We start from the raw sequence: 60,948 nt of genomic DNA on the forward strand, positions 1-60,948 counted from the left end.
TAAAAAAGCTGTTGAAACTTCCCCAGCTGCGGGATCTTTTAGACCCCAGGGCACTGAAAAGGGGAGCCTATCTTCAAGGTAGTCAGCGACTGCTCTCCTAGCACCCTGGCACCCTGGGGGACAGGATGGCAGCTGGCCTGAGTCTTAACAGGAGCACTTGCCAGGAGCCATGGGGCTCTTGCCATCTTCACCCCACTCAGAGGGCAGAGTTCAATCACCCCCACATCTCCAACAGAAAAGAGAGGAAACAGGTGCTTCAGCTGTTGTTTATTGACATACAGGTAGGCTCTATAGCAACATGCCTGGAGGCAGCTGCAGTAGTGGGGGAAATGGAAGATGAGGGGTGAAGTGTTTGCAGCATCAGCTGGGCGGAGTGAAGGAAGAGAAGTATACGGTGCACAAGGTGAGGGAGGCTGAGGGGGTTGGAGAAGCAAGTAAGGGCCAGGGCCAGAGTCTACTTAAACTGGAACCACTGCCCCATATCTGAAGGCCCCTACTCTTGATCCCGGGCCAGGGTTGGGAATTCTCTGGATATCCATTTTCTACAGGAACTGAATTGGGTACACAAAGGAAGGGAAGCAGGAGCTGTTGCCCTCTGGGTGAAGCTCTGGGGCCTCCAGTCCTGCCTGTATCCCTCCTTCATCCCTTGCTTGGATGCAGCCACGTGAGGGGTGGTCCAGCTCTGAACTACCCCACCCAAGCAGAGTCTTAAACCCAGCCAGGTTTCACAAAGGTATTCATCTTCTTCCCTGGCGTCCCAGCCCACCAGTGCCACACGACAGCCCCAAGTGAGCACTACAAGCAATGCTGGCCTAATGAGTGGTTTGGGGAAGAGGGGTGGGACAGGGGCTGGAGGAGGGGCTTCGGAAACCATCACGGCACAGGAACCACACGCATGGTGTTGGTGAAGCCGGAACCAGGGCGCCACCCGGTCAGCACAATGACAACGTCTCCCTTCTTGAAGAAGCCTCGGGCCTTTCCTGGAGGAAGAGAAGAGAGCTGGTAAATGAAAAATTAAGCCAAGAAGGTATACACTTGGGAATTCAGTTCAGTCCAGTCGCTCATTGGTGTCCGACTCTTTGCGACCCCATGAATTGCAACACACCAGGCCTCCCTGTCCATCACCAACTCCCGAAGTTCACTCAAACTCACGTCCACCGAGTCGGTGATGCCATCCAGCCATCTCATCCTCTGTCATCCCCTTCTCCTCCTGCCCCCAATCCCTCCCAGCATCAGAGTCTTTTCCGATGAGTCATCTCTTCACATGAGGTGGCCAAAGTACTGGAGTGCCCCACAATTGAGGAAGGTCTGACAGGCCTTTACTTTCTTATACCACAAGGTGGCGCTAGCCTCACAGCCGAGGCAAAGGGAATGAGGGAGGCCTTGGTATTATTTCCTTATCACTCAGATGGCAGAGGTAGCAGGAACCTTTGGACATCATTCATTTTCTACTCAGGAAGGTGGAGAGCCCAGCCCAAGGTCACAGCTAGCTGTTTCCTCTCATCCTATGACATCCTACTTTTATACTGTGACAAAGGCCACTTGAGCACATAATCTAAATGTGAACTGGCCCCATCTGGTTAACTTTATGGGAAAAAAAAAAACAAAACAAAAAACCCTCAGTAATAAGGAAGTGCCAAAGAATGGACAAAGGTGATTATCCAGGATCCTTTGCTTTGGATCCCACTCCCAAAGAACATGAGGTGAGAACCTGGGCTGCTCAGCCTCACACCTCAAAGGTCCTCTCCCCGCCCTGAGCTTAGCCCAGGACTCCAGGGACTGGCATGAAGGAACTAGAGAACACTCCCAGTGAGGCCAGCTCTTGCCCGCAAAGGCCGGCATGTTCCTCTTTCAATAGGGTCTCAGAGAAGCCAGTGCTCTAGCACCTTCACCAGCCCCCCACCGGGAGCCCTCACTCCCAGACACGCACCAACATTCATGGCCAAGTTCACCCGGAGGTCCACGTCCTCAGCCCAGGCCTCCTGCACTGGGTCCTTACACACCACAGGGAAGATGCCGCGGTACAGGTGGGCCTGGCGAGCTGTCTGGTGATTCCGGGTCACAGCAATGATGGGGGCCCGGGGGCGGTACCTGGCCACCTGATGTGCAGACCTGAGATGGGGCAGGCAGACAAGATGGTTGAACAGTGCCCTCAGGGACTTCAGCAACAACTCACCCTGGAATCCAGCTCTGCCAGCCTGAGGCTCTGGCCATTTCAACATCTGCTCCCAAGACTGAGGGGTCCCATAACCCTGTATCTGCCATAGCAGACTCTTCACAGCTATGCTACCCCAAACCCCTCCTACAGGCCAGGGCCACAGGATCATACTGACCCAGCATGGGTCACTTGCTTACCCACTTACCCCACATGGCCTATACTTGGCAGATCCCCCCACCCCCTGAACTTTTCCATTCTGGCACAGGGAGGTAGCCCTGTCCAAGCTCACCACACCCTATTCTCTTGCTGCCAGCAACAGATACAAGCCAAGCAGCATGTGAATAGCACCCGACACTTGACATCTGCAAAAAAAAAAAAACCCAAAACAGGAGCAGAGACCACCAGGCCACCTGGGAAATCTACAAGACAAGCCTTCCCTACTGCTGTGCCCTCTCCTGACCTCACATGACCCCCAGGCCCCTGAAACAGTCCCAGTAACTAGGCTGTAGAGCCCGAGAGTCAAACCTGAGTATCTAAGCAAGGCTGAGGATTAGAAATTAAGTACTACCCAGAAGGCAAGACTAGGGGATGGGAGTGTCAGCGGGGGAGGCTCTACCTATGAAGGATCCCCTGGAGGGGACTGGACCTTTAAAGCTCACAGGCTGGATGCCTCCTTCAACACTGACACTGTACACTGGTAGGGCCTGGTGTCTCAGGAGTTGGAGGGGCCTGCCGGCAGGGGGACCTGGAGCTCAGAAGGCAAGCTGTGAGGACACGCAACAGCTGTCAGGGAAACTTAAGCCATGTCACAGCAGAGGATGCCCTGCTTAAGGCCTGGCCTCCATACAAGGCTTTCAGAGGGAAGCAAGTGCTGAAGTCAGGACTTGCTCAGAGTGAAACCCCAGAAGACTGGAACCAAAAATAGCCAAGTAGCAAAGGTTGGACCTTTTCACAAAGGTCAACCCTAACAGCTGGAGCTTTTTATCCTAAGCCCTCTACTGCGGGACTCGGCACACATCTCGTGTCCTGGTCCTAAAGGCAGTCCCACCTGCTGCTCCTTGGTGCACAGGGGGCGCCCATCTACTCCTCTCCACCTACCAACTCCGGAAACCCTAGCTGCCCCGGGGAGGAGCAGCACAGACCCAGGGAGCAAGGGATATTAACTTGAGGTCCTGGATTTGGAAGGGACTCGAGCCAGAGGCCAAGTAGAGGTCTCAGCCTGGCTGCCCGGCCCGAGTGCCAGCAAGATAGCACAGTGACCTTTCCTAGGCAGCACCCACTTATCTTTGGGACTCAAAGACAGATGGGACAGGCACACCAACCAAACAGCATTGTCAGCAAACAGCATTCCTTTTGCAAACTGGACTTTTTAAAGAGGACTTAGCTAGAAGAAGCAAAACTGGTGGTCCTTTACTTTTTAAGAACAGCTTTTCAATATCAAACAACCACTTGTCGTCAGGCTTCCTGTAGTTATCTAATTAAGTCTAGCTCGTTGTGAGGGTTTAATAAACTTGCTTTGGACCCAAATGGTTCAAAACGCCCCTAAGTGCTGCTGGGGGTGGGGGGGAAGGGGGCTCCTTCCCTGCAGGGTGCAGGCAGGGGGTCTTACCTTGGCTCGATGCCATCTGAGCCCCGTGCAGTGCACTGCTCCCAGGGGACCCAAGGCAAGGGGCTGCCGAGCAGGGCATTCCCAGGGAGCTGCTGCCACCTCCTACCTGCCAGACTTGGTGAGGACGATTATGGCCCCACTGCAGCACTTGAAGGACGCCTCCACGGCCCCCACGGCGGCGGCTTCGGTGGGGTCGCTGGTAATGGGTGACAGGCGACGGAGCTCCTCGAACAATTGCAAATGGTAGATGGCAGCCTCTGCCTCACGGGCAATCTAGGGGCAACATCCGTCCAGAGGGACGAGGGGGACAGAGCTGTCAGAGCCGTGTCACACGGGACGGGGAGGGAAAGACTCGCACAGACAGCTGGGGAGGAGCAAGTCCCTGGGTGCAGGGGCCAAGAACAGCCCGATCAGTGGAGGTTCTGAGCTGAGTGAGATCGAGACTTGCAGGAACCAGCCCCTCACCAGGTGCCTGTGACATGGCTGTGCCTCCTGCGCTGGAGGATCCTGTGGCCCTGTCCTGCCCTGACCTCCCTGGCTGGCTTCCTGCAGACGAGAGGAGTGTCCCAGGCTCAGGGCTGGGCGCTGGCTGTCGTCTAGAGTGGCTGGAGCAAGAGGCTGTTCATCCTACAGTTACCTGCCCTCGGGGCCCTACCTGCCAGACTCCGTGAGAACTATCAAAGCTGCCGCTAAACACTTATATGAAGCCTCCACGCTGCCCATGGCCATGGCTTCCATGAGGTCTGCGGAGTGACTTGAGGCTCGCGCAAGTTCTTCAAACAGCTTGCGGTGGAACATGGCTGCCTCAGCCTCACGAGCTATCTGTAAGGTTTAAGGGGAGGGGAGGCAAGGAAGAGGGAAGAAGGAGGGGGGAAGAAACAAACGAGAGACGACAACATGGAAAGACAGAATGGGGAATTAATGAGAGGAAGGTACCGTAGGTTAATTGGCTAAGTCTCTCCTTCAGGCAGATGCAAAGAGGCAGGGTGATGAGAGCCTGCTCGGGGAGGTTCAAGCGTCAATGGCTACTGTCCCTCCTCCAGAGGGGAAACGGGTTCTTCCATTCTGGAAGGACCTTTCGATTTTGGTAGGTCTCTCTGACTGGCGGTGGGGATGGAGGGAGACGATGTGACGCCAGGCTCTAACGCCTCAGCGTGGAAACATTCGGAGGCTGGGGCCCCTCCCCGGCTCCCCGGCAGGACTCGACCACGCTGCCTCATGACACAGCTCGCAGGAAGGAACAGGCCCCCCTCCTCACATGGCTGCCTGGTTACCACAGGGCTTCGTGCCTGGCCTCCTCCATGCACACATGGAGTGCTTGCTTGGCTTCAGACACAGAGATGCTACCTGCCTTTCCAGTGGCCTGCAGTAGAAGCACATTGAGCAGCGCTAGAAAGCTGGGGTCAAAGCCAAGGACATGGCTTGACCACATTCTAAGCGGGCAGGTGGAAACTGGCAAGCTTGTGAGGGGCACTGAACAGCCATGTGAAGAGACAGGTGCCTGTGGAAGCACACAGGTGAGCTTACCAAGACATTTGATTAAAACTGAATGATTGCAACACCCATGAGAAAGCCACTGGGTTATTCATAGACCACCTGCTCAGATAACACTAAGAATTAGAAAACTTAAGCTTTAGAGGGTTATAATGCAGTTATGAGCATCTTAAACAATGATGGGTGAGGGAAGAATCAGTAACGCCATCTCATTAATCTGACAGGATGAGCCAATGAGTGGCTGAATTTGCTAGGTTACAGGTTTCTTCCTGCAAGAATGGAATGCATGCGTGCAGCCCAAAAGGACAGGGCACATGGACAGGAACGAGAACCATAGCTGGTACCACCTAAACCATAGTTAAGAACATCAACTGCATCAGTTACAGGAGGAAGCAGTGGACAGTTAAGAGGGGAAGCTATTGGCCAGTGTTAACTGGTGGCATGGCCAGGAGAACCTACCTCCTGAATAGGGCCATGCAATCCCAATCTCAGTTCTAAGGTGTTTGTTCAAAGAAAAGATTGGGTGTGGAAAAACAGACATGCTTGCAGAGCTCGGAGTCTGGTTCTTAGTCTCTGACCCCAGGACAGGCCCCACAGGAACACCTGTCTTGATCTGCTAGACGTGCTCTCAGAGAATGCTGGCTTCAGAGTCAGCTGACCTGGCTCCAAACTCAAGCTCTATCATCATGTGCCCTCATCCATTAAAAGTGGGGTGACATCCACCTCACTGAGGTTAAGAACCTGCATAAGGTTCTTAGCAGACATTTTATAACAGCAGTGCAATTTAACGCAAAGGGTGTAATTAAACATATCCCATCTAATTCACTTCTTAGATAAGGCCTTGAGGTTAAATGATGTGCCCAAAGACACAAAGTCCCTAGAGTCTATCATGTCAAGGTCTCAGAGGCCGTGGGGCCACATGACTAAGCAAGGCAGTATTGTTACATATATATATAATTCTATATGGAAACCCATAAACATTAACATCAACCACTCTAGAAGGGGCCGGTTCAAGGTCACTATCTCCCAGAAGAGAGGAAGTACTCACTGGGACAGGTGAGAACCATGAGCCTGCCGTGCATAAGCATCAGGACAGCAATCATGTCATACATGGGGTGGCCATCAGCCAGAAAAACACAGCTGCCCCAAGGGCAGGAACTGGTCTCTACTGATTTCATTATGGGCAAATCCACCCACAATACCAAGGACAGACAAGAAGACACCTGTAGTCAAGATGTCTTGTTTCACCCCTGAAAAAGTATCCACTCTAACTGTCATGTCTTCTTTGGAAGCCACTCGAGCCTAATCACTTAAGACAGTGAAGAAGGAAAGGATGGTATCTAGTCCAGAGGGTTTTTGGGGGGGATGCATTGGAGGGATGTCACACAAAGGGCTTGGGGTCCTTTGCTGGCTGGAAAATGAACAGGAAGGTTAAAGAAACAGTTTGCTGAGCTATACATTATCAACAGCCACCTAGGACCCTTGTGAAAGGTCAACTGTAGCGCTCGTTTCCCCAGGCCTGTGTTCCTCTTCAGGATGCTTTAGAGCAGAGGCAGCCAGGCTATGGGACATGGTCCAGCAGAAGACCTTGGAAAAGCTAGCTCCCACAGGAGAATGAGGAGCGGCCCCTAGGGCTCCTCCAGACCCTCTCACTCCAGGGCCAGCTGGGATCAGCCAGCCTTCCACCTGTTTCTATTCGTGGGCCTGTCACCCTTCCCTTAAACCCCACTTCTAGGGTGAGTGCAACAGCTCAGCAAAGCAGGCACTGCTGCGGGTACCATGCAAGGCCAGCTCACAGCCAAATCAGTGCAGGTGACAGCCTCCAGTGCAGGCCCAGAGGACTCCGTCGGGGAGGCACTGGTGTAACAGGTGGGGAATCAAAACGGAAGCCGAACACAGGCCAGCTGGGAGCAGGAGCTCTTGGACTTTTCCAGAACAGGGCAGAGGGGCTCGGGTCCTCTAGACTGTCCAGGGGGAAGCAGTACAGATGTCCCAGGACTCAAGCAAGGGAAGGATTCACACCCCGAAGATGGGAGTGAACTGTGCTACGTGCAATGAAGGAGGCCGCCTCCAGAACAGAAGGGACTAGAAGACTGGGCAGGAAGGCAGAAGAGAAAAAAAAAGACACCTCCACGGCCCCAGCACACGCCTCCTCACTCTGCTTGTGACTTGGAGGAGGGCACAGAAGTGACACGACAAGGTGTCCCCATGTGCCGGAGTTCGCCTCCACCCCCAGCGGGAGAACCTACCAGGTGCTGCATGCGGACAGCTTCCAGGGGGTAGTCCCCTTTGGCCGTCTCTCCAGACAGCATGATGCAGTCGGCTCCATCCAAGACGGCATTGGCCACGTCACTGCCCTCCGCCCGGGTAGGGCGAGGCTTCTTGATCATGCTCTCCAGCATCTGGGAGGGGACAGAGCATTTGTGAGACGTGGCCTGGGAGGGCTTCGGACACAAGGTGACCCCGTGGAGAGCACGTATGTACAGAGTCCGGCTTTGTGTAGGTGCGTGGGGGCAGGGGAATAGGTGTGTGTATGATGTGGGGCAGGACCCGTGGGAAGACACCAGGTAGCCTCCAGAGCCTCCTTGAACAAGGACGCACGCTCAGGGGGAGGCACACACCTGTGTGGCACAGATGACGGGCTTCCCAGCTCGGTTGCACCGACCAATCATCATCTTCTGGGCAAGGAAGACCTTCTCTGCGGGGATCTCAATGCCCAGGTCACCACGCGCCACCATGATCCCGTCACTGGCTTCCAGGATCTCGTCAAACCTGACAGGCAAGTTGCAGAGACAGAGCTTATACAGAACAAGGGCCTCGCGTACGGTGACACCAAGTTTCCCGGGATTCCCTGACTTGGCCATTCTTGTACCAGGACAAGTACCCATGACATCATCACGGGGTGTTCCAGCTGTCTCAGTCCCCCAAGGGGCCAACAGTTCTGCCCGCTGGACTCTTCAGCACCAGGGGAAGGGGTGACACTTCACTGAGGGGAAGGGGAGGGGGAAGGTGGGGTTCCCCAAAATCCCATGGGTTCACTTCCTCTGCATCTCTGTCTTTTTTCCCTTAACTTTTTATTTTACATGGAGGTATAGCTGATTAACCATGTCTTGATAGTTTCAGATGCACAGCAGCGCGACTCAGCCATACACGCATGTGCATCATCCTCCCCTAGACCCTCCTCCCACCCAGGCTGCCATATAACATCAAGCAGTCCCCTGTGCTACACAGTAGTCCTGCGGGTCATCATCTTAAATACGCAAGTGTGTACAGGTCCATCCCACACTCCCTGACTACTCCTTCCTCTCATCGTTCCCCTCTGGTAACCCTAAGTTCATTCTCCGTGTTCACCTGCATCTGATGAGGTCCCTCTCAAGGTGTCTCTCTACCATCTGCATTTCAGTCATCACTGCTGGGGCAGAAACGGAACCCAAGGCGGCTGACTGCTCTTGACACAAAGGTCCATGGCCTCTTCCAGTCAAGGACACTGGAAGGCTGCTCCTTCAGGTCCCTCCCCAGTGTGTTGAAGGCACGAGAATATGGCCTTGCCTGGCCTGAAGCCAAAGTCAGCAGGTGCCCATGGCTTATCAGGATGGCAGAGGGAGGGCCCCAAATTTCCCAGTACAACGGACACTGACACAAAGCTAAGGATGGCAAGGCCGCAACAGTGGGCAGCGCGGCTCCTCCCACTCTTCCCGTGCACACACCTGACCACTCAAGTAAGCCTGGGTTGTCAGTAGTGCTGGGTTTGAGTAGGAAGCCAAGCAGGAGTAGATGTCACCCAGCTGGCCTTACTCGTGTGGCTCTACCTGGTGAGCACTGGGGAGGCAGTGGAGCAGGGCCGGGACCATGTGGAACCAGAGGAAGACGGCATGTTTTCCCAGGGAGGTGGATACCGTGCCAGAGCTGACCCAACCACCAATGCCACTGCTTGCCAAATGAAGGAGCCCCCTCCTGAGAGCCTGCTGTCTTCCCCCTTGTGGCCCCCAATTCCAGCAAACTTAGCTAGTGCAGGAGCACTACACATGGTTCTTGAGCCCGGGAACGGTGGCGACCCTGTCCCTCTCCAGTGCTGTTCCCTGGAACAATGTCAAGATGCTGGCACCCTAATCACCTGTGAAGCTTTTTTCCTCCCCCTTGAAATACCAATACCAACGTCAGGCGTGTGCACTAAGTCACTTCAGTTGTGTCTGATTTTGCAACCCTATGGATGGTAGCCCACCAGGTTCCTCTGTCCACGGGATACTCCAGACAAGAATGCTGGATGGGGTTGCCATTCTCTTCACCAGGGGATCTTCTAGAACCAAGGATCGAACTCACGATTCCTACATTGGCAGGTTCTTTACCACTAGGGCCACCTGGCAAGCCCACCAATATCATAGGATATTCTGAGTCAGTGGGTCTGAAGTAAGTTTGAGAGGTTAATTCGAATGGGCAGGTGGCAGGCTATATCTTGCTCTGCAGAGAGCTCGGCTGGGGCTGAAGGAGGCAGGGGACTTACCTCCGAACTCCCTCATGATTCTCGATTTTGCTGATTATCTTGATGTTCTTTCCTTTCTCTCCCAGGATCTTCCTGACTTCATGGACATCAGAAGCCTTGCGGATGAAAGACGCAAACACCATATCCACGTCCTGCTCCACCCCAAACTTTAGATCCTGGATGTCCTTTTCTGACACAGCAGGCAGGTCCACGGCAGCCCCAGGGAGGTTCACACCCTTCTTGCTGCCCAAGGAGCCACCATTCTCCACCTCCGTCACCAGGAAGTCAGGACCTGTATGGAATGGAATAGGTTGGGGAGGCCGAGCCCTGGGCGCAGGTGTCCCCACCAGGAGGCAGGCTCTCCCTAGTCGAGAGAAGGGGCTCTATGCTCCTTCTCTGTGCTTCCCACGTGCTCTGGGAAGGAGCACACGGTGGGTGGTGGAGCCAGGTGTGAACACTGCCAGGGTTCACACTCCAACGACTGTGGGCAAGTCCATCAACCTCTCTGTGTCTCACCTCCACAGGGATAATAGTATCTACTCATTAGGTTGTTTCAAAATTTAAACAATATCTACATGTAAAGAAAGAGCGTAGAGCAGTGCAGATAACTTAAAGGTTAGCTATCATTCCCAGGAACACTGGAGTCCTATAGACACCATGTTAAGTGGATAAAGGAGGGAAGGCAAATCTTCAAATAGTGAGGATGGGTAAAAACGCTTCTCATCTGCTCTCCAAGAGTACAACTGAACTGGAGTGAAATCTGTTTTTGAGGACAGGAGTTTATTATAAAAGGAACTCCTGGGACTTCCCTGGTGGTCCAGAGTTTAAGAATCCACTTGGCAATGCAGAGGAAGGGAGTTTGATCCCTGGTGGGGGAACTAAGATTCCACAGGCTGCACAGCCACTAAGCCCTCGAGCCACAAGAAATGAGCCCATGTGCCACAAACAGAGTCCAGTGTTGCAACTAAAGATCCCATGTGCCACAACTAAGACCCAATGCAGCCAAAATAAATATAAATAAATAAATAATTTGAAAAAAGAAAGGAAGTCCTGAGACTATATAGATTCAGTCTCTCTGCTAACCAAACAACCTTCCTATCTTCTGGCAAAGAAATTTAGAGATGGGAGCTGCAGACCCTGACTTCTGTCCCTACCTTTCTGCTTCACCAGCAGAGAAATAAGCCCGTCATCCACGTAGATCTTGCTGCCCACGTCCACCACCTTGCAAATGTTCTTGTAGTCCAGCCACAGGATGTTCTCGTCACACTTTTCCATGTAGGCATTGTCTAGGGTGATCTTCAGTGTGGCTCCCTTCTTCAGCTCCACTTCAGCGGTGCCGCTCTGCAGCAGACAAGAAAGTAAGCCACAAGTCCAGAGCTGGGCCTTCCTGGCAGGAGAAAAGCTTTTTCCTCTAGGGAACCAGGATTAAATTTCAGTTGGAAGTAACAATAAAGCCTTTTCTAACTTAGTATATATTTCAAGGAAATAACCCAAGAATAACCTACAGTGTTTCAGTGATACTAAAGAGGAAGAGATAAGCTGCTCCCTAAGACTTCGAAGTAGGTTTTGAGTGTAAAAGAGGTTTCTTTCTGGTACTGTTTCTTAGCAAAGCAAGTCAAAGGAAGACTTTCTACACTGATGGATAAAACTCTCATTTATAGACCTAAACTCTGAGAACCGTGGCTCCTGGGCTCTCTGGGTCCCCTATGCCTTCTCTCCTGCTTCTCCCCAAGATACTCACGCCCTTGATGAGCCCGGTTCGGATCTCAGGTCCTTTAGTGTCCAGGGCCACCGCCACTGGCCGATAGAGAATGGGGTCTGAAGCAAAGCTTTCCGTGGCTTCACGTACATTCTTGATGGTCTCTGCGTGGTACTGGGGGAAAAGAGGGGAGATGATAAGCTCCACATCGGTCATCCCACACAACAGGATCTAGGATTGGCGCTGAAGCTGATCACCGGGATTCTGGACCACTGCCTCCATCACCGAGCATCCTCTACCTGCTTACATCAACCTCCTCGCCTCTACTCACTTCTCGGCATCCCTGAACACCAAGCTGAGCTCTCTATGCTATACAGCAGATTCCCGCCAGCTCTCCACCCACTTCTACCAACGCCATCACACCCACTCTAAGGGCAAATCTTAGGAACTTTAGAATATTTACACCCATACCTTTAACGGTTTTTGGTGGCAACACATGTCAACATAAAAGAGGCTTGTTTCCTCCAGCCCCTAGGATTCAACAAATATCCTCAGCAAATAAAGCAGACAACTGGGGTAAAAGACCTTGTATCTGGATAATACTGCTCTGGCCACCAGAGTTAGAACGATAGATCTGATAATTCTGAGCTCTTCTCTATCGATTATAACCGCAATTCAAACTCAGTTATTTACTTAAGCTGACGCAGCCCAAGTTAAATATGTTGCTCAAGTCATGCAGGCCTGCTTCTGACAATCACTTCCTCCAGTCTGATTAGAAAAGGAAATGGAACCTGGAGAGGTGGGAATACGCCTTTCTCTGAACTAACTGACACCTGCGACAAATCCTGGCTTCAGTCTCACCTCGGAAGCCCTTTCTCTTTTCCATTAGCCATTACTGTTTGACGAAAAAAGGGACTCAGAGCCAAGACGGCAAAAGTTCCGAGCGCTCTCAGTGTGACATTGCTGATAACACAGGCTCCCAACTCAGCACTCTGTGGGCCTCATCCTTCGACCACCACCATCCAGGCGAGTGGCACCTGAGAAGACGACACGTCTTGCTCACAAGAGCTGCCAAAGGTGGGGGGCTAGAGACACTGTGGCAAAGCTGTCAGAAGACCAGACACAATAACAACAAAACCAAGAAAAGAGATCAGATGGTAGATGTTCCTCTGAGTGAAGGACAGAAAGCAAATCCAGTATTCTGCTTAGCAGAGTATTAAAAACGGTGTAAAGTTGGAAAAGCATGTCTCAGCAGTTTGTCAAACTGTAACTGTTTACATTATATAACTAATATTTCAGATCAGTTTCCAAAACTCTGATTTCAGGGGCAACATAATTTCATCCTGGTCAAAAACCTCAAATTAAACCCACAAGGGACTTCCCAGGTGGTCCAGTGGTTAAGACTCTGTGCCTCCAAGGTGGGGGCCCTGGGTTTGTCTGATCCCTGGTTGGGGAACTAAGATTCTGCCATGCGGTACGGAAAAAGAAAACAAATTCCAACTCTGGGAATAGGAGTCAAAGCACAGATAGTCACTAAATGCCTCTTGCAGTTTAAGAAACTAACCCCCCTGAGCCAGCCCCCTCCAACAGGTGCAGATGCCATCCTCTCCCCCTGCCATTTCAGAGCTGTGTATTATTTTACTGGATGGAAGAGGCCATAGAGCCCAGTTAAAGGTCAACTTCCTGAAAGCTATTTCTGCTCCTTCCCCTGCACACAGCAGACCCTGGCACAAGTCAGCAGGAGGGATCAATTGTGAATGGACCTTCACTGGTGTCTCCAGCTCTCTCTCTGGGCTAAGCGCGGGTTTGCAGGAATGCCTAGTGACTGCTGCGGAGGACTTCACCTTTGGGGAATTCAGAATGCCATCTGTGGGCTTCTTAACCTGCCCCAGGGTACCTGCTGAGCGTATTTCCCCTGAACTTGGTCAGGTCCCTGTGACATTTGGAGGCTACAGGCTGTTTATGGAACATGGGTGAGGGAACCTACGAGGAACACTCTCATGTTTCCAGAAAGGAGGCGTACAGTTTTTGGATTGCATTTCCTGAGGCTTTATTTTTAGTTTAAACTTATCACCAACTTTCAAATGCCAGAGGGCAACCCCTTACCCCTTGACCTTGTAGGGCAGCATTTTCTTTATTCTGAACAGGGAATAGAGTCCAAGAAGAGCAAGAGTTTGCCTGCCCCCTTGGTCTTCTATCGATGCCAGTAGGAAACCCCATGGCACTGTTCCTCAGGCAGCCCACACACCCCTCAAAATGAGCTTGTTCTGATCTTGGGAACAGAAGCACAATGGAGCACTTCCCAATAGCTGTCACCTGGTCCCAGGGGTCAAGTCAGCTCATAAACAGCCCCAGTACTAACACACTCCTCCCAGATCACTGGACAAGTGTGCTGACTTTATTTTAATGTCCCAGAACTCCTGGGAAGGGACAGGCTGGGAACACAATGTTGATGGAGTGGGGTACTACACGCCAGGACCCAGTCCTTCACTTGCAATAGTGGAAACCCTTCTCTGGGACCTGTCCCATTTATCATGGGTCTAAAATAAAAATAGGCCAGAATAACCTGCAGGGTGACTTACTGGTTCATCATTGCAATTATGAACTGTTATAGAAACCCTGGTGCAGAAGTGTCAAGCCCCATGGCTTAAGAGGGGATTCCAGGAAAACCCTTCCATGCGTTCCATATCAAAGGCTAACGGAGCACAGGTGTTGGGGAGAACCATGGCCGACGACAAAGCAGGTCATCTTTGCTTAAGGAGACCTGGCCACTTGAGATGTCAGGGGTTGGGGGGAAGAAGAGCAGGGATGGGCTAGTGAAGACAACCTTGCCATTGATTCCCCGCTTTTTCTTGCCTGGTCCACTGTGGCTAAATAAACATGGCATGCCGACCCTGTTTCCTACAAGCTGCCCCAGGGGCCACACCATCAAGGCTCACCTCGTGGGTTCCATGAGAGAAGTTCAAACGAGCCACATTCATTCCAGACTTAATCATCTCCTTCAATGTCTCCACTGCTCGTGAAGCTGGGCCTAGTTCAGAAAAAAACAAAAAAAAAAAGTTTGAAAGTCATTAAGTGTTCATTATCCAAGAGGATTAACGCTTCAAGTGTGCTTCAGCTTAAAGAACTTTTAATAACCAACGTAAAATGTAGCCAGCCGACTATGTTTTCCCCGAAGCCCAGTCAGATGTACAACTACAGCATTTTGGTTGAAGAGCCAAGTCCACAAGATCTTTCCTAGGTCTCTGAGATGCTCACAACCAGTAAGAATTGCCATGGAAAACACCCTCTAAATTTTACCTTTAGAAGAACACATAAAGCATATGAATTCCTTCCTGCAAATTCCTATGAACTCAGTTTGAAGAACGAAATGGCAACCCACTCCAGTATTCTCGTCTGACAAATCCCATGGACAGAGGAGCCTGGTGGGCTATAGTCCATGGGTCATAAAGAGTTGGTCAGGTCTGAGTGACCAAGCCCATGACTTCATTTCCCCTGAGAATCTCTCTGTAGCATCTTGCTCAGAACCCAGGTTTGCTACATTTAGTCTTTTGTGGGGAGAAAAGCTCACTGTCTGAGGAAGCCCTTGTTTCAGAGGGAGTGGGCACCTGCACTCACCAATGGTACAGATGATGCCGGTGTTTCGGGCAGTGATGGGCGGTGAGTCAATGTCCAGGCGGCACATGTGCTCCAGGAATGTGTCGGCCATGGCTGCGTGCAGCTGCTGAGTCTGAATGAAGGCCGTCCCAGCGTCGCTGTGGTGCTTTGACATGGCTTCTGATGGCTTGGGTCCAGAGGAACTGGAGAGAGAGTGTGATCTGTCTGAGTGGCTAATATCTATCTTGGCACAGAAGCTGCTTCCTGCTCACACATTAACTCAACAAGCATGCTCTGTGCACAAGCCACAGGCAGCCCCGCCGCGCTCTGGCTACGTGGGTGCTCAAGTCGGGCCACGGGCTCACATTATCATGAGCAAGTAGGAAAGACCCCAAAGAATAAGTCAAAACCACATTCCCAATGAATGTACTTCCCAGGCACATGTTAAGCACACACCTCCCTCACACTGGGATAAAGTCTATCTTGACAACTTCCCTACTAATCCTGTGAATGGCACCATTTATATGCACTGCATGTTTCCTCAAAAAGAGCCAATCTTCCAGGGACACAGGCAACTCACCCCTAGCTTAGCACTGCGGTCAATCTAGATCTTTTTGTGAAAAGCTGTCTCAAAGCTATAAACATCTGCTATGGGGTGCGGCACCCATACTCTCTAACAGTCCCCACCCAAACCCAAAGCAAGCTTCCTGGTCGTGGAGACACAGCCACTATTCAGATAGCCTCCTAGTCCTGGAGTCCTAGGTTTCACTAACCCACAGGGACACATTAAGTCCATTCCTCGATTCACCCTAGGCTGGACAGTATGCCCCTGCCCACTGAGAGGCAAAAAACCCTCCAATCCCTGGACAGGTAAGTCCAACCAGAACCAAGAATACAAAAATATTTTTTCCCCAGGAATCTGTACTTAAAAACTACATCTGGTACTTTCAGTCAGAAGGACTTAAGCACACTCAAAGCAATTTGCATCAAACCAAGGATAACCACAATGGTCCTAGCCTGGCTCTAAAATTATTGCACTATGAAGAAATTAACACTGCTTGTCAAATCCTTTCCAGGCTTATCTTCTGACCCGCCACCCATTCCCTTTCTAAGTCTGGAAAGCACACCACTCACAGTAACAAAGACCATCTGTTCCAGGTAATTAATCAGCCCAGGTCACAAGCCTGACCCAGGGCACAATGGCTCAGACCTTTGTTTTTCTTCATTGCTGACTTTACAACTAAACTCAGTCAGTTAGTTAGCTGATTATAGACGAGACTTGAGAAGCTTCCAGGCAGTGTCTGAAGACTCATCAGGTAAGCATGGGAGCCAGAAGCTTGCAGTCCTCATCAGAATGCCATTCCTTTTTGCAGGTTTTCAGACTAAGGGCTGCTCCTTCTCAAATCCTCGTGCCTAAGTGCTGCACCAAGGCATAAGAACAAGCCTTCCTTTCACCCTGTCCCACCTCCAAAATCTCAGGGCTCCAAACCAAGGCACCCCACACATGTAACCCTTACTCTTTCTCCTCCTCCATCCTTGACTGTGTGGCCTCTCTGGGTGGCTGGAGCACAGCATGCATCTAAACCCATCTGACACTTTCAAACAGTCTGGTAAATTTCAAGAAGCTCTGTGATCAGTTATAAGTGAAGCTCCTACAAGTTGTTGAAAACCGATAGCTATAGATCCCCAACTGCACCTTTAAAAACAAGAAACTAAGACACCAGCCAACTACTCCACATGGCATATACACCGTTCCTTTCGACGTATATCTCCTAACTCCCCACCACATAACCAGGTACCAAGATGAAAACAACACTCTCTCCTCCATGACCCAGTGGTTTTGGATCTCTTAGCACCAAGACCTTGGAGGTAGTCCGTGTCTGCTGAATGATGTTTCAGAGCACCTATTAATGCCTCCATGTCAAATCGAAGTTATAGCTCTGCCCCCTCCCCCACCAAATCTGAGAACTTCTGAATCACCGACAGGATGGCCTGGGCAGCCAAGGCCCCTTTCCATGCACTCAGGGTGGAAACTGGGCTTACACAGTAGCACCCCCTATTCCTGTGGTGTGTAGGTGCGTCTGGCTGTGAAAGGAACACCACTGAAGAGATGGTTCCCTTGGTGGCACACCAAGGCCACTGGAACACACAGGTCTCACTGTGGCCTCCAGGCAAATGGAGTCATCCAGTGTGACCTCAATGAGTGGGTGAAAGTAACTCTTAAAAATCATCAGTTGGGGACCTCACTGGCAGTCCAGTGGTTAAGACTCCACACTTCCATTGCAAGGACCATGAGTCTGATCCTCAGCTGGGAAAATAAGACCCCACTGCTACATAGTGTGGCCCCCCAAAAAGGCATTCATTGGATCGGCTCTAGACCTGAGACATCAGGGTCTCCTTGCAAAGACCCCCGACTGGGGCCACTGATTATTGTGTCATACCTTGTGTTCTCTGGGCTTGGGCTTCCGGTGACATAATGCTCTTTTTTTGACTCAGGGTGGCTCCTCGGCCCCACTTGCAAAGACTGCTCGGAGCTGAGAAAGGTTTGCCCTGCAGAGCTGTACAAGGATTAAGGTAAAAGCTGAGTGCAACTAAAGCTCTTTGGGGTAATGGAGAAATCATTACTGCTACTTAATAACCAGGCATCCAAGCAGTGGTAGTTCCTAGAGATTCGGCTATGTTATAAATTAATACGCAGAAGTCACCCAAGAAAATTCTCAGGTATAAGAGCTGTCAGTGGCTCCTTAGCAATGCTTTATCCCCTCCCCTATAACGTCTCTTTAAACCTTGGTTTATTAACATTTCACTATTGCCCCGCACTTTTCTTTGGGAGGGGAAGCACTAAATTAAACATACATAACTGGACCAGAAGGATACCCACCAAAATATTATCAGCATATTATCTGGGTGGTAGGATTACAGCAAATTTCTTTCTTCTCTTTACTAAAAAGTTTACTGATACTACTTTCATAAGAAAAGTTCTAAATGTACCTCTTTGAAAAATGACACATTTACAAGCATCCTGGTAAAAATGCTGGAATTAAAACAAAAGTGAAGGTCCTCGTGCCATTATTCAACTGCCACTCTATGTACTTCAGGAATATTCTAAACATGGTAGAGGTGGAAAAAATGCATCTTGGGCCCTAGATCACAAACTCACAGCAGGATATTTTCACTGACTAAGAAGATCAGCCTTAGGAATTCTCTGGTGGTTCAGTGGTTAGGACTCAGCGCTTTCACTCCCTGGGCCCAGGTTCAATCCCTGGTCGGCGAACTAAGATCCCGCAAGCCACATGGCACAGTGAGGAAAAAAGAAACCCGAGTCACTCTAATACAGTAGTTACCAAAGGATGGTCCGTGAGAGCAGAACTTTCAAAGACATTATTTGCCTTCTTTAATGTGCTGGTATTTGTACTGATGGTGCAGAAGCAATGGGCAGGTAAAACCTTGATTCGTCCAGAACCTCCAAGTTGGGGGGAGGAAAGCTAATATGGTCCATAGGACAACTCTGTGCCCCAAATCTGAGTTACATGCCCAAATCCAACAAACTTCTCTTCCTGTTTAACCTGCCCTCAAGCATCAGAGCAGAATCTTTGTGACAAGGATATTCTAGTACAGAAGGGCTGCCCCAAGAACAGAAGACGCTATCAGCAGATACAATTAATATACTGGGCTCAACCACTAACCCTATTTCATCATCTCAGATTAAACCTGAGGTCTACAAGCTCTGATCTTTTGCTCACCCAGGCTACTAAGTACAAAAATAACAAGTGAAATTTTACTTGCCATTTGAGTGTGTGTACCCACCAGCAATCCAAAAAAGCTGGCTTGTCAGCAAGTCTGTCCAGATTCCTGAGATCTCACCATGTCCTTAAAGTCCACTACCAAATCAGAGCCCTTGTCACCTGCCCAGGTCCCCAGCTGGGTTTCCATTCTCTCAAGCATTGCCCCGGAGCCTCTCATGAGCCTCTTCTCAGGAGCACAAGATGCCCATCCCCACCTAGAACAACCCCTAGACTCTCCCCCAGCCTCTGGACAGTGCCTGCCAGCACACATTGCCCAGTTCATGCCAGTCTGACTCATTCCTACATCCCCCTCCTCAGGAGGCACAGACATGCAGAGCCAACCTCCAGCCAGCAGTGGAAGCTGGGCGTCTCCACTGATGGCAGCAAATGCCGTGCCCGGGTACGGGAACCTGAATCTTGAGCCCGAGCCCCTGCTGTAGCATCCTCCTCAGAGACATTTCTCCTCTGTGAGAAACAAGACACCATCAGAGGCCTGAGAGCAGCTGAAAGGACGGAGCAGGCACAAGTGACAGCTCAGCTCCACGGGCCCCGACTCCCACCTCTCCTTCTGCAAGTGGCTCCTGGTCTCCTGAAGCCAGAGCTCTGTTCATGCCAGACACAAGTCTTGGATCACTCTTTAGAAACCAGGGCGTAGAAACCATAAAAGAAAAAAAATACCCAACACATCACTGAGAGCCAGTACTGCTGGCAGGGTGTGCTGGAAGGATTCACGCTTCACTCCACCGATTCAAGCTTCCACAAAAGCCCACATCATTCTGCCCTAGTTAAAGCCAGCTTGGCCTATGAGACCACATCTGCATAAGCCAACCCTTAACCAATGTGTGCTCTGATGCCCATCTTACTACACAGGCTGACTCGATGATGGCACCTGCTGCCCACGACTGTGACATCAATTTGCTATCTACATCTCCATTGTAACTGAGTCTCCAAGCCAGCACGGAGGTCTGATTCCCAAATCTTTGGCACACCAACAACCATTAGAAAGTTTTCATCACAGTATGTTGGACAGGGACTTTCCTGCTGGCCCAGTGGCTAAGACTCCAAGCTCCCAGGTTTGATCCTTGGTCAGGGAACTAGATCCCACGTGCTGCACCTAAGACGTGACCCAGTGAAATAAATAAATATTTTTAAAATGCTGGACAAGGCATTCAGGTCAGTCTGCGCTCTAGAAGCTCTGTTAGTAGATGATGGAGCAACAAAATATAATTCCCAAGACTGGCCCTTATCTGACAAAGGCAGTGACAAGATCAAAATGGGTGCCAGGCCAGGCACAAAACCTAATAAGGTCTGGAGTGAATACTCAGCTGTTCATCCTATTTGTTGCTGTCGGTCAGCCGCATCTTACATCTTACTCTTTTGCGATCCCATGGACTGCAGCCCACCAGGCTCCTCTGTCCATTCAATTCTCCGGGCAAGAATACTAGAGTCGGTTGCAACTTCCTACTCCAGGGAGTAGGGATTGTAACTGAGTCTCCAGCACTGGCAGATGGGTCCCTTACACTGAACCACCTGAGAAGCCCTTCATCCTCCTACACAGTTAGAGTAATGATAACAGTATATTTGCATATGGAGTGGGGCCAGGACAAGCAGTTCTTAGCTAAGAGATGGGAATATTAAGTCCATTCTCTCCTCAACAGGTCCCATAACAGAAAGCATAGTCTGGTGTTACCATGTTACACAAAACAAAATGAGCCCACTGTAGGTTTAAGTAAAATTCCCTCGCTCTTTTATTCAGGGTTAGAACTAAGTGACTTAAATATTATACATAGGAGCCCAAGGTCCTATTTCAAATCTGAGTGTGCAATAGGGCACAAAAGCTGATGCTAAATGAGCCCACCCCTATAAGGACCACTCAACAGGGCAGGAAGTCCTGAGTCAGAGAAACTGCTACCATTTCAAATGCTGAGGATTTCCTGGTTCAATCACAGATGCCCAGAGAAGAGACCTGGTTTCAGTCTGGAGGAGGAAGTGGAGACGAAGCTTTTGCTGAGTTGTGCTCCTTACTAGACTTAAAATTATGAGGCAGTGCTTCAGGGCATGAGACTGACACTTTGGAAGCACTAAGGGACCTGGGACCCTGATTCAAGATCCTTCCAAGTCAGGAACAACACCAGGGGGAGGGATAGCCTCAGAAAAGGGAGGCCTTGGCTCAGTACTTAGAGGAGGAGCTGCCCTCCATCAGTCACAGCTGCAGGGAGAAGAGGAGCGGATGGGAGGAGGAAGGGCATGCCAGATCTCCCAGAGCACTGACCTACTTGGTATGCCTGGTCTCCCTACAGTGACCACCATATAGGTTTGCTTGTTTTGAACTGAAGAAAGAAACATTAACATCTATATTTCTGCCACCCAGAACTGACCATTAATATTATCCAAGGAATTCCCTGGCAGTCCAGTGGTTAGGACTCCATACTTTCACTGCCAAGGGCTGGGTTCAAACCTGGTTGGTGAACTAAGATGCTGTGAGACATGGCCAAAAAAAAATTGTTCGTAATCCAGATTTTTAGACTTAAAAAAAAAGTTTCCAATTCATTTGTCCTCCATCCCCAGGTGGTTCCTCCAACCCTTCCACATTGCCTCCTAACACCCAACCAAGGTCATGAATTTTCTATCCTTATAGTTCATCTAAGGGTGTCTTATCTCTACTCAACACTATGATACTGCTGCTTCTATAATACGCTAAGTAATGCACTGAAAGGCATTATCAAAAAACTTGCTTTCGCAGCATACTTAAGATCTATCCAGTAGGCACACAGCTCTAGTTAATTCGTATGAACTGCTATACTACCCCAGTGCGTGACTAGACCATCTATTTATGTATTCCCTTATTGGTTGATCATTTTCCCACTAAGCCCAATTTTTCCTCATTAATCAATACTATAATATTTCTCCTAGTACATGTCTCTTTGTGCAGGTGTGGTTTCTATATCCAGAGGTGTATTCCTGGGCCACACGGTATGCTTGCTTTCTGTTTTACAAAACAGTGCTTAACTGCTTTCCCAAATGGTTATATTAATTTACAGCCAACCAGTAAAGTGAGTTCTTGCCTTCCCACACCTTTGTCAACACTTGACACTGTCACACTCTTACAGCGTTTGCCCATCTGATGGGTGATGTGTTAATCTGCTCTCTAACAAAATAACAAAAGGAGGATATCAGATATCAGGATAGGTTTCTTTTGAGTCTTTACTTTCCTGCCTCTTATCTAGACTAAAACTTCAGTGCTCCTCCAAAATGTTGTATGGCTTGGTCTCATATGCCATGACTGCACTCATCACCTGAGAAAGGGGTGGTGTGATACCAGTCATCTACAGTTAAATATTATCTGTTGGCTGATTAAGCGTTTGGAAGGGCTGGGGCTCCTTTCAGATAATTTTTATAAGAAAAAAAAAATTTTTTTTAACTGCCATCAGCCGAGCTGGTCCATACTCTGAAATGCCAGGAGCAGCAACCCTGTCATCGCTAGTCTTGGCATCTCCCCGACTAAAGCCCTTGTCCGACTTCCAAACACAGCTTGCTGGCGTCAGGAAAGAGAGGCTTACTGGTCCCCAGGAGTTTTGCCTATAGGGAGAAATGGGGGAGGGGAGTCAGAGGCCACCAGAAGTACTGCAGCCTGGCTCTCCGCTCTCCCTCCTACGTGTAGACGGGCACAAACCAATATAGGAAAAACGGCTGCAGGGGTGGGGTTGGGCCACTTGGTGGCCCTGCCCACCTCCCCTCCTAAGCTGAGCAGTCATAGGAGGAGGTCCAAAGGTTCAGCGGAGTCTGCACACACTGCCACTCACCACCCGTCCTGGCTCACCTCCCCCAGAACAGCTTCTTTAACAAAGCCCCAGATAATCAGCCTATTCATTTATCTAGTCCTTGGCTAGTTTGTGGTTAAAGAGAGAGAGGGGAAAAAAGCAAGTTTCCAGAAAGTATGGCAGAATTAAGAATGGTCTTCATTGGGAATTCCCCGGTGGTCCAACGGTTAAGACACTGCACTTTCAGTGCCCAGGGCCCACGTTCAACCCCTGGTGGGGAAACTAAGATTCCCACAAGCTGTGACACAAAGCAATGCCCCCTCCCCCCACCACAAAGAGTGGTCTTCATTTAGTTCTATTTCTATCTGTACAAGAACTGAAGCTTAAAGTGATGATTCAAGGTCCCATAGGACTGGTCACGAAGTAAATCACTTACATGTCTCACAAGACCCTCACTCAACAGTGTTGCAAGACAACTCTGCTCCCATGGATGCCTCATTCCTGTGGTGCACCAGTTAACTGGGATTTGACTGTGGATATTCCGGATGATTCAGAAATAAAGTTAATGTCAAATGAGTCATTCCCCCCCACCTTCAGTCTTAGCTCTTAGCCAAAATAACACACCCTTACTTGCCTTTATAAAACCTGAAGACAAAAACTTCTGTAGACTTGCATTACAAGCCTGTAATGTAAGAATTCGGAGAAGGCGATGGCACCCCACTCCAGTACTCTTGCCTGGAGAATCCCAGGGACAGGGGAGCCTGGTGGGCTGCCGTCTATGGAGTCACACAGAGCCGGACACGACTGAAGTAACTTAGCAGCAGCAATGTAAGAATTGCATGTTTTTCTACCTTCCTGCTCTCAAACATTTCCCCATTTCTTTCACTGCCTCAACATTAAGAAATAAGCAGTTTTAAGAAATAAAATGGCATTTCCTGTGACCCCACATTAATGTCACAACACTCAGGGCACACAAGCACCTCCCCTTAGGTGTTAGCTGTTTGGAGTAACAGCTATCAAACTTGCCAAGTCACTGGTGCTGCAATTCCTAAAGACCCAATAATGCTTTTGGTTAAACTGTGAATTCAACACTGAAATTATTTACTTCTAATGCAGTGCTTAAAATGAGAGCAGCTCTCCTATATATAAGACTAATGTCCCTCCATTTTGGCTCCAGTCTAGTAATGCAGAAATGAGTTCAAGGACATAATATTTAAGTCATCGTTATTCATCTTCCCTACAATGCTTATTCCCAAAAGGGTTGCCACATCCATCGCACAAGGCTCAGGACAGGTGTGCAGACTATCACTGGGGCCTGAGGCTCTGCCACGTGGCAATTAAGCACTGTCCAGAGAGCCTGGGGGCCTCCACTATCTGTCACCTAGCTGAGGCACTCTTAACTGGGAGGAATGCATACTTCATTGTTTGACTCACTGAAAGGGGAGAGGGGATTCTTAAGCCTGCAAAGACCACAGTGGTTTCCCCACTCACCCAACGAAGACAGTTCTCTTAAAAGCGGAAAAATTCAAAGGTTGAGTCATCTTCCCTACATCCTCCCCCGCCCCACCCCCAACACAGATCTGGTGATGTTACATACTCCTCCCCTCAGAACAGCTCCCCCTGCATTCCCAACAGCATCCTCAGGCAACCTGAGGGTGAATTATTTGCTAACAATGCTGTAGAGTCCCGACCTAGAGCCTCCTCTACACCCCAGGGAGCGGCCACACCCTGCAGACAGCAAACAAGGAGCTACTGTCCTTTGCCTCTTAATCTCACACCAGCTGGCTGAGCAAATCCCAGAATGCTACCCGGAGTAGATGCCAATAGAACCTCAAGATTTTAGTCTTAGGTTTGCAAGTTTGTTTCTAATCTTATAGCCAAAAGCTATAATACCAAAGGCTGAAAGCCATCTCCCTTCTTGCCTTCCTTTGGCTAGAGGACCAAAGAGCCCCTGTTCCAAGTGGAGAGTAGCAAGGTAACATTGTTAGTTACTTTGCCAACACTGTAGCAGGATCCCTGAGCGACTGGTTTCTAGGAGATCTCTGGTATTTACATAGAGCCTGACTCCCAAAGATGAAATATGACCGTTTGGGGATGGCAGCAAGAAGAGGAGCGCTCGAGTTCAATTATAGATGAAGTCATTGGGCTCAGTGACCAAAAGAATACATCTGGAGGCATCGCACCAGAGATTAGACACTGCACCCTGCATAGACACTGCATAGATACTCAATATGTATCTATGTAAGTGTGTATATAGCGACCCACCCTTTGAACAACCAAGATGAAAAAAGTTAAAATTTTCACATGGGAAACTGAGGTCCTGAGGCTGAATTCCCCCTATTATTCGTATCAGTATGTAATGAGTTAAACCTGATTCTGAAAGCCTGTTTTCAGCTTCCCACTGCCTCTGTCCGTCATGTCTGGACCTCAGTTATCAGGCTCATTTGTATGGGGGAGGGTCAGTGTCCCGGGTTTGAAGAACATAGATAAGAAGCCAAGAGATGCCAACCCATTACTGAGTCTTCAAATAATCTTCAGACTGGAAGGTGCTTTTCCGCTTCATCAAACCCCATGTGATGCCACCTGGTGAGGCCTCCTAAACCCCGACAGGAAGTGCGTACCTTCCACGTGTGGAAGCACGTGTGTACCTTCTTCACGGCACTTATCAGTGGTAACTTTTACATTCGTTTCCTAATCGGACTGAGCTCTGTGGGCTAGGACGATTTTAGTCAATCTGGTCTGGTCTCCACAGCCCTCCCCCAAACAACTCTTTATACGAGTTTTTAATGAATGAGCGCATGTACGTGGCACCAAGCTCTTGATATATTTCTACTCTCCTCAACCCGCGGCCTCCGCGCTCTACAATCGGGCGCATCTGTTAAGCAACGCTGGTAAGTAACGTGAAGCAGAGGCAGGGAGCCAGTTGAGTGCCTCGAACTCGAGGAGGCCTCTGAGCAGCATCCAGAAGCTTGTCGGGCCGGAGATGATGCTTGGTCGGTAACGGGCCCGAGGGTCAGTGTTTCTTGAAGCCGAGGAGCGGGTGCGGCAGGGCGGGTCCGGCGCCGCTACGTGCAGCCCCGCCTCGGCGGGATGGAGCCCGGGACACCGCCCCCACCCCCAACGCCCCCCGGAGCAAGCGGAGCGCTGCGGCCGCACTATCGTATTCTGGGCGGCACAAAACAGGAACGCGCCACTGGGCAGCCACCCTTTCTTCCTCTGCAGCGGGTTAGACCAAGGGTTATGTAACTCTCTAACTGCGCCTCCGGCCGCCACTGCATCCATCTCCGGGCCGCCTGGGAGCCAGCCTGCCCATCCGCAGACCAATGCACTTCGGGAGCTGACCCCGGAACTCCAGCCCCGGGCTGGGGAACTACGATGGAGAAGTGGGGGGCAGGAGATGGGTGGCCGAGGGGCGGGGACGGAGAGCAGGCGGACGTGACCAGAACAGAGGGGGAGGGGCGAGGAGGCTGGTGGCGCGAAGGAAGGTGCGCAGGAGAGGGATGCGCTGGAGCGGACGTGACCAGAGAGGCGGGGGAGGGGCGGGAGCCAGGGCGTGAATGAGGGTAGGTACAAGAAGGGGACAGCAGCTGAATGGAGGAGGAACAGGGGAGCGGAGCTTGGGGAGTTTCAAGGAGAAGTTACAAAGAAAGCATCAGAATGAGGGGGACACCGACAGGTTGAAAACAAGAAGCGAGTATTAAGGATGATGGGAAAGGGACGGGCATAGGAGCAGAGTGGAAACGGGGGAGACTGACGCATGAAAGGAAACTATCAAATTAGGAGAATAAAGGGAGGAAGAGGAGAGCGAGACCAGATCGAAGAGGGAGGAATAGTGAGGTGAGAATGGGACCAGAATGGGGATAGGAGGTCAGGGACTGGGGCAGGAAAGGGGCTGGCTGACCCATGTGCCTTCGGAAGAAGCGGGAGCTGGGGGCTTTGAAGGAGATCCTAGGCACAAGCAGCCTTTCTCCTCTTTTCTGATCCCAACCGGGTGAGCCCAAGATGCTCCGGCTCCTGCGCCATCCTGGGTCCGCAGGCGGGCCAGCATTCCGCACTGCCCCGGGAGACGGAGCCCCGGTGGGGACGGATGGCCCAGCCTCTCCCCACGCTCACCTCCGACGTGGTCCGGCTCGGGATGCGCTGCTACCGCTCACAAGTCCGGAGGCTCGCGACGCGTCGCTCCAATGCGGAGATCCGCTGCCTTAGCCTCAAGGTTATCCCGACTGTGGGCCGCCGCAATCCCTCCGCCGCCCCGCCTCCCATCCAATCCTGGCTCCCGGCTCTCGGGGCCCCGCCCCTCCGCGGCCTCGCCGGGCAGTCACCTTCAGTAGGAAGTGCGGCGGAGGCGGAACGGGGGAATCAGGTTGCCCTTTGAGGGAGGACTACATTCCGTGGCGGAAGGACACGAAAAATAAAACTCGCAGCATTGAGGTTCTGCAGAGCCCAATGGGGAAGCGGCGAGACGGGAGGACCCGCCCTCGGAGCTCTGGAGACCTCCCTCCCAGACCCCCCGGCGCCCAGGCCACCTGTTGCGGCCAACTTGGAATGCTGGACCAGGTCTTCTCTTGACCCTTGGCCCAGGCCACCCCAGCTGAGTGGCCCTGGCCTACCCAGATAGTGCTCAGATTTATGGGTCCCCGGGCAGCAATCCCCTGGCCCGGTGCCCGCCCCAGCGCACGCCCCGAAGACTGAACCGAACAGTCAGGGGTGGGGTGGGGGATGTAGACTCATGGGATGGTTGGAGGTCCCGGCCGCCTTAGGAGGGGCTCCTACACTGGAACGGGGGTAGAACAAGGGAGGGCGGGGAGAACGCGGGAGGGCGGAGTGTGCTAGGAGGGGGAGCGCGAGGCCCTTTTGTTCTTAGGGTTTAGAACAAAGGACAAGTAGAGGCCATGTGAAGACTTTAGTAGGGACTGGAGTCCTGCGGTGCGAGTGCCTGAGAGTAGAAAGTGAATAGAAGGTATTAATATTAGTGCAGAACTGACCATATCAGGAAATGTCATAACGTTAGATCTCATAATCTCTGCCGAAGTAAGAATTTGTTTTCAACCTTGTGTATTTTAATCAATATTGTTGGAGCTTTTCTTGTATTTTTCCTTAAGGCATTTTCTCATTTCCTAGTGATCACAGCAGTTATCTAAGAAGCAACTGTTAACTCTTGCCTTCTTTCCGCCAAATTTTGAGCAGATACAATGTTAAAAATCGTGAATACTATTAGGTTCTTTCCTTTTCCTGGAAAACAGAGACCAATGGGTGTGACCCGCTCAGGCAGACACCCCGCCTGCAGCTGAATCACAGGCCTTCATTATGCTTTCCTGTTAGCTCAGATAAGCTGACAAAAAGTAACAACATTAATTTAAGATAAAATATTTTAATCTCTTCTGTAAGCTGTTTCTGGTTCCCTCAGTTGCAGAGAGGGAGTGAATGCTTCCTTACTGAGGTGGTAAGAGCTCATGAAGTTGCTGAGAAGGAAAAAAAAAAAATCATGCTTTACCAGAGGGAATCAGATTCTTCTCTATCCAGAGAAAGAGGGTGGCTTAAGTGGCCATATTGGCCCATCAGCTAAAGATGAACGAAGTATAGGGTTGAACAACACTAGAGGGGCAACGTTCTGGCCAGTGCTGGACTACGCTGCGTTTTAAAGATCTGTATCTATATTCCTGTGATTGAAAAGCACATGTATTAAATGGAGAGCTGATGGCAAACTATTGCACTTCAGTTACAGATTTTGGTCTTCCAACAGTTATAAAAATGCTGTCTATTAATAACCAACAAGGACCTACTGTATAGCACAGGGAACTCTGCCCAATATTATGTGGCAGCCTGGATGGGAGGGGAGTTTGGGAGGGAATGAATAGATGTATATGTATGGCTGAGTCCCTTTGCTGTTCACCTGAAACTATCACAGCATTGTTAACTGGCTCTACCCCAATACAAAATTAAAACTCTAATAGTTAAAATATATATATATATTAATGAAACTTTCACAGACACTAATAGGTTATATTTTTGCTCATATTAGATGCATAGTGAAAATCTGTCAGAGTTTAAGGTGATCGTCATTACTGTGCTGAGAAGCAGCTTAGTATAGAATCAAGCATGGGTTCCATCACATTTAGTTCCAATTCCATTCACTAGCCCTATAATCATATCCTATAATTTAGTGTGAGTCCAGTTCCTTAGAAGTAAACTGCAGACAATTGTAGCTCCATCTGGTGGGGTTTGATAGTTGATGTATGTAAATGAGTATAGCACAGGGTTCAACAGGCATCTTCTTTGAGAACTCACTAGTTCTGGAGGTTTTTCCTTTATTCCCCTGACTCAGCAACAAGTAACCCCAGAGCTACAAGAAACTGGGGAGGCTGAGGGGGGGATACAGATCCCCCTTAAGTTAGGCTCTGCTTCCAGCCATTCCACTGTGCCCACGGGCTAGCAGGACAGGAGGAGGGGCTGCTAGGTTCACTGGACTGAGGTGTGAGTGAGGGTGTTGACTGCTGTGTTTGTTATTTTCGGCCACAGAATCACAGAATCTGGAATTTAACTCTTGATGGTCATTTGGACTCCCTTGCAAGGCAGGTGTGTCGGCAAACAATCCCCAAACAAAACTGGAGCCTAAAGACAAGTTTTGGCCCTGGTGAAGAGGGTAAGGTTATAGGTTTTACCAATAAAGACCTCTTGGCCTCTGCCTAAAACAGCAATGTTACTTCTCTCAGGCCAACACAGGTTTCCAGGGCAGCCCACTGGCCTGAATGTCACATTTAGAAGTGCTTACCACTTTGGACTTCATATACCCTTTCCAGAGCCAAATTAAGTAGACTTTTGAATTTCTTCAGTGCGTTCCTTCCAATTCCCAAGATCTCGTCAGACCCACCAGGGTGGCAGAAAACCTTAATTTCTGAGTTTCCCCCAGACAAATCCTGGAAGGAAGACAAGGTTGACCTTTTCGAGTTAAGGGATAAAGAGAGAACAGGTTGTCTGTTGGGGAAAGGAAAAGATTCATGGAGCAGGAGACTTGGAGGGCTGGTTACCATAGAGATGGGCACTGGGAAGACCATTCCAGGGGAAAGGAACAGTAAACAAATGTTTTCTGAATGCAACTGTGTATCTAAGGTTCCCCCTCCTGAGGAAATGCCTCATCAGCACTAAGAAAAGGGAGATTCCTGAGGAATCCTTGTTCATTCAAGGTCATTCCACTGCCTCAGCCAACAGGACCTCCAGCAGTTTTTCTCTAGCCCAGAACTGTTACTAATCACAGGACAAAGCTTCCTTAAGGTGGGTTAGTCCTATCCACCAAGCCATGGAGGCCAGGCTCTCTCTTTTCTCCCTACAAGCGTAGCCAGAGCTCAGGCTTCTTATGATGCAAGTGGAGTGGTATGCAGACCCCAGTCCCCCAAAGTAATCAAGACTTAGAAGACCAAGAAAGGCATCAGTGGGAATTCTATGAAGGTCCGGTGGTTAAGAGTCTGCCCTTCCACTGCAGGCAGCATGGGTTCTCAACTCCTGATTGGGGAACTAAAGATCCTACATGTTCCTTGTTGTGGCCAAAAAATAACATAGAATAGAGAAGTTTTGCCAAAAAAAAGAAAGGCATCAGCAAACAATAGATCACAGGCCCCCTCCCCAGGAAGTCCTCCTGCTGTAGTGCCATCATAATCCACATTTTCCTTCGCATGGTATTTTAGTCTCCACCTCCATGCTCGCTGGCTACCAGCTAACCAGACCCACTTATCCTTGGAAGGATAGCTAGGACAAAGATGACTTTGGTCTCTCTCCTAGATAAAATAATTTTTGTAGGCAGTGCTTTAACTTAAAACGGTGACTCTGAAATAGTTGTGGAAAATTATATATTCCGAGAGACTGCTGCCCCTTCAAATGAATTGCTTTATTTTCCCCTACCCCTCTTCTGGAGGAGAAGGGCTCTGAAGGAATTACATGACCCCTGAAGCTTCCTCCCCGCCACTCCCAAACTGATCCCAGAAGCTGAGATATCACCACCTGAACCTCCATCTCAGAATCCTTTCTGTGAGATGCTGGTAAGTAACCCAGTCATGACTCAGCACCAGACTCTTCCCTTCCTCTCCGCACTGGCCAGAATGAAAGGCAGGATCCAGAAGGCTCCTCCCCTCTGGATGGCCACATTCTCACCACAAATTGAGTCATGGCCACACCCTGCCTAGAAAATGGAAAATTACTTCGAGTGAAGAGGGAGGTTAAACTCTAGGCGGTCTTAGTTTCCAATCCAGAAATCACAGCCATATACTCCCCACCTGGAACTAACTGAGTAAAGTAGTTGTTTACACAGCCCCTAGCCCTAACACAGCATGTCCAGGTCTAACCGAATAAGGCTGCTTGAGTCCAAGACTACGTGGAAGGTAGGAGGCAACCATCAACTTCTGTATAGTGTCTGTACTGGCTTTGGTGAAAGAGGATCTCCTGCTCAGACCTGGCTTTCACAGGCTCCACCACCCCAACTCCAAGGCGGCCAGGCCTGGGTGGGAGAAAGGGGCAATCCTGCAGCTCCCACTCCAGGCTGTAGGAGGATTCCCCTCTAGAAACTCAGGGCCCCATGCAATTTCCCCTGCAATAAAAGCATTCTTGTTAAAGGAATGCTGCGGGTTTTTATTAGGCTTGCTTTACAGTGTACATGTTTTGAATTTTTTCAGATAAGGTTATATGGCTTTCAAACTTCTCAGATTCAAAAAGTCCTGTTGCTATTATGTAGAACACTATAAAATGATATATTTAATTAGTTTTATTGGCATTAAGAGACTATTATGCATATGCTATTAACAAAGTGATTTCCATGAGGCCAGCTCAGGTTTTTTGAGTTTTTCTAGTAACACACCCTGTCTATTACTTATCATTCCATCATTTGCTAGTACTTGTTTTATCAGATGCCACTGATAACAACTCTAAAAAATGGTTACAAATGAGAAAAAAATCTATTAACAATTTCTGAAAATTGAGCAAAAATGCTGTCTAGCCAAGCACCTGGATTCAATTGCTGGAACACTAGTGGGAGCAGTTTGAGAATCCCTGCAGAAGTAAAAAAGAGTTAAGAGCTCAGGTCCTGGAGTTGAGCAACTCTGGTTAAAAACACAGCATGGCCACTAACCAGTCGGGAGACGTTACCACATTATTTAAGATCCCTAAAAAAAAACCTATCTTCCATCTTTGTTGTCAAGTTTAAATAAAAAAGTAATGTAAAGTTGAAAGGCTACACAGCACAGAAACAGAACAGCAGTTCTGGAGGCAGGCTGCCTGTCACTAGCTGTGGAATATGGACATATTGCTTATCCTTTGTGTCTGCTTCCTCATCTACAAAATGGGAAGAATGGCATCTACTTCATAGGCTTGTTTACAGAATTGTTTTAGTCTGCATGTGTACAACGCTTACAATAATACCAAGAACATAGTAAGCAAAGGTATTAACAAAGTATTAAAGTGCTTAGCATAATGCCCAGCAGCTACCTAATAAGAACTGAAAAATACAGATGAACTGCAAGGGTCCTTCAAGGAGGCTGGAATTTCAGTTAGGATGGACTGCCTAATGGGAGATTTCCAGGTGCTCAGGGATACTAACGCACGAGATGTGGGTTTGATTTCTGGGTCAGGAAGATCCCCTGGAGTAGGAAATGGCAACCTACTCCAGTATTCTTGCCTGAAAAATACCATGGACAGAGAAGCCTGAAGGGCCACAGTCCATGCAGTCACAAGGAGTTGGACACAACCAATGACTAAGCATACACACACAATGAAAGACAACAGGTAGTCTAGTACAGCCTGTATAAATCAAGAAGCTATAACAATTTTTAAAAAGCCTATACTTGAAAGTCAGGCTTGTTTAAAGCTTTTTGTAGTCTCTGTGCTTATTTCCTGTTTTTCTTCATTAACAGTTTGTAAAATTGGCAATATCCAACTTGTCTCTTAGAACTTCACGGTTTTAGGTACATGGAGCACAGCCTGAAGGCCAGAAGGTTGGCAGTGAGAATTTCAACAAGGAGATGGGTTTCAACTGAAACAATTAGATGTGCAGAGAAACAGCTGTCTTCTCTCACATTGCTAACTTTGAAGAATCTGGATTTTGTTTCATTAAAGGAAACTATTTCCTTATGATCTCTTTACAGATTTCAAGTTAGAGAGCTGTCAGCTCTCCCTCCACCTCCCTTATCGCAAAGAAATAGCTGGGAGGAGGAGGTAGAGAGTAGGGCCCAGCCACCAAGATATAGAGCAAAGGTGAGGATAGGTTTTGTGCAGAAAACAGAGGCCCAAAGATAGGAAATCTGAGCTACTGTGGCCTCAATGGTCCTTTTAAATCTTGAGGAGTCACCAGTGGTATTCTGTATCATTCTCAGTTTGTGTCATATGCATAAGTTTCCTTTATCTAATCCGTTGAATAAAATGTTGACAGATCTATAGGATACTATACTAGATAGACTGAGCTTTGACTCCATCCAACATAAATAGTCCCAGCCCCCGTGATGTTCCACTGTCCCCACCCCTACCCCCATTTGGGGGCTTGGGGCAGCAGGTGCTGGGCCAAGGCTAGTCAGACCACAGTGATCATATCCAGTCCACAGCACCTTCCATTTTATTGTTTTATTTACAAACAGGGTGAAGTCAACTGGGAAAATCGGGGTAAGGAGTCAGTCTGGGCCATCCAAATGTGGAGTGGTTCCTGGGTCAATCTCCACCATGAAGGCCGCCTCGCCTATCTTTTTCCTGCCCCTCGGTAATGGCCCCTTGATTCCTCAGGGCAGACTTGTCTGCTGCTCCTGAGCCCTTTTATGAGGGCAGATGGATCCTGGGGGAACAGGGGTGGTACGAGGGCTGGGGCCCCCTCAGTTTGTGTAAACCTGAGTTCCGATCACACGCATGATTTCCTTCTGTATCTTGGGGTCCTGAGTATTAATGTTGGCATCGCCCACCTGACCATCCTCATATCTGCCAAAGATAATGCAAACGTGAGCATAAGAGGGAGACCAATCCCAGAATAATGTCAACCCATGGACCTGCATTTAGGGGTGTGGCCATCCCATCCTAGAATCAAAACCCTTTCTTGCTACTCTTTACGGTGGAAGAGTTTACCTAGTTTCCTCTAAACAGCCCTTGATTTATACCCATCCTCATCCTCCAAGGGCAAGTCCCAGTTCCGGCTCTACTCAGGTAGCCAGGGACAAGTCTCCAATAACAGAAACAGACTTTCCCAGCAGTCCATATCATTGTGCTCTCACCCTCACTTCTCCAAGTAATTCCCAAGGTGCCCTCCTAGACTTACACAAAGAAGAACCGTGTGCAGACATGGTCGGACACAGGGCACACCCAGATGTTCCCATGCTTCTGGAGGTCCTTAGATGTAATCACTGGGAAGAGAAGGGCCAGAAGTTATAAGTATAATGCTTGGGTCAGAGAGTCCAGGCACGGAGGGGAAGGAAAGATGCTTCAACATCACCCTTGGCTGGATCATGTGCTAAAGTAGCACCTGAAATGAAGGTTGGACACCCATAAAAACAGGGACTGGGTGAGCCACCTACCTTCACAAAGTGCTATACAGTTTAGATTCCGACTCTGCAGGAACCTTGACTGAATGGATCGGGTCTGGAAGAGGAGAGAGAGCCAGGTAGATGGTTACAGCTTTCCCTAGAGAGGTGATTTAACTGGTAGCAGTTAGGGGGGGTGGGGATTGGGATATCCTGGGCTTCCAGCCACCTCCCCAAATTTCTGATTTTCATAATCAGTCTGGATGAGTCCATCTTTACATTTTCATGTTATTGGATTTAATAAACTCAGTTTCTATTCTCATACTCATGACTGAAGCTACAAATGACTCTGGAAATGGGTTCCTCTTAGAATGTATCTGATTGCTTGAAATGATCTATAAGCCACCCACCCCCATCACTACCAATGTTTCCCCATCCATCTCTGTAGCCTCAACTTATCCAAGAGGAAGTGTCCTGCCTCAGTCGAACAAAGGCAATTAATAATACCTGGGGGATGGTATTCATTCTGTTGTATCTCTGGACGAGCTCATCTTTGGAGGGCATCCTATGCTGTCCTTTTCCCATTCCTGTCACAGAAAAACAAACCAGTTCATTCACCCATTCCTTCATCAAATATTTACTGAAGTGCCTACTATGTGCCAGGCACTGGAGCTAGAGACAATTGGTGACACAGCAGTGAATAAAGCAAACAGTCTATCTGCCCTCACAGAATTTAGCCTGATAGAGATTACAGGAAAGGAACAAATAATCGTGACACAGCATGGTAGGGGCTATGATGGGGAAAATACAGAGTACTGAGTGAGCCAGAGGAGGGGAACTAGCCTAGCCCACAGGTTTGAAGAGGGCTTCCTGGTGACAGCTAGACTAAGAACTATAGAATTAGGGAGAGTTAGCTAAATGAAGAGGAAGGAATTGTCCTAGGCTGAGATAACAGGATACAAAAGGCCTGGAAGAGAGAGACAGTAGTGTACCTTAGTTTGGATGGAGCATAGTCAATGGCAGAGAAGTGATGAGAGATGATGGGGAAGAGGTAAGCTAGGATAAGATCAAGCAGGCCTTGTAGGCCATGTTAAGGCAACCGGAGTTTATCCTGAGAACATTAGGAAATCACTGACGGATTCTAAGATAGGGAGCAAGAGGTGAAATGAGCAAGGAATGAGGGGCCTAGGAGAGTGGTGACATCAACATTTCAGGTCCGATGCCAGGCTGAGTTAAATGAGTGGAAAGAAAGCAAGCAGAGCAAGTCAGATCTGCTGCAGTTTCAAAGCTACATAAAAACCTCTGACCAGAGTCATTCAGACTAAAGGGAGAAAGCAGAACAGGTAACTGATGAATAGTTTTCCACAGGTAACCAAAATGGCAACTACCCTGCAGAGTCCTGCTTCCTTCAGAAAGTCTTCCCAGACTTGAGGAAGAGGAGACAATTTACTTGCTTTCATCTTATCTAAATCCATAAATCCTCCACCATCCTTAACCCTCATTGAATAGCCCTGTTTATAACATTTAGAGACTCACTCTGGACTCTTCCTATTTAGATATGAAACAGTGCTTGTGGGCCCCTATTCCCAACTCTTTCTGTCCCATGATTAGGACTCCAGTCTCTGTATTCGGCTTTATCACAGGCCCAGCCTTATCCCAGTAAGGGGTGAGTCTGTGTATGTGTGTATGAGACCATGAGACCAGAGAGGGAGATGAAGATGGGAAATGATGCTATCACTGCAGACCAGAAGCAGGGGCCCTTATCTCATCAGTCCACCCCGGCACTATTACGACTAACTCCACTCTGCGGCAAGTCTTGGTTTCGTGGTAACCATGGTATAGAAGCAGGGATGATAACTACTGGACTGACATTCTTCACGACTCAGGCTGTCAATTCATCATGCACTCACACTGAAGCCCTATGACAGATTTATGGCTTGAATAAAAGTTAAGGCAACGAGAACCTCACGATTTGAACTGCCTATTTCTTTCTCCTATAGGAATCCCCACCATTCTCTGTTTCCAACTTCTTCTTTAGCCTTAACTAGGCTTAGCTCTGCATCCAAACCTGATAACCTTCTCAGCCTGCGTATTTCAGTGCATGGTTCTGAGTAAAATTCCCATTTAGGTTCTACCTCAGAGGTTGAGAGAACAATCTGATTTCTATGGCTGGTCTTAGAGATGGCCCTTATGATAGAATTCAAATCTTGTTCCATCCCAATCCTGCTGTGCACTGTCCTGACTGTAATAACCCCAATCATCTTCTCTCAGTTTCCTGAGACCAGACACACTGAGAACCTAGAGGCCAGAATACTCCCTGGTTGCTTGGTGTGCAGAGTATGTACCTGGACAAGTTTCTAAACATAACTAAACAAACAGGTGGAGCTTACCATCTCCTTTCCTACTCTCCCTCATTTTAACCTGCACACTATGGCCAAGTCTTGAGAGGCTCCGCTAGTCAAATAGATGCTCTCTATTTACAATGACCCCTCAGAAGGCACTTGGATACCCTGAGGGAAAATACAGAAAACTAGAGCAGAAAAGGGTAGAAGGAAACATACAAAGAAGAGAGAGTTAGTTATATGCTAGAGGAACTAAAATAAGTCAGACATTTACCCACATCCCATCCAGAGTTAGAGACTCTCACATATCCATGGGGCCCTCAGAAAATCAGTTATTCAAGCAAAGCCTGCCCTGTCAGTCCAATATAACGAAAAGAACTCTCTCACATATCCATGGGGCCCTCAGAAAATCAGTTATTCAAGCAAAGCCTGCCCTGTCAGTCCAATATAATGATAAGAACGCTGGCCTAAAAGTCAGGAGAACTGGATTCCAGTCCTAACTCTGCTAGTTAGATCTGTTTGACCCAAGAAAGTCATTTGACTATTCTGTGTATCTACTTTATCTGAAAAGTAGTAAGAGATTGAACAAAATGACCTATAGCTACAAGAGAAAAACACGGTATTTTTATCTATAATCAAATCAACCTTTGGAGGGAGAAGGATGGCGCCATATGACGTTTTTACATAATCAGTAAATAAAGTTAAGAAGTCAATAGAGATTCCTAGCTCCATGTGATAACCAAAGGTATTCAGGCACTCAGTAGTAAACAAAGGCCAATGGGAGAGGAGAACAGGGAGAAAACAGACAACAAATAAGAATTTTGTGGCCACCAGAAGCCAGGAGACTCACTATTTAGAATAAGGAATTAATCTGAGAGAAGCTTAGGCTGGCACAAATATAAAAATTGTGGTCTCTAGACAAAGCCAAAAGACTACCCAATCCCACCCCCACTTTGGACTCCAGGCACACAGAATAAGATTCATTCACACATTCAGTAAATATTCACTGGGCACCTATCCTTTGTGGATTGCTCACAGACATACTATCATTTGTTTAACAGGACAATGAACTAAGAACAACGTTAAGAACTAAATCCAAGAACTAAAAATATTATCAGTGACTTACATCTAAGTGCTCCTAACCCTATCCCAATATCTGCCTCCACTTGGGAGATATCCACTATTCTGAAATTTATATTGTTATTTTTCTTCTTTTTCCTTTAGTTTTATCACACACACACACAGCTAAATAATTTTGTTTACTTTTGAGCAATATAAAAAAGGCAGTCCTTTGTCTTGCCTTTTTTCAATTCAACCATTATTTACTTAACATTTTTTCCATGTTGCTGAATGCCACTGTTGGTTCACTGTCATTGCTGAATAATAATCTATTGTCAGAATAGATTATGATGTACTTATCCCTTCTCCTGATGATGAGTATGAGTTTTTTTCTAAGATTTGTTGTTGCAAACAATACTATACACCTTTGGGTGCACATATTCAGAAATGAAAATGCTTGGTTGCAGGGATAATATTTCTCAAGCTTTATGAAATGTAACACCAAACTGTTTTCCAAAGTGGTTGTACCAATTTATATTCCACAAGCAGTACAAGAGATCCTGCTGATCTACAACCTCCGGTATAATCAGAGGTCTTACCGGACTTTTAGGTATAGGTGCTAAATGGTATGTCATTTTGGTCTTGCCTTTACTTCCTTGATTAATAGAGGCTGAGTAGCTGCCCATATTTTTGGTCATTTCTTCAGTGACTTGCCTGTGTCATTTGCCTTTTTATTGGATTATCTTTTTCTTATTTGCAAGAATTTATAATGTACTTTTATTACTAATCTTTTGTAGTTATATGTGTTGCAAATGTCTTCTCCTAGTTTGTAAGCTGCCTTTTTATTTTAAGGTGTCTTCTGCAGAAGCTTATAATTTTAATAAAATCAAATTTACCAATCTTTTATGATTTGTAATTACATCTTTTTGTATTCTCTGCATGATTCTGTTTAAGATTGGGATAATGTGTTATTTGAAAGTTTGACTTAAGATCCACTTGTAAAATTACTTGATTTGGCAAGGATTTTGTTCTGTTGTGAAAAATTTTAAGCTACTATTTCAATGTCTTTTATGTTAGAGCTATTCAGGTTTTCTGTATCTTCTTGAATCAGTTTTGTTAAGTTACATTTTTCTAGGGGTTTATCCATCTTGACAAAGTTTTCAAATCATCTGCATCAAGTTGACAGAATTCTATTAGCTTTTAAAATTTTGGGACTTCCCTGTCAGTTCAGTGGTTAAGACTCTGGGCTTCCAATGCTGGAAATGCAGGCTTGATCCCTGGTCAGGGAACTAAGATTCCACATGCCGTGTGGTGCAGCCAAAAAAATAATAATAGTAATAAAAAGTAAAAATAAATAAAACTTTGCTATATCTATAGTTATGTCCCCTTTTTTATTCACATTATTTAATGCTGCTCTTTTTCTTCTTAATCAATCTACCCAGGTTTATCTGTTTTGTTAGTTCTTTTAAAAAACCCTCTTTTGGTTTTTTGGGGGGCCTGTCTATTGTACCTGTTCTTATTTCATTAATTTTGATTCTTATTTATATTATCTCCTTTCTTCTTGTTTGTCATTAGAGACCTTTCTATTATAGTTATGTTATTCTGGAGCTAAGTGTTCTTATTTTTGTAACAGTTACATTAATGGAGAATACTAAATCTATACAGAATCTAGCACTGGCCCCTTCATATGGTAGACATGTGACTATATGGTGGCTTTCTCTTATACAAAGACTATACAGAACCCGAACTAAAAAAGACTAAGAAGAACTCAAATATAAACTTTAAACAATGAGAAAGTTAAGTCAGATTTCCTTTCTGAGCTGGACAAAGTGGGACTCATCTCCTAATTAGAATCTGAATGTTGCTCATACCTTATCTTTGGAATAAAATGCTTCCTCTTGCATTCAATGTGACTAATATAATAGTGTATAATTACAGACAGTTTAAATTTTAAAAGGTGGTTGACAGGCAGGAGAACCATGTCTCCAGAAATGTAAGCCAGTGGAAGGGACTCAAGACTTCAAGTGCATTCATATATCAACTCGCATCCACGTGTGCACATATACAGTCCGACAGGCTATTGTCAGCACCAAAAATGTGTTCTCCAGAGGGCCTAGAGTCATCCCCCAGTAACTCCTTAACCCATTCCTAGGGCTAAGGTCCCACAATGAATGGTTTTATTCATGGAGAAGAGGATACCTACGAGAAAGGGAGATAATTGGCCTCACCATACAAATAATCTAAATTCCTAACGAAAGAAAACAGAGAAAGATTACGTATCCATGACTGGGCAGAGAGCTGACACAGACCAAGTGTCCATGATGGAAGAGGAGACAGCATAGGTTTATGTATTCACAAAATGGATGCAATGTAAATAGAGTCAATGTGGCCAAAGATTATTTCTTACCTGAGTATCCAAAGGAAATACTGGAGATGGGGCTCAGGTAGATGCCTTTGCCATAGGCTGCTCCATGCAGCTTGCAGGGAAACACCAGGATAAGCAATATGAGCCTGGGCCCTCCCATGGCTGTGTATTAGGCAGCCACATGGCTTATCCAGCCCTCTGTCCCTCCATTTAATCTTCTCACTCATTCAGATAACTTTAGGTACCTACTCTTGAAAAGCTGATTAGCTGAAAAGTGGATGCAGGTTAACCCCTTTGCCTATGAAATACTAGATACTGATGCCTTGGAGAGTGATGAGTGGCATAGCCACTGAGTCAGTCGCTCAGAATCCTTGCTCCTGACGTAGGCCTTGGTACATATGCAGATCCCTGCCCTCTAAAAATGAATACAGAACAGGCAGCCAGGAGGAGGAATAATAATCATTCCTTGGAGTCTTGCAGGACAAAGAAATAAGTCTCCTATTTTAACTCTCTGACTGAACAGTCACATATATTGAAAAGCTCTAACAGGTTCATTGATCACAGTGATTGCAATCAGCAATTTCTATTTCTGCCTACAGCTATATTCCCACTCCTAAAAATACTCCTCAGGTCAAAATACAACCACCATATTCATTCTATACATATAGTTTCAACTTCCTCCCTAGGAAAGCCTCACAGGAGGCTAGGTTTGAGGATGCTGAGGCAAACACAGTTGAGTACTTTACAGCAGACTTCCCCGAAATGAGTGGGGCAGGGAGAAGGTGGAGAGAAAGAGAAAAGGAGCACAGCCTCACCTGCAGTTTGGTGTAGGATGCATTGACCAGCCCATTGCGCAGGATTGAATGCCAGTTTTCAATGTGGGACCCACTGTAAGGCAGTGTAGAATACATGTCTCCTCATGGCATGAAGTTCCCAAGAAAATTCCAAGACTGCCACTCCCACCCATTCTCACACACACAGGACATGAAGATGGACACAGATAAAGCTAGCGATGGACATGCACACGGATATAGTTACAGGCATGTAAGATGTGTATGCGTATGGCTAGCCCTTACATCTTAATATCCAGGCCTATCTTCTCTTCCACACTTCAAACAGTCCCATCCTAATCCTCAGCTGCTGGTTCAATATTTTCATTTACCTATCATCCTGATATTTCAAATTACACAAATTCATCTCAAACTCAATGAGTTTATCACTTATCCCAAGTATGGCTTCCAATCATGACTTCACATCTCTTTTAAGTTACTCTTAATCTATTTTTTTCTCTCTTCTCTCAAAATCAGGCATAAATTGCTGATTTTCTTCAAAGCAGTTTTCAAATCTATCCCTACCAATCTACCTTCAACCACATCTTTTTATATGTAAATGTCATTCTCCTCAACTATATCCTAAATAGCTTAAGATTAAAGACCATATCTTAAGTATCTTCATCCTCTACAGCACCTACCACAATAGCATTTAATATGATGGACATAAGTCATACAAACTCCTATTCCTCAAGTGAACTTGCCACCATCCCCCCATTTTTTTTGCCTTATCCAGCACCCAGCCCCAGCCCTGCCCCACTCCTCACTGGAAGGCAAAGGTGCTGCCATAGAGCTTCTTGGCGGTCCGGAACCGAGCCTCCTTGGCAGGAGGGCTGCTCAGCAGGAGGAACTGGTGTGAGGTGTGCATGAACTTCAGCTGCTGCCCAGGGTGGGGGTGGGGTCATGAAAACAGAGCAGAAACGGGAGATCAGGGAGGGAAAGGTTGGGGATAGGGAGCAAATTAGGCTTGTACTGACCCCAAATAAAGGAAACATGCACTGGCCCAAAGACTACTGTTGATAGACAAGTCTAACCAGGCAGGTCTAGAACCAATGTGATTAGCTGGTTTGGAGCCCCTCCTTGCCCCTCACTAGAAATTCAGAGTTTAGATGGAGAATGGTCACTTACCCTGCTGAGAGGTAGTTTGACAATGTGCGACCTGTTGCTAGAGATGATCCTAGGATAAAACAGACAAAAAAACAAAAAGGACAGAATAAACATGTGGTTAGACCATTCTAAACAAAGCAGCAGCCTTGCTCTGCCCCTTGGAGAATAAGCAAGGATTCCAGGGTTGTTTGAACTGTGAACCCAGGACACTATCCGATATTCCTGTGGGTGGCAATGCTTGTGTATAAAAATGTAAAAGAAGTTACTGACCAGAGACCAGCTAGTTACTGGTTAAACAACAGATGAAAGAAAGAGAGGGGTGGGAGGTGGGCTGCTACATCCAGGCAGAGAAAAGTAAAGAACAAAAAGAAGAACATAAGAGGTCAGCTACCAAAGAAAATCAAAGAGGTGGGTCTGTGTTAGGATGGTGACAACTTACATTTGGAATTTAGAAACTTAGCACAGGGGCTCAGGAGCCATCCTATCTGAGCCCAGAGGAAGGCTGAAGGCTCTCAGAGATGGGGGGAATGGACAGTTATTATCTGAGCTGCAGAAAAAAAACAGAAGAAACTAGAACGAACTTCCTGAGAATTCAGGGACATACTGGCCTGTATGTAGGCTGAACTCAAGAGGACAGGAGAGAACAAAGGCATAAGCCACTGAGGACTCAGCAAGGGGGCATTATCTCTTATAGTGGCTATCTGGTTGTTTGTGTGCTTCACTCATGTACCTGTAATGCCATTCTGAACGGTCTATGTCTTGTCATTCCTCATGCTAAGAGGGAGCATGGTGCACTGAAAAAGTACTAATATCAAAGGCTGACCTGACAGAGCAAAACACGCTAGAAAGGGAAAGCTATTCCAGGAGGAGAGAACAGAAATCAAGGCCGGGGTGAAGGGAAGTAGAAAGGAAATTCAAGGTCAGAACCTTCACTCAGAGAAGGGAGTAATAGTGCTCCAAGCCTCTGGACAGTTAACATCAACAGGGAAGGGCTTGAGATAGAGAAAGGGAGTAGAAGCAGAGGGACATCTCTGCAAGCACAGAAAATCTAATTGAAATGAAGTGTTAATTCCTATAGGCAAGCAGCACTCAGAAACCTACTGGGAAATAAGAAGCACTAAAGAGAACTTGAAACATAGTCTTAGAACTTGTGGGTTCTTTGTTGGATCCCAGTTCCTAGCCAAGCCAGGTGTATCAATAAAACCCCAAGAAAAAGCCACCATAATATCTATAATCTTAGGAACAATGCTGAAACCACCTCTAAGAGAAGGTATAGGCTCCAGGTCTGATACTATGCCCCATTCCCCCAACTGCTGAAGGATGAACCATTCTACTCATACCACTGCAGAAGAGGATGGGCCAGGGGATCCAGCTTGTCCATCTGCTTCTTGATTTCCAGATACGAGCCCTGTAAGACAAAGGCCGTGAGGTTATCTCCCAGAAGAGGTGGGAGCCCTCCCACTTTCCACAGGTTATCAGGGCCCGGGGCAAGGTAGGCACTGAAGACCACACCAAACCAAGAGGAGATGGGGTTCCCACCCTCAAGGACCCGTCAGGCTGGGAAGACTCATAAATAAATATGAAAATGACTGAAGATGCTTACAAAACAACATGCAGGTGGGTCTCCCTCATTTTATGCAATTCCTACAGCCCTAAAAAGTTGATTATAAATCAAAAAAAATAAATAAGTAAATAAAATCAATGCCCCAGAAAGACCAGGCTAAGGAATCCTGTGGTAAAACTACGTAAAACATAAGAGTTCTTCTGACAAGTAAATCATCCCTCCTAGGTATATGTTAGTGTTCATCTGAACTGTGATATATAGGATTTGCTGAGAAGAGGCCCACCTGTAAATGTGAGTACAAATGAATGTCTATTCATGCAGAGATTGCAGACGAGGGGTGGGGAAGTCTGGTGAGGGACAGCCTTGAGTCAAAGGATGGTCACTGCTCCATGTGGCTGCCCCACCCCTAGAAGGATAGAAGATGCAGGCCCCTGGGTCTAGTTCCTTACCTTCAAGCCCCCCTCCTCACCCTCCCAACCCTGGACAGAAGTCCTTCCCTAACTTCTCTAGTGCCCCAAGAATCATGAAAAAAAAAAAACATCAAATAGGAACAACTTGTGAAGGAATTAGCAGCAAAGGTCAAGGTTGCGAGAGACATAAAGAGTGAGAAATAGGAGTAACAGAGCTAACAAACCAGAGAAATAAGACTAGGAAAGCCAAAGAGGGGCGCTAAAGAGAATCCTGTGAGGAGTTTGAGTAACATCTCTAAATCTTCACTCTACTCCAACGAATTTCAAACAGAATAGGGCACTTGAGTGGGCAGGCAGGGGACAAGCAGAGGACAGAATACCTGGGTCATCTCCCGGATGGACATCACACTATCCAGAGCTTTCTGCAGTCGCTCATAATTCTTCTTCTGCGGGGAATCAACAGGGAAAGAAGAACCAGGTGAAGAAAAGGGGGAGAGAGGAAGATGTGATGAAAGAGGGCCACATGTACAAAAGAAATCTAGTCCCCAGGGAAACAGCATAGTATGTCATGCAAAGAACACAGACTTAATGCCAAGAAGTTCTAGAATCATGTGCCAGTTCTTTTACCAGCTGAGAGTAGTAGGAGTAAGTTCCTTAATCCCTCAGAACCTCAGTATCCATCTATATAAGTAAAGATAAAAAATCCTCACTACCCTCATAGGGTTAAACTGAAGATTAAATAACAGGTAAAGAATCTAATACAGTGCCTGACACACAGAAATGAGCAACTGTGAAGCACTGTGCTAGGTACATGTAATGGTTATTTCAACAACTGTCAACTGTGTCCTTTGGGAAATGAAGTGCCAGACATTTAATTGAACATTCTAGGTATGTATGTGAAGGTATTTCGAGATGAAATTAACCTTTGAATGGCAGACTGAGTAAAAGAGACTGCCATCCCTATTCAGGTGCCTCATCTAATCAGTTGACGGCCTGAATAGAACAAAATAGCTGAGTAAGAGGGAACTCCTCTGGCCTGACTGCTGGGACATTGGTCTTTTCCTGCATTCAGACTAGAATTGAAAAAATCAGCTCTTCAATCTTGAGTCAGCTGGCTTTTGGACTGGAACTTACAACATCAGCTCTCCTGAATTTCCAGCTTGCCCACTACTCAGCCTGGTATTTCTCAGCCTTCATAATCACAGGAATCAACTCCTTACAGTAAATTTCTTTCTCTATATATCTCCTATTGTTCTATTTCTCTGGAGAACACTAAGTATTATAATATTTTACATACATTATGTCTCATTTTTATAATAATAGATATTATCCACTTTTTACAGATAAAGAAATTGAGGTTCAGAAAGGTTAAGTGATCTGCCTAAAGCCATTCAGCTAGGGAGCAGCAGAACCTCAAATGGAATCAAGGTCTGTCTGGCTTCAAAGTCTGTATTATTCCAACGTAACTAATATTAATTTGTCTCCCTGTCTTCTGAGAAACTCAGAAGTTCACCTTATATTATTAGTTATGTTTAGTTACTTATTCACTAAACTGTGAACTCTGAGGGTTCAGGAGCTCCCAAGAAACAAGTGTGCCATTTCTTCTGTCCCCTTATTCCAAGCTGTTGTGTGCACTAGAATGACGCCTATAGTCTCCCACTATCTTTCACCATTTCTGTTCCTTAGTCCTGACTTTCTTCCCAAGCAACTATACCTTAGGGTTAAAGGCCAGAGTCTTGGGATCAGTGGGGTCCACCACAGAGGGATAAGGCTCAAAGATGATGCTCTTTCTAGGGGACTCCAAAGCTGCCCTACACATGGCCACGAGCAGATCCACCACCTTAGGAGAAAGGAAAGAAAGGGGACAAAAGCTAAACGATTTCACAGGGCTGGGAGTTGCACAGTATCCAGCATAGGTCTACCTTCCGGAGGCGCTCGGTATTTCTCTTTAAAAGCAAATATGAGGGACAGACTGGGAGTTTTGGATTAGCAGATGTGAGCTATTATGTATAAAATGAATAAATAACAAGGTCTTACAAAAATCACTTTGCTGTGTAGCAGAAATGAACACATAAAAAAGAAATGAACACATTATAAAGTCAACTATATTTCAATAAATTTTAAAAACCACAAATGTTTTTTTTATTAGAAAATACAAGCTTATCATAAAAATTCAAGAACAATGTTTAAAAGAATGATTAAAAGAAGATAAAAAACATCCCCTTACCCCCGAATCTCATTCTTCACATTAACTACTACAAAGTTTGATGTATATTTTTCCAGATATTTTTACTAAAGAAATTGTTATTTTATCATATGGGCAAATTTTAAAGAATTATACACACTGTTATATTTTATTTATATATGTTATAATTCTCTATCCATAAATAATAGCTATATAGTATTTCTACTGTAAGAACAAACCATCATTTCTTTAACTGGGCCTTGTACAGATGGGCTTGTATCTATTTTTTCTTGTTTCAACTATTATAAACAATACTAGGGAATTCCCCGGCAGTCCAGCAATTAGAGGACTCCGAGCTTTCACTGCCTAGGGCATGGGTTTGATCCCTGGTCGGGAACTAAAATCCCACAAGCCATGTGGTGTGGCCAAAACTTAAATAAAACATTAAAGAAAAAACCACGACAGTGAACATCCTTACATAGGAAAGCATTTCTGGAGATTAACTTCCAAGCAGTGAGGCTGCTGGGACTCCCCGCCGTAAAGGACCCCAATTCCCCAGCAGCTCTCCCTACCCCATACCTCCGCTCCAGTGGCCACCTCCTCTGCAGCTCCGGACATGACTCCCAGCGTGTAGAAGGAGAAAACGCACAGCTCACGAGTACAGACGGCTGGCTGAATGGACATATTAAAGAGATGGTGGTGGCAGGAGGTGTGCAATAAGAAGGTGTCATAGGGCAAGAGGGACATTTCTGACCTCGGACAACTCTAGACTGATATTCACATATCCTCATCTTTCCTAACAGGACTGCTGAGACTTGTTTTCAGAGAAAAACTATTACTTCCAGAGTCTCAGGGAGTATGGACAGAATTCTACCTTTACCACAGATCCAAGAAGAAAGGAAAAATGGAGAGATGAGGGACTAATGGGCCTTAGCTAAGGCTGTAAGAAAGAGGGTCACAAAATAGAGGTGTATACCTTGAGCATGGACCCATTCTGGAAGACATGCTGCTCATCACATACGACACAGTACTCATTCAATGTTGGGATTCTCTGCTCTGCATATTTCATGATCTGGGGAGAGAAGAGATTCGATTAAGTCTTTTTTTGGAAGTCAAGACCCAGATATAGGAAACAATCTGAACTTCCTTTCTATTACTCTCCTACCTCCCAGCCCTGTGCCTAAGGTAGACTCTATTCTTGGGTCCTGCACTTAATTAAATCGATAGCCTAACTCTGGAAGACTATATATTATAACGAAAATAAGACCAGCCATGGTAGAAGAATTGGGTTAAGAGTCCCCCTTCTACTACTTAATACCATATATAACTTGGGGCAAGTTAACTTGAGCCTTGGTTTTTTCATTTACAAAATGGACATTACTCACTTGACAGAAGTACTGGAATTAAAGAGATGATTTCTGTAAGAGTATTTCATAAACAGTAAGAAATACTAATCAAACTATTAATATTATTTTCAGTAATTAGAGGCCCCCATGTGACAAATGAGTTGAGTATTCAGTCCATGATCAGATCGTGGCAGGGGTGGGAGGTGGGGTGGGTGTGGTGCTGAGAAGCCGTGTATAACTACCTAGGACAATCACCCTGTAAAATGATCAAGACCACAAATAAAACTCTGATGGGAAGAAAGCACAAATTCAGAGCACATGCAGCAATATCCTAAAGTATTTTTTACACAATCTGTCTTAAAAGGCTTTCACAATCACATATACTGTCTGTATAAATTAAACTGTTCCCATTTCACAAACTTTCGAGATCGTAAATGGACACGCAAGGGCTTTTGTTCATTCATTTAACACAGATTTGTTGAATGCCTACTACGTCCCTAGCTCACTGGAAAGTATCCTTTATTATTCAAAACATAACACACTATCCTCTCAGACCCTATAGTCCAACAGGGGAGATGTAGTATGTATACAAATTAATTACAATTCAAGGCAGCATATAGTACCTGACACATTAGCGCTATATAAAACAAAAGTATCAAAAGAATTCAGTGAGAGGAAACACACTTCCAGCTAATACATTTCAAGTAATAGAGAAGGTTTTATGAAAAAGTTGGCATCTGACACTTGATTACAATAGGCAGTTATAGTGAGGAATGCCAGTAGAGGGAATGACATGAACAACGATATTGGAGATGCAAAAGTGAAACCATGTCAGGAAAATAAAGAGGTTTTAAAAAGAAGCAAATGACCAGTAGCAGCTAAGCACTGCAAGTTTGTGAGGAAAAGTGAAGCCCGCTTGAGCAAGGATGTGGAGGATTGTAAGAAAATCAGTGTCAATTCTTCTCGTATCTTGGCACCAGTGCACTTAAAATTTGCGGTGCATCATTTGGCACTTGATCGTAAGTGGTATATAAGCGTTGTCTTCCCAATAATGCTATAGGCTTCTTAAGGGTGGGAACTAGGCCTTTTCTCCTATTCACAGAACACTCAGTATAGTTATCGAAGCAGAGCAATTAAGGAAATGAAATGTTTGCGAACTGACTGAAGAGCTGGGAGATGTTAAGGGATCAGATGGGTCAGAAAACAGTGGAAAGGCTTTGGAATGAAGCTTTGGACTTGATTACCTGGACAAGGAATCCATATTCCAGAGTGGGGATGTTCTTGCAGTGACCACTGACCTGATGAGAGTAAAAAAAATAATATGGCTTCATGAACCTCTTAGGAAGCTGGTGACTTCCTAGAAGGAAGAAACACCTCCTAGAAATACCTCACTCATGCCCATTACCTAAAATTATCCTGAAGTAGCTAAGTCCTAACTCTGATCAGTCTAAGTAATTCCCAAGCTGCAGAGAAAGACCTTTAGACATTTTTGGCAAAGGCTCTTAAAACAGGCTCACCTGTCCTTAACCCTTTTCAAGGTAGATGTAAAACATGTGTAAAGTAGCTGACTATTAAGTTCTAACCACAACCTAACAAAATTAAACATAATAACATCTCCCTGGGATGCCCAACCCCAGACTCTGCTCCTTGACATACTATCAGAGAAGCTTGCTAGACTATGTAGGTATAAATTCACAACTATTAAAATATCTGTTCCATTCTACTGATTCATGGTTCATGCCCAACCTGGACAACCAGACTCCCACTCCATTTTGAGAAGCTGTATTCCCTCACTTCCCCTCCCACCCTCTGACACCAAGTCAAACCCTCCTCAGCCATGTACCAAAGGAGAGGTCCGTGTTGGGGGAGGGAGGCCCACGTGCTGGGGACACAGGAGACCTGCCTGGGGGCTGGGAGGGTAGCCAAACACCTCCACTTTGGGGTTCTTCATGGTGCAGGAGATGGAACGGTTCATGAGGCGTCCAACTCGAAGGTCTGGTACACCCAGTTTGCCTTTCAGCATGGAGTCCTGTATGATAGGGAAACTGGGAGACCTGAACAGAGAGCAAAGAAAAGTGATGAAACTGAGGATTCAGTATGAGCCCTAGAAGCCTGGAGGGTCTTCCCTGGTGGTCCAGCAGCTAAGACTCCGCAGGGGGCCCTGCATTCAATCCCTGGTCAGGGAATTAAGATCCCATATGTCATACCACACAGCGAGGTAAAAGAAAAAAAACTATCCAAGGAAAGTTTCATTGGATCAAACTATCAAAACACATACATCACTACACGTCAGGTTTTACGTCATTAAGCCTGGGTCATTCTCTACAGCATCTAAGGAATGATACCTTGGAAAGGATACCTGTTTCACTTGCTCAATGTGTGTGTGTGTTGTCTGTATTAATATATATGTGATTAAACTACTAGGTAAGAAACAGGTGGACCCCAAAGAGCCTAATGTCTGACTGTCTATCAATACTGGTACCTGGAAAGCTACAAATCTGGGTTTGTATTTGCCTTTGGGAAGATCAGAAGGCAGAGAGAGTGGGGAAGTGGGGGAATAAAAGTCTGGGATCAAAGAATGGAGCAATACTTGTTCCAGAACCCAGGTAATAAATCAATGTCCCCTTTCATAAGAGCAAGGGGCTGGGGCCTATTAGCTCTGCTTCTGTCTCCTTAGGATAGGGAATAAGGGTGAGGGTCAAAGAAAGGAGAGATGGAGAAATTAGTATATATTTCTCCAAAGAGACCCCATGCACTAGATACTATATTTTACATAAAGGACAAGGTATGACTCCTGGGTCAGGAGAGGAAGGGTAAAGACACATAGGGGACAGGATCATGTGGGTGGTATTAGTAGTTAAAGGTACAGAATTCAGAGGACCTAGGGAGAGGACAGAAAAGTTTACATAATCAAGAAGGTGGGGTGGGGCTTAGAATAGATCAGTGTGATTAGAGACAACCAGCTCATGGAGAAACACTTACTTGGGGATGGGTGAGAAGATGCTGAGGCCAGCTCGGAACTTCTTGATGGTACCGCTTGTCTTGAACCAGCTGTGCCTCTTCTCCTGCTGGGTCTTTAAGAAATCGTTGCTGAGATGTTTCCATTGTTGGGATGTAAACATACCCAGGATTCTAAAGAATCACAGAGGAAGAGACTTAGAAAGCTCAAGCAGGGGAATCCCAGGTCAAGAAATAAGACTATGAAAGGCAACTAATCTAAAATTCAGGCTTAGGGACTGCAAAGCTAGTTGGTTTAGGGAACTGTGTTTGTCTCAAGATCCCTCTGATATAATCTTAGCACATGGATATGTACTGTTCTAAACTACCTCTTGACCTTAGTGGGTAAATTCCCACTCCCTTACCTAGTCTAATGGACCAGAAAAATGCTTAGATGCTTTGCCTTTACAGGAAGATCTCAAACATGAGTCTTCAAAGGCTGTGAACCTGGCAATTTACTGCCAAGAAGAGCTATACCGAAAGTGAAACAGAAGTGGTAGAATAGAGGTGAGTACTACCCTTGGCCTTGTGAATAGTGAAGAAAAGGACAAGGAAGCCAAAGGGTACTGACACTGTTAGGCAAAACATTACAGCCTCAGATTTATGGTTTCCAACTTGACTAGTCTTGTCAGTTCTTTTATTTGTCCTTGATCAGTTCTCTCTGGTATTACTCTATTATTCTAAATCCTTATCACCTTCTTTAAGCTAACTACACCTACAACTGAGAATCTTTCTCCTCAACCGAGAAAACTGAAGCCATCAGATATCATCTTCCATGATTTGACAACCTTACTACAAAATCTATTTCCATTTCCACCCTCACTTTGATCCCTCCATCCTCTGGAGACAAGCTGACCCTCCTCTTAAGGATCAATTGCTCTAGCTGTACTCTGGATCTCAGCCCCTCTGCAGGGACTTTGATCTGGCAATTATTTCCTTTTCCTGTCAGTTCCTTTCCCCACATCTACAAAAAGTTCCACGTTTCTTTATTTCAACCTAGCTACCTCCTAATCCTCATCCAAATTTCTTAATCCATACTTCATTGTTTTTACTTTGTGGCCAATCATTCACTTCTCCAGAAAACTGACTATATTCTGGTTTCCACCTTCACCATTTCACTACAACTGCTCTCACCTTGATGGTAAATCCAACCGAAACTCCTAGTTCTCCTCTTACTCATCCTCTCTGGCATCTGGCCCTCCTTGTAGAAATGTTCCTCCTTGCGTTCTCTGACACTGTTCTCTTCCCATCCTCCTCCAAGCTCTCTAACCTACCTTCAGTGTCTCTTCTTTCTCTACTTGGCATTTTTTTCTGGGTTAAAGGGTGTTCTGCCCTTGACTTCATCTTCTTCTCATTCTATCTAGCTCTCCTTTGACATTCTCATATTCTACACTGGATGCAATTCTCACCTGTACACTGCCATCGATCTTCAACCTGTACCTCTCCTGTAAGTATCAAATCTACATCTCTCTCTATTGAGCAGCTCCACTGAATATCCCAAAGTTACCTTTAAATAACACATTTAAAATGGAACGATCTATCTTCATCCCACAAACCTGTTCTTCTTAAATTCTTATTTAAATGAGGGGAATTGCAATTTACCCAGACATCTAGGTTGGAAACCTAAGAGTAATATTCCTCTATTTCTTGCCTCTTATCATATACAACATAACCAAATCAGTCTTCGAGTCTGACTTTAAACACTGCAAATCTTTTTAGTCTATCTCTTGTCTGTACTCACATCTACAGTCCTACTTTGGCTCATCATCTCGCTTCTACGATGCCTCTTACTAAGACAGTTCTGGTCTCTGGTCACACTCCTTCTATCTATGCTGCACAATGCTACCAGAACGATTTTTTAATCATTAAATCTGCCCATATCCTTTCTTTGCCTAAAACCTTTCAAAGCTCCCACTGCCTACAAAATAAAAGCAGAAGATCCTTTCTGATTTTACAATTCCTACATACGTTGCCTCATGTGACTGCCCTTGCAAATGTTATTTATTCTCAGAGTCTGTCTACATGGACAATCCTTATCCATCCCTAAAAACCGTTAATCATCTCCCTTTCATATTTCATTCATGTAACTGCCACCAGACTGACTTACACCTTTCTCTGTGTTCTTTCTAAACTTTACATTTTCACTTGTATTAGAACAAGTATACACTGGATTATATTTAGAACTTGATTGAGTTCACTTCTCTTTATATACCAAATACTTATTTAGCAAAGTGCTCAGTACATTCAGTAAACTAAAACTGTCCAAAATCCTAGAGCTCTACTCTGAGGAAGTGTGATGAGCATAACTCTAATTCCAGGGTTATGTTTTCCTTTAAATGCTAAGTAAATGCTAGTAATGCTCTCACCTCCAGGAAGCCTCAAGGGCACATACCCCAGAAACACAAGCTCCCCCACCTAACCATAAACTGGACTCCCCAAATTAATTTTAGTCTTTCTTGGGCACATGTCAGAAAGACACTTTTGGAAAGAAACATTCAAGAGTCTGCCTGTCCTATCTCTCTTTCCCTCAAACCTTCATAACCAGAAAGATCAAAGTTCTTACTTTTTCAACTGAAGACCCAGCCCAAATCCTTCCTTATTTGATGGCTGGAAAACCTCAATTGACGGTTCTGCAAAGAGAAGAAAAAGCTCCTACTACATATACATGTCTATCCTCCTGGGAGTCCAAAGCCCTAGTTCAGTGGATTAGCTTCCTCAGATTTCAAGAGTACTCTAAACAATAATGGTGGAAAATGAAAACCTCTGAGGCAGAAGGTAGATTCTGGGAACTGTCTGACCAATTTCAAACATCCTCAACTTCTATAAGGAAGCTGAGGAGATGGGGAAGAATAAGTAATATTGAGGAACCAGAGAAAACAAGCTCATTAACCAAGAAAGTCTTTAAGGCATGACTATTAGGTGATAGGGAATGAAGATAACAATGAGAGAAGACTGAAAATCTCCTACCAATGGCCTTCAGATTACACCAAAAGGCTTTGTTCCTAGTTTTTCTCTATCTCAGTTAACTTAGAACATTGTATTAGACTAGTCAGAGCACACAGATGCACAAAGTCACTGCCTTTACCCGGTCCATCAAGGTACTGGGAGAGAGAAAACCGCAGCCTCAACACAATAGGTTCTGTCCGGAGGACCTTCCAAGCTGTAGAAACTTCCTCCTACAAGAGTAAGGGGAATGGTTTCTAGTTCAGCATCAGAGAGAAATGGACTTTGAAGTTTTCGCTACATGACACACACATGCACGCAGTACTATCTGCTGATGGTCTAGAGATAGGCACAAAGTATACGTGCTTCAAATACAGCACTTGGGAACAAGACTCCAGGCCTATGTGGCAAAACCCACAAGCTCAACTAGACCTGCTGTTGGCAGGTACTGGCATCACTTACATCCAGGAAGCTGATGTTGATGTGGAGGTCAATGTCCACGTCATCGATAGTTCCATATTCTCTATAGAGATACAGGTGATCACATGTGAGACTCATTAAGGGAGAAAGAAGGGAACAGGAATTGAAGTGGAAAGAGAAGTGAGCCTGGGGATAAGGGCGAGGGAAGGGTGAGAGGAGGCTCTGTACTTAGCTACAACCACTTTTACAATCAAAGCCTTTGCCAGGCCACAAGCCCTTCTTACCCCCAAGGTGAAACTTCAGCCTAGAGGATCTAGGATAAGAGGGAACTTCTAAGAAAAGTGGTTATACTTTCCTCATTGCTCCTGTCAGCCTACCTTAAATATTCTGAGCAACTCTCACCATCATTAGGCTCAAAACTTATGAAAGTCCACAGACCCCAGCATCACACCGTAAAGAAAAAACCTCTACTCTTTTAGCAAGTCACAAAGAAGTGGCTGAGCCTCCTGCCATCCCTGAAGTAGAGCCTCACCTGATGGACACAGAGTTCTCACTGTAGATTTCCTTCACAGCTTCAATGTCTGCATCTAGCTGTGGGTGCCGATATAGGTCAGCTGCACAGCTTCCCTGAGTCAGCAGCAAAAATGGTGGAGGGGGGAAGAGAAAGAGGAAAACGGAATATGAAGAAACATCAGGAACAGGGAAATCAAACTATAGCAACACATGCAAGCAAAAGCTGCTTTATGAAAGAGTTCTTGGTGGTGGCCCTAGCTGGGGATTTCACTGACAGACAAGTCACCCCCCATCAGCACTCTAGGAGGTTTCAGTCGACTAACTGCAGGTTCTACTTAAGGAGTTCGCATCCTTAAGTCTCAGCTTCTCTCAACCTTGACCAGGACTCTTTAGGTATCCCTCCTACGAGAACTCAGAACAGGCTGAAGAGTTCAGAATTTAACTCAGATTGGTTCTGTGTGCAGCGTCCAACAGTTCTGCTCAGGATCATGCCCTGGGCAGTGACAGCACTGAACAAACACTGGTGGAAGAGTCTTAAAAAATTTGACCCTAATGAATGAAATGACCCCTGCTGGCTAGTGAGGGAACAGTCAGAAAATAATTGTTTCCAACTAAGAATGGCACCCGACTCCAGTACTCCTGCCTGGAAAATCCCATGGGTGGAGGAGCCTAGTAGGCTAGAGTCCGTGGGGTCACTGAGGATCGGACACGACTGAGCAACTTCACTTTCACTTTTCACTTTCATGCATTGGAGAAGGAAATGGCAACCCACACCAGTACTCCTGCCTGGAGAATCCCAGGGACAGGGGAGCCTGGTGGGCTGCCGTCTATGGGGTCACACAGAGTCAGACACAACTGAAGTGACTTAGCAGTAGCAAGAACCTATGGCTAAACTCCATGCACAGAGGGTGTAGTTTATACTGGAAAAGATAAGAGTTCCAGGCAAGAGCAAAAATATGAGATCAGCTTTGACCAGATAATCCTCAGATCACACTGACACTATATCTTCACCTCTGCTCCAAAATAATCTCTTCCACTCCTGACGTATCCAGAAGAAAGTATACATTTAGACCATCCAACATGGGTTTTGGGGCTGTAATCTCACCTGAACTCCATAGAGAAATTCCTCTGATTCATTGTCTCCCTCCGAATCATCATCATTCCAGAACTGGCCTTTGATGTCCTGATGATGAAACAAGAAATAAGGGTGCCTGATATCTCATGGAACAGAGTGGGGTTAAGATAAGATAGGAAACAGATTTTCACAAATGAGAGGTCCCTTGGGATAGAATAACTGAGGCCCCAGTCCCTTTGCTGCCTTCCCCTGACCCTTTGGGGACATCTCAGTCTTTTCCTAAATCCGGTCATATCCATGGTCTAGCACTGACTTGCTGGCACAGAGGAAAACAATAGGGAATTTTAGCCTTCTTAGGTATCGGGTATGATGACTGAAGCTCTAGTAGCCAGTGGTGGAGGTATGCAGAAGACTTCAATGTCAAGGTTGATTCTCAGGCATATCTAAGTTCTAGTACAAGCTGGCCTCTTCTGGATCATTACCCAAGGCAGCTCTGAAGCTGCTAGTGAGACACCTCGCTCTTTTGTCTCCTAACTCCCTTTCTATCCCTTCAAGTATTTAACTCTCGCCTTCCTTCCCAAGAAAACTCCCTATACACACACCAAGTAATACTGTTTCCATGCCCCATCTCCTTCCTTTAACTTCAAGTAGCCACCCTATCTTCCAAAAGGGAGCAGAGGGGGAAGGTGAGGTCTGCAATTTGTTTCATCTACCCGCTGGACAATCAGTTAGAAAGGTGGGCAGTGAATTCTCACCATTGGGTCAGTGGGTAACACACACTCCTAGGTCAGTGCTAGGCAGCACCCCTCCATACCACCAGTTGAACCCAGGCCAACGAGATGGGCATTTAGGAGGCCAAAAGAGGAGACAAGGGTTGGGAGGGGGGTGGCGATATCAGGGGCTGACTGGAGATCAGCTGAGGAAGGCAGGATCTGCTGTTGTGGTGCTAACAAGTCACTGTCCTGCAGAAAGTAGATAACAATAGATCTCATCAGCACTTAACAGCTGGGTGGCACGTACAAAAGCACACGTTTATGGGTACACTTTTATTATACATATGTATAGACACTGCTACATAGAAACATACTTGCATGCATGTAGACACACTTGCAAACACAGTTCTTTAAAGAGAATGAACCATGAAAGTACTACATGAACATGAGACACTACTGCCCTCCAGCTGGAGAGCTGTGACTGAAGCAAGTCCCTGCTCTAGCAAAACACTGTATCAACTCCTGAAGCCAAAATGATGATGCCAGGACCAGATGCTATGCTATGCAGTCAAGTCAGTTCATTTTAGAATATTCTTCATAGAGTCAACCACCATCAGAAGCAAACACTTTTTAAAAAATCTTTATCCCCAGTTATTTCTCCAAATTGAGTGTTTATCTCGTATTTAAAACCAGTATCCTTAGGAGCCTTTCTATAACAATCATAGCTAAGTTGAAAAGTCTCAACAACTCTGACCATTTTCTGGTAGACAGTCTGAGTTGTCACAGCCAAAATAATGCCCTGGACTCCTCTTGGAACCTACTCCCCGCAAAATGTAATAACAACCTGAAGAAATGCTCAGAAAAACACTAACTTCTGGCCCTTGTGCAAAATTAAAAACCACTGCTTCTTGGCTTTTTATTTATCAGTTTCATCCACTCCAACTTTAAACAGAGGTGTTCTTGATCTTTAACATGGTTCTCTTGCATCTTAAGTATCTAGATCAGTGGCTCTCAAGTAAGGTCTGTGAACTGGCAGCATCAATATGACCTGGGAACTTGTTTAAAATGTAAATTCTAAGATACCCTATGGAGACCTACTGAATTAGAAACTCCAAAGATATAGCAATCTGTTTCAACAACTCCTCCAAGTTATGCTGAGAACCACCATTCTAAATCCTTGTGTGTTCCAAGGGCCTGTGGTCTGTTCCTCAGATACCAACGTAAACCTGTAACTAACCCAGTATGGTGACATAAAGCACAAGGCCAGGGAAAAGATCATAGCAGTCCTTCAGCTGGCAGGGCTGTCTGACCCATCAAAACAATACGCAAAAGGAAACTGCAACTAAAGTTCTTAGAGAAGAAATGGCCTGATATCTGGGACTTGCTTTAAAATACAACTCAAGCACAAAAGGCAGAAGGGGCATCAAGGTGGGGAATAGGTGAAAAAAACATGGCAAAGTGATGATTACTGATGAAGCTAAGTGATGAGTACATAAGCATTTCTTATACTCTCTACTTTTGTGTATAGTTGGAGATTTTCATTGAAAAAAAAAAATCAGAGACTACCCTTGGAAGGGCTCTCCCTAAAAAGTTAACTCTAAATAAGAACAGGAAGATTATCACTAAGAATTCATAATTGCCTCTTTGCTGTTCTTCAAACATCAAGCATATTCCCACCTCGGAGCCTCTGTCCCTGCTGGTCACCCTTCTTGGGATGCTACTCACCCAGATACCCACATGGCTCACTCCTTTACTCTTTCAGATCTCTGCTTGAAGGTCACCTTGACTATCCCATATAAAACAGCAAAACCCAACACACAATACAGTAGCACTCTCCAACCCCCTTCCTTGCTTTAATTTTTTTCACAGCACTTCCCACACTCTGATGTACAAAATGTTTGTTTGTTGTATTTATCTCCCACCAGAAAGTAAGCTCTATGGTGGCAGAGGCTCTGACTCTTTTCACTGTCTATATTGTCAGTCCCTCAACACATATTTACTGAATGAATGAACTGTCTGCTGGAGACCTAAGCCAAAGGGGAGATACATACAAGAACTTAAACACAACTACACAGACAAAAGTCACACAAAAATTATTTTAAAGAGCAAGACTCCATTCACCTTCAACAGTAGCTCAGAACCAGAACATGAAGATCTGGGGGCTGGGTTTGTGAGATTTGAAAATAAACAGTCAGGTGCTGATCTGGATGATCACAGAGAAATAAAGAGGGAGGCACTAATGTCCAGCCTGGGGCGTCTTGGGCTGGGTGGTAGGATGATGGCAGCGTGGGCCAGAAGTACCAACTTTCACAAGCTCTCTGTCACTGTAGAAGAAAATTTAGTCTCTCTCCAAGGGTTGTTGCTGCTTGGTTTCTGCTGTTATCATAAGGAGAAAAAGATAATTCAGAGGGTATTTTTCCTGTCCAGGGAAAAAAATAATTCAGAGACTACCATCTTTTTCAACCCAGGCTGCTTCAGTGAAAGGGACTCCCACTTTCAACTCTCAAAGCTCATTCCTCTGAGAGATGGAGAAAAGGTTTAAATGATGAAGAGCGGCAAATGGGGAATAGTGGGAAGTTATCTAATTCACAGAATTACATGTTAAACAGGAATAAGCTGGAAAGACAGTCTTTTTCACAGCTTTCACGTTACATATTAAAAAAAAAATCAGGGGTAGAGAGGTCAAGCAACTTGCTTAGGTTCAGGCAAGTGGAACTGGGACTTAAGCACATTTGACAGGTTCCACTCACATCCACTCTTCCTGTGATGTGGTCACAAGCAATAAAGGGAGCTGCTAATGAATTAAGCAAGAACGACCTATCTAACTTATCTAAATGAGGTAAAGAAGGGAACCTTTCAAGAAAACCCAGGCCAAATATAGACTGTGTGAAGAGTGCCCAGAGAAGGGTGTCTGTCGGTCAGTACTTCGGACGACAGCAGAAAACACGGAATTGGCACGGGAACTGGCCATATGTAATTAAGCCTGAAGTCCGTATCACAGAAGTCGTGGCCGACGTCCACGGGCGCTTCTCGGTGTGACAACTTTATACCCAGTTAAAGAAGCCTCCGACCTCAACGCTTAAACTCTGGATTAGGCGCCCACCTTCGTGGTCCTGGGCAAGGAGGTCACTCCGCTCTAGAGCAAGTGCTCCATCCGGGAAGCCTGGGCCACGGAACAAAGAGCGCGGCGGCGAGCTCACGGACCTAACGCTTTCCCGGTACGCGGCGGAGGGACGGGCCGGGGTGAGCCCCGGGACGCTGGCTGCCGCCCGCGCTTCCAGACAGGCCGTGAGGCCTCCCTTGGGGGGAGCTGTTGGACCTCTTCTCCGTATTCCTCTGGAGACCCCCGACACCTGCCTCCCGGGAAAGCAGCTTTGTGCCCGATCTGTGTCGCTAGCCACCCGGCCTTGAGCGAAGCCTGTCAAGCCCAGGAGGGCCCCTCAGAGCCACCCGGTCCAAGCCCCTCACTTCATCCGCCCCGGCCGAGGAGAGGCGGGCCCCGCACCCTTTCCGCGGCCCGCCCGCCCCGCCCGGTCCCGCTGGCAGCCGCCCCACAGGCCGGCCTCGCGAGTACTCACGGCGACCCCGGGCCGCGCGCGGCCGCCGCCGAGGGGACGAGCGGCCCGGGACGCCCCGCGGGGGCGGAGCTGCAGGCCAAGGGGCGGGGGCCGGGCCGGGCGGGCGAGGTCGCGCGCCCCAACGCCTCGTCGTTCCGTCACGGCGGCGCTGAGCCACTTTGCGCACGCTCGCGCGGCGGCACCGCGGCCACGTGGCCCGCTCGGAACCAACTGCCAAGCGGCCTACCTCGGGGCGCGCCCCCGCCTCCAAGCTTGGGGAGCCTGCTCAATGGCCGCTGGTTGGGAGGGGGTGCGGCGCGGGGGATGGCGCCTGCGCCGTGGGTCGAGCAGAAACAAGAGGCGCCCCACGGGTCCGCGGAGGGTCCTCTATAAACAAGACTTTGCGTGTTTGGCGCCTCCTGTGGTTGGGAGGGCGGAGGAGGGAACGCAATCCCGGCTCTTCCTTGGAGCCAGCGCCGCACATACAGATTGAGAAGGTTCTCCTGAGACTCAGCTGACTCCAAGAATCTCTAGTTTGTAACACCATTCTTAAGCTTAACTATTTTGCTCCCCCCGGTAGCTATGATAGACTAGAACGCACTCTGGCCCTCTATTTAGACAATAGAGGATTCAAAGCTTGGGTTTCAGCACGTACTGATTGCTCAGGCTTGTACCAAGACTTTTACTTTCTGAATCTTAGTTTTCTCATCTGTAAAGTGGGGACAATGGTATCTTTTTAATGGGGCTGTTGTGATGAGGATGAAATGTGATGGTGTGTCGAACCATATGAATGTGCAAAGTATTTGACCCGTTATATTTTACAAAACAGAAATATCATATGGTTCAGCCTGACACATATAACTTATATGCAGAGTACATCTTAAGAAATGCTGGACTGGATGAAGTACAAGCTGAAATCAAGATTGCTGGGAGAAACATCAATAACCTCAGATATGCAGAGGACACCACACTTATGGAAGAAAGAGAAGAAGAACTAAAGAGCCTCTTGATGAAAGTGAAAGAGGAGAGTGGAAAAGTTAGCTTAAAATTAAACATTCAGAAAACTGAAATCATGGCATCTGGTCCCATCACTTCATAGCAAATAGATGGGGAAGTAGTGACAGACTTTATTTTCTTGGGCTCCAGAATCACTGTGGATGGTGGTTGCAGCCATGAAATTAGAAGACACTTGCTCCTTGGAAGAAAAGTTATGACCAATCTTGACAGCGTATTAAAAAGCAGAGACATTACTTTGCCAACAAAGGTCCATATAGTCAAAGCTGTGGTTTTTCCAGTAGTCACGTATGGATGTGAGAGTTGGACTATAAAGAAAGCTGAGTAGAGAAGAATTGAAGGTTTTTTACATTTACATCTCCTTGGACAGCAAGGAGATCCAACCAGTCCATTCTAAAGGAAATTAGTCCTGAATATTCATTGGAAGGACTGATGCTGCAGCTGA

The 60,948-nt window shown here is 46.7% G+C and overlaps 2 protein-coding genes across 4 annotated transcripts; both read right to left on the reverse strand.

Annotated features, from left to right (window-relative positions):
- Nucleotides 1-252: 252 nt before the first annotated feature.
- Nucleotides 253-26,844, reverse strand: PKM (pyruvate kinase M1/2). Of its 2 annotated transcripts, none has more exons than XM_052647160.1 (11): nt 26,697-26,844; nt 15,059-15,240; nt 14,380-14,471; nt 11,483-11,614; nt 10,896-11,082; nt 9,763-10,033; nt 7,883-8,033; nt 7,511-7,663; nt 3,874-4,040; nt 1,931-2,112; nt 253-980 (listed from the first exon to the last, which is right to left on the reverse strand). In XM_052647160.1, the coding sequence occupies exons 2-11, from the start codon at nt 15,210-15,212 to the stop codon at nt 874-876; spliced, it is 1,596 nt and encodes a 531-aa protein (XP_052503120.1). In that variant the 5' UTR covers nt 15,213-15,240; nt 26,697-26,844; the 3' UTR covers nt 253-873. The 2 variants fall into 2 exon arrangements, with proteins under 2 accessions (XP_052503120.1, XP_052503119.1); XM_052647159.1 differs by lacking the exon at nt 3,874-4,040 and adding an exon at nt 4,423-4,589.
- Nucleotides 26,845-33,197: 6,353 nt separating this feature from the next.
- PARP6 (poly(ADP-ribose) polymerase family member 6) lies at nt 33,198-59,433 on the reverse strand. Of its 2 annotated transcripts, XM_052646170.1 has the most exons (24): nt 59,036-59,433; nt 58,054-58,308; nt 55,975-56,181; nt 55,250-55,327; nt 54,164-54,258; nt 53,674-53,734; nt 53,354-53,444; nt 52,832-52,898; nt 50,254-50,403; nt 49,175-49,325; nt 48,516-48,569; nt 46,902-46,997; nt 46,505-46,597; nt 45,455-45,580; nt 44,121-44,186; nt 43,107-43,174; nt 41,788-41,836; nt 41,427-41,539; nt 40,645-40,717; nt 39,872-39,941; nt 34,571-34,650; nt 34,118-34,181; nt 33,862-33,946; nt 33,198-33,527 (listed from the first exon to the last, which is right to left on the reverse strand). In XM_052646170.1, exons 3-24 carry the CDS (start codon nt 55,975-55,977, stop codon nt 33,425-33,427), a joined length of 1,836 nt encoding a protein of 611 aa, XP_052502130.1. In that variant the 5' UTR covers nt 55,978-56,181; nt 58,054-58,308; nt 59,036-59,433; the 3' UTR covers nt 33,198-33,424. The 2 variants fall into 2 exon arrangements, 1 of the variants encoding a protein (XP_052502130.1); XR_008199965.1 differs by lacking the exons at nt 33,198-33,527; nt 39,872-39,941 and having other exon boundaries at nt 33,877-33,946; nt 49,115-49,325.
- Nucleotides 59,434-60,948: the final 1,515 nt, after the last annotated feature.

The sequence above is a fragment of the Budorcas taxicolor genome, chromosome 10 (assembly GCF_023091745.1).
Source record: "Budorcas taxicolor isolate Tak-1 chromosome 10, Takin1.1, whole genome shotgun sequence".
Lineage (NCBI taxonomy): Eukaryota > Metazoa > Chordata > Mammalia > Artiodactyla > Bovidae > Budorcas > Budorcas taxicolor.

Bases quoted from the DNA above. Each gene is read 5' to 3' on its own strand.
- PKM (XM_052647160.1), bottom strand. From the start codon at position 15,212: ATGTCAAAGCACCACAGCGACGCTGGGACGGCCTTCATTCAGACTCAG. The intron at 11,083-11,482 runs GTGAGTATCTTG...TGTCTGCTGCAG, and splicing joins GAACCGGGCTCATCAAGGGC to AGCGGCACCGCTGAAGTGGA. The intron at 2,113-3,873 runs GTAGGAGGTGGC...GCCCCATCTCAG, and splicing joins GTCCTCACCAAGTCTGGCAG to GTCTGCACATCAGGTGGCCA.
- PARP6 (XM_052646170.1), bottom strand. The intron at 50,404-52,831 runs GTAAGAACTTTG...GTGATTCTTTAG, and splicing joins CTGGGTCTTCAGTTGAAAAA to AATCCTGGGTATGTTTACAT. The intron at 34,651-39,871 runs GTAAGAAATAAT...TTTCTGTGACAG, and splicing joins TATTTCCTTTGGATACTCAG to GAATGGGAAAAGGACAGCAT.